The 60,948-nt window shown below is 42.2% G+C and overlaps 1 protein-coding gene and 1 long non-coding RNA gene across 10 annotated transcripts; one reads left to right on the top strand and one right to left on the bottom strand.

The window, feature by feature from the left end:
• Nucleotides 1-2,960: 2,960 nt before the first annotated feature.
• Nucleotides 2,961-28,212, bottom strand: LOC307087397 (NACHT, LRR and PYD domains-containing protein 3-like). 9 transcript variants are annotated; one of them, XM_079752963.1, is made up of 18 exons: nucleotides 25,267-28,193; nucleotides 24,528-24,808; nucleotides 23,420-23,599; nucleotides 18,008-20,181; nucleotides 17,771-17,887; nucleotides 17,037-17,153; nucleotides 16,763-16,879; nucleotides 16,569-16,688; nucleotides 15,375-15,488; nucleotides 15,149-15,218; nucleotides 14,733-14,964; nucleotides 11,334-13,119; nucleotides 10,991-11,164; nucleotides 8,900-9,073; nucleotides 8,260-8,433; nucleotides 7,847-8,020; nucleotides 7,624-7,670; nucleotides 2,961-6,150 (listed from the first exon to the last, which is right to left on the bottom strand). In XM_079752963.1, exons 4-18 carry the CDS (start codon nucleotides 18,088-18,090, stop codon nucleotides 5,483-5,485), a joined length of 4,167 nt encoding a protein of 1,388 aa, XP_079609089.1. In that variant the 5' UTR covers nucleotides 18,091-20,181; nucleotides 23,420-23,599; nucleotides 24,528-24,808; nucleotides 25,267-28,193; the 3' UTR covers nucleotides 2,961-5,482. The 9 variants fall into 9 exon arrangements, with proteins under 9 accessions (XP_079609089.1, XP_079609090.1, XP_079609091.1 ...); XM_079752964.1 differs by having other exon boundaries at nucleotides 18,008-18,104; nucleotides 24,528-28,193; XM_079752971.1 differs by having other exon boundaries at nucleotides 6,110-6,525; nucleotides 24,528-28,193.
• Nucleotides 28,213-49,551: 21,339 nt separating this feature from the next.
• Nucleotides 49,552-50,428, top strand: LOC307087456. The gene is made up of 3 exons (XR_013812496.1): nucleotides 49,552-49,919; nucleotides 50,042-50,186; nucleotides 50,297-50,428. It is a non-coding gene; the product is annotated as an uncharacterized lncRNA (long non-coding RNA).
• Nucleotides 50,429-60,948: the final 10,520 nt, after the last annotated feature.

Here is a 60,948-nt window from a genome sequence, read left to right as displayed (position 1 = left end):
TCTGTCTAGTCCTCTCCATCCAGAGAAGGTGACCGGTTTTATTTTTCCATTTCTTCTCCATGTACATAAATAGAAATATTGTTTAACTAATCACTCAAATGAATACTTTGATGGTCAAGATGGGTCAACAATTAAGTGTTGGGGTACATACTATAAATGTGAGAATAACGAGCATCATTTTTAACCTACAACTTATTTAAACATTGCAGTGAGAACTTTAGAAGCATTATAAACTGAATGTGTTCATTATATCTACAGTCAGGCACAATCGACACAATTCTAATCTTTTTGGCTCTATACACCACTATTAAAAAGTGGGAGGCACATATACAAACTTGTTATTCCTACACCGTTCACCTGATTTGGATGTTAATATCCTCAAATTAAATCTGAAAGTCTGCAGTTAAAGCATATCTTGTTTGTTTCATTTCAAATCCATCGGGTGGTGTATAGAGCCAAAAAGATCAGAATTGTATTGATGTCCCAATATTTATGGACCTGACTGTACTTTTTCAATATTATGATGTATTGCTTTATACTCACTTTGTTAAAAGAGGCTCACGAGGCCTTGGGAACAGCAGTATCAGGGGCTGGAGCTGGACAGGCTCTTTCATCAGCACTTCTCCTTCCCTTTGCCAGCCACAACCTTACATAATTTTCTGGATTGAACTGTCCTAGCGGTGGTCCATTACATTTGATAAAAACCAGACTCGACAGTCGGCTGACAGAGAGAGCATTCCTTTTTGCAGTAAGAATATCATTCATGCTGCTGAATGCCCGCTCACACTCACTAGTGGAGACAGCGATGGTTCGGACTGCTTTTAGTAGAGGCTCCATGGCAGCAGGTGTACGGGATGCCCTGATTTCCTTTCATTCACGAAAGCCCTGAACAGTCTCTCTTCTGTCCACTTTCAGCACTTCGCACAAACGTAGCATCTCTGCGTCCCCATACTGTATGTCTAACTCCTCTTCAGGCCAACTACCAGGATGGAGAGCTTTCATGTCATGTATTAGCTGATTGTCCTGGTCATGTAATGAGCTTTCTCTTGTGCTGACATGAGAGGAGGTTGTGGAAGTCATTCTGTGTCTCATATTCTCTACCATACTGCGGAAAAACGGACCTGCATGAATCTGTACAAGCCTGCTATTCTCACGCAGGGCAACACCCTTGAAAGATTTCTCAGCTAGAGCTCTATGAACTGTAGTCATATGTAGGCCAGGCATGGAGACCATGGATTCAAAAACTGTTAGCAGCCTATCTGCTTCAGGCAGTGTCATCTCTCTTTTTTGGAGTTGCCGAGAGAGGTCGCTGAGCTCTGTGAGCACATCATACATCAGTCCCAGATTGCTGACAAATGGTGCCGATGTGAGCACATCATCAAGGCCCTTTAGGGACTGAAATTCAATTGCACCGGATGCAAGATAGGGCCCATAGTGCGTGTTGTGCTTTTTGACTCAACTCTGACTGCTGCAGTGGCTCAAATGCTTCACTCTGTTTCTCCTGGTTGATGGCCGCACCTTGAAAGAGAAGTTACTTATTAACAACACCTCCAGCCAAGCTCAACTGCAACATAATGGTGTTGAAATGCAAGATGCAGTGCAGTGACAAAAAGTGTGTCTCTAATTCAGTCACTGTGGTGAAAGGATGAATCCGGTTTTACAAACCTACCTTGAATGAACCTTTCATTATGTCTTGTGCTCATTTATTGGGGTTGGGTTCGTGTTGGGTCTCTATCTCGTTCGCTTGTTGTGGTGAGTGTTGAGCACCAAAGGCTCTTCAACCATTCCAATCACCTCAACCACACACACACCTATGTCTTTTTCACCCTGATCCTGTTGGCCAGAAGGTGAACTGCACCGAGGTGGATTCACCGTCCCCCAGTGGCTCCACATGCAATGATGGAGTACTAAAACATGGCTTTAGTACTCCTCATATCTTGATATTTATTCATTTTATCAGACGCGCAGGCACCGAATTAAAGTGCTGAGGGTGCCTCAGCACCCCGTTTGCTGAGAGGGAAATAATATTGTATATTATATTGTTGTTTTTAAATGAAATACATTTAAGGTGCTTGTGTTAGCATTATTTAGTGTTGCAATTTAGATTAAAAAAAATAGCAACGTTGTGATGGAAGCAAATTAATAAAGCAGAGAAAATAATTGTGGATGTTTCCACGTTACCTGAAAAGTCTTTGTATGTTCCAGCGCATTGGCCTACGAAGGGTCTTTACACCTTTCCTTACTGGGGAGACAAGGGGCCTACGAAGGGTCTTTACACCTTTCCTTACTGGGGAGACCAGGGGCCTACGAAGGGTCTTTACACCTTTCCTTACTGGGGAGACCAGGGGCCTACGAAGGGTCTTTATACCTTTCTACCAGATGAAAGGTTCCCTTCAGCTCAGCAACAATAGTTTGTGGAGGCAGCGAGGATAGAAGTAATCATCAACTTTTTATTTGTGGCTTCTTATCAGGAGAACCTCTGAAACCAGGCAGTAATAAAGTGTATTTATGGCTCCTATCGCATCTATAGTTCATATGGAGCCTGTGCGTAAGAGACTTCATCTAGATAAGTAGGCTACTGTCTATTGTGTTGTTTCTACTTACTATGTGTAAGCAGGTGCATGTATTGAGCTCTGGAGAAACATCTGCTGATGATTTCAACTGAAGAAACAGGAATTAGAATCCTCTGAAGAACACCAGAGGCACAGCTTGCATTGGTTCGGGGTTCTCACTGCACCCTCTGGTGGCCACAGCCGAAGATGCAGGCAGGGATGTAAATATCCTAATAATAGAATCATTCTTTATTGTCATGCCATGCAATAAAAAATCAAACACAAAGTGTAATTCTGTGGTACGGTGGCCGGCATGGGCCCTCTCGCATGCTCACCCAGGTAATAATTAGTGAACCCCCAACCATAAAGATTAAACTGATCCTATGCTGAACACACGATAACGTTCAGTTGAATCCACTTTTTTGAGTTTTTTATTATCATGATGCTTTAATAACAAATAAAACAAAAAAGTAGTCCCTTACATGTACACAATAAACAGAGGGACTTAAATAATAGAAGCAACAGAAATTACAAATCATAAACCCATATCTTTAATAATTGATCATGTCAAGGTAATTCAAAACATGAACATCATTAGCTTTATCCAAAGACCATTTGCATTTTGAATATACATCTGTTTTAAATCGGGTTCCATCTTAGTCCTATCAAAATATAAACTGCCCTTTATTAAACTGTTCAACAAAATATCGATACAAATTACATGTACTATAAATCCAGATTGAAGATGCATTTTACATTAGAAATTAAATCTTTGTAAAACCTGCTAAGTAAACCCTACGGAAGATCTCAAAACTCTTAAGTATAAGTATATAATACATCCACACAATACACATATAAACTGTATTTATATATTGTATTCAAACATGTTTGTGTGTGTGAGTAATTATGTGTATTTACCGTAAGACAATTAAAAGAAGAATCCCAATTAAACTCTGAGTTCCTTTTACTGGCCGGGTGTGGCAATAAGTGTAGACAAATGAATACCGGTGTCAATTAGACGCCGGGTCTGTTTTTTCTAGAATTTGGCATTACATTGGCATTCATGGGATTTTGCTGACGCTTTTATCCAAAGCGATTTACAACCATTCATTCACACATTTACACACTGACGGTTGAGTAAACCAGGCAACCAATGCAACTGCCATGAAACAATAACAAGAAGAAGAAGCGCGAGATTGTAGCTCGAGTAAACGTTTAAATGCCATTGCGCCACTGAGAAAGAAGTACGACCTGAAATTTAAGCTGTCAGCGGTCAAATTTGCGGTCAACAAAAAACTCAGGAGAAGCCGCAGGATTATGGCTAACGAAATCTACGCCACCGTGAGTGACAGCAGAGATGAGGACTTTGATGCTAGTGCTGGCTGGCTTGACAGAATCCCCCACCGCAATAACTTTCCTGTTAGAAGACGTACAACGGTTGCTCAGAAAGACGCAAGGCACTCCACCGAGAAGCTGGAGAATTTTGTCCCATTTGTGACACGGATGATCGAGAAAAAGAAGATAGAGGAGAAGAACATCATAGCTATGGATGAAACAGCAGTGGTCGGCTCAACTACAGTGGATACAAGAGGTGCGCGCAAAAACTACAGGCCATGAGAAGAGTGACTTAACAGTGGTGTTGGCTGCGAAAGCGGATTGGACAAAACTGAAGCCTTATGTTGTGTACAAAGGGGGTATCAGGGAAGTCAAGGCAATGCATAACATCAGTGGAGCGATGGTAGTGTCCTCCAAAAACAGGCTGGATGAACAAGCATCTGACTGCAGACTAGCTGCAAAAAGTGATGGGAAAACTCAACTTCTGTCCTCGTCCCCTAGCCTGGGATTCGTATCAAATAAGCACTGCCACCAAAGCGGAACTCAAGCGCGGCTACAACACAACCATGGCTGTCATACCGGAAGGTTGTACAAGATAAATCCAGGCCCCTGACGTCGTTTGGAATCAGCCGTTCAAAGGTAGTCTGCATGAATCCTATGACAACTGGATGGCAAGGGATTTGGACATGGAATACACCGCAGGAAGGAACATGAGAGCCCCAGCTCGCCGCTTATTAGTAGCCTGGGTGCTTTAAGCGTGGAACAAGCTGGATACAGAGCGGGTGAAAAACTCCCTCAAGGTAGGTATGTGTGTGTGTGTGCGTGCCTGCATGCGTAATTGAATTCCGACTGTACTGACAGTGGAATACCGTAGATTCCTTCAAGGTGTGTGGCCTGACAGTGGCAGCTGATGGCAGTGAGGACCACCTAATCCACTGTTTTAAAGAGGGAGAGCCATGCGCATCAGGGCGAGAGCCGTTGGTTCAGGCAAGACAGGGAGAGTTGGCTGAAGTCGGAGAGGGAGAGGATGAGAAGAACGATGAGGAGGAAGAGTTCAACAACGAACTGGTATTTGAGGACGATTGTGATGAGGAGGAAGATGGTGATGAGAAGTAAGAGGAGGACTTTTGGTCATGGTAATTTATTTTACAGTATATTGGTGTGCCACATGCTTGCCCAGTTGTTTTACCGGTAGCCTTCATTCATGTTTTTTTTTTTTGTTTTTTTATGTGTTTCAGCCAACAAGTTCTGGACTACCGTATAGCCAGGATTTGGCTACCGGTATTATTGTTCAGCCTTTGGCCTACAGTATTAACATATTACGGTATCTGCCTTGCTTACAATGCTTTTGTGTTCTTTTAGTTCTTATTTCTTATCATATAAGGGAAACAGTTTGTTAACCAATGCAAATGCGGTACGTAAGGCATTAAGAATTCATTGTTAAGACGGTTTAACATATCCCAGTGATTTAAGCAATGTAGTCTATCTGATTTTTTTTTACATACATAACTGATTTGTTAAAAATCTTTTTCAAGTGCAAATAAAGGTTGAATTAACTACAGTAACTTTCGGCTTTCATCCTTTCTAAGGTAGGGTTAGCTCTCTGTCACTCTCTCTCTCTCTCTCTCTCTCTCTCTCTCTCTCTCTCTCTCTCTCTCTCTCTCTCTCCTCATACGAGAGGTGCGCCTAGATGCGCGGTCTCTCGGAGCGAGATCAAACTGACACAGAGACACTGATGCACCATCCCATAAGTGAAACCCAGGGAGGAGGTCCTCCTGGGTGAATGTGGACTGGAAGGTGTGGATATGTGTCAGTGTGTCTGAGGACCCTCCTACATCTGGGGACACTCTGTAGAAGGACAGAGTGCCAGCAGGCCGGTCCAGATACACTCCTACTCTGTTGGAGCCAGCAGGGGGGAGACGTATGGCTGTTTCACTACTGTTGTACAAGGCAGTGTAATGATCATCATAACAAGAAAGACTCCAGGAGTTGTTGTTCCATCCAAGCCAACTGTCATCACCCAATCCTTTCCTTGTGATTCCTCTGTATGTCACTCCTATATAAACTTCTCCTTCCCTGTTTACCTCCCAGTAACAGCGGCCAGTCAGACCCTCTCTACACAAGAGATGGTGATGTGAGTCAAATCTCTCTGGGTGATCAGGATATGACTGGTCCTCTCCAATCCACGTCACCTTTCTGTCGTCCATAGACAGAGAGAGTCGTCTGTGGGCTGTGTTTGGGTCCAGTTTGAGTTCAGAGGTGTCTGACGGGAGAACAAGACATGATCAGGCTGCTGAAGAATTTATCATCATCATCATCATCATCATCATCATCATCATCATCATCATCATCATCATCACGAGTACTATTCTCTTGCAGTACTAGTTGGCAGTTGCTTACGTCTTATTTTGCTTATCCTTTCTGACTTGCCCACTCACACAAATATTAACATAAAATGTAAAAAATATAAATATATCTTAATAGATTCTACAGAGGGCTGCTGCGCTATGACTTTTAAAAGCAATTGTGCATTTCGTGTTGAAGATAATTAAAGTTAAACTCAATAGCAAATCCAATGTAAGTGTGATTGGCTGACAAAAGACTGTTACCTACACAACTGTATAAACTGCATCTTCTCCTGCAAAATGTACACAAATACATATTATACAGCAACATGTTCAGCAAAATGAGTAGATTGCTCCTATGAAATATCTAAGCAATATTTTTCTTACTTTAACAGAAACAGGAATGGCGAGCCCAAATAATCCAAAAGTAGCCTTCTTTAAATGGAACTATAGCCATTACTTTTCTATCCAAGTAATTAAAGGAGCGAGTGAAATCGTGAAATGCACATTATGCCCTGGACAATGTGCCTCTCCACATCGGCGTCAAGCTATTCAAACATCTTTTAACGTTGCATGCTTCCATGAAATGAGTGGCCAAGACCACCGAAGGAGAAGGAGAAAGTGCCACAAAAGCTAAGCAACTAACTAAAATAGTATAGATTTGTGTTCATTGTTTCTGTTAATAATGTATTGTCTTAAGTGTCCATATTCAGATTTACCATAAATAATTGAACATGTGCGTGTATTTTAAGTTCCGTTAAAGAGGGGTGGAGGCGGGTTCCAAATTCTTTGACACATTTGAGCATTAACAAATGTACTTGAAAGTTACGCAATAATTACTTTCCACAGTAACTAGTTACTTTCATAATTTGTAGCTGAGTAAATAATTTAGTTACTCAGTTACTAATTTACTTTACTTTTTTGGGAGAAGTAACTAGTAACTGTAACTAATTTCTTTTTTAAAGTAACTTTCCCAACACTGTACACAAGTGCACATACGTAAACATAAGTACACATACAAGCTATATACTGTATACAAAGACATGTACACATACGCACACCACCAAACCTCCACAAACATGCTGGAAATAGATAAACACAGAGAACGTATACATACATATACAAGTACATAAAAATACACACAGGTGTATACATTCCTACACAATACTACTAATAATCATAATAACTCAATAATTAACAATAATAATACCTACTTCACACAAGTAGGATTAATTGTGACTGTAAACAATATTAATGTTAGATAAATGATGTCAGCCATAATCTTCATTCCCAGTAGGATCTGAATGAACGGACATCACCTCCTGCTGTTTGGATGGACTTTGCATGTTAATAGTTTGCGTTCTGATAAATCAAACTAAACAGACACTTACACTTCTTTAGAGCTGGTTTCAGCCTCCACACTCCACCGTGCTCCACACTGGGGAGGAAACAAAGTGAGAGCAACATGGTAAAACATTTACCTTCATCACCTGCTGTCTCATCACTTTCTACACAACATGAGTAACAGCTGCCTTTTCAAACCCCTTCATCTAGCAGCAGCTTGAACCCTTGTAGGAGACATTGTCCCTGTGTGGTGAGCTGTCCTCTTCATACCTGAGAGTGTCCAGTTTAAAGCGTGGATCCTCCAGTCCAGCAGAGAGCAGCTTTACTCCTGAGTCTCCTGGGTGATTGTAGCTCAGGTCCAGCACTCTCAGATGGGAGGGGTTGGAGCTCAGAGCTGAGGCCAGAGAAGCACAGCCTTCCTGTGTGATCAGGCAGCCAGACAACCTGCACACACACACACCAACACACACACGCACACACCGACACACAAACACACACACACACACACACACACACTCACACACACACACACACACACACACACACACACAAAGCCACTAACTGGATGAGTTATTCTTTGGAATATTCTATATTTAGGAGTGTGAATTGTAACTATTCTTTATGAATATATGTTAAATGTCTTCTGATATTGAACCTTGTGATGCACTTTGAGTAAAACTGACCTGAAAGTTTCCAGTGTACAGTGTGGACTCCCCAGTCCAGCAGAGAGCAGCTTCACTCCTGAATCCTTCAGATCATTGGTACTCAGGTCCAGCTCTCTCAGACTAGAGGAGTTGGAGCTGAGAACTGAGGCCAGAGCTTCACAACATCTCTCTGACAGATGACAGCCATTCAGCCTTTACACACAAAAACACAACATGTAAGGAACTGTAATTAAAGTTGTACAGGAAATGTAATTATTAGACACGTTTCATAAGTTTAACTAATGAGCTACAAACAATTGTTTATTACAGAGGGGTCAGATGGTTAACTAAAGATCAAAAAAACTCCAAAACATTGTCTTAAAAAGGTACTTTTAAGAAGAGGATGTTTTTAAACTTTACTTAACAACTCTCAAGTCCACTTTACTGTCTGACTACATAATATTGAGTAAATGTAGAAAGTTACACAACATACACCATATAGCATCATTAAAAAACGGAATATAATTTATACCTTATGTCATGGCAACAAAAAAATATGTTGAGTCATTCAAATGAAAATAATATATTTATATCTATTAACATTTATGGATGTTAACCTGTTAAATGTCCTTTAAAAAGAAAAACTTGTGTAATTGTTTGCACATTGAGTAAAACTGACCTGAGAGTTTCCAGTGTACAGTGTGGACTCCCCAGTCCAGCAGAGAGCAGCTTCACTCCTGAATCCTGCAGATCATTGTTACTCAGGTACAGCTCTCTCAGACTAGAGGAGTTGGAGCTGAGAACTGAGGCCAGAGCTTCACAGCATCTCTCTGACAGATGACAGCCATCCAGCCTTAACACACAATAAACAGGAACATGTTAGGAACTGTGTCTAAATGTTTATGAGGATTGTAAACAAACTGTTTTAACATACATGAAAAAATATAATTAATGTTAATAAACTGGACCTTTAAATATTAATTGTAGATGTTACATAGATGTTAAATTATTAAACAAAATGAATCATTATTCTTCCCTAAAAAGGACAGATAAAGAGGCTGTAATTAAACCTTAATTACAAACTCCACCTTACTGTCTGACTACATGGCAATTGGTAGAATAAGAATGTCATACAGCATACACCCTATACCCTAATTAAAGATCCCATGGCATGAAAATTTCACTTTCTGAGGTTTTCTCACATTAATGAGTTCCCCTACCTATGCTCACCCAGTAGCTAGAAATTTTGTTGGGTGTAAAATGAGCACTAGGCATTCTGCTCCGCCTTTGAAAAAAAGAAGCTCAGACGCGCCATTTTGGAATTTCCCCCATGTATCATCATAAGGGGAGATGCCACCTCCCCTTTCTCTGCCTTGCCAGCCCAGAGAATTTGGCCCGCCAATGAGACATTGAGCAACGACCGTGCGAGCGCCACATGTGTGTGTGTGTGTGTGTGATTACACACACTGTAACGCAATTGTTGTACACTTCTTTGTTATTTGGAAACCGTTCTGCTGTGGTGCTATGGCGCGCAACATGTCGGTTCTTTGACGTCTCTGGTATTTCCACAATGAGTCTGTAGCTGGGGTTATCTCAGCCATGGTTGAGAAGGAATTGGGCGAAAGGAACTTTGGCTTTGACTCCCTGAAGTACATAAACTGCGACATGGAGGAGAAAGGGATTGTTGCCCGCGATTGTCTCCCGCCGGAGTCCCACTGCCCGCCGCCTGCTGCTGCGAGGCATCACCAGCGCGAAGCACCACCACCAGGCAGCCGGCAGCAGGCAGCCGGCAGCAGGCAGCCGGCAGCGGTTCAGTCTACTTCAGATTGATGTGAATGTGGAAGAACCAGAGACGTCGGTGAACCCAACGCAGTCGTTTGTGATTTATAATATCATCTGGAGGCGCACACAGCTTTTTGCCGTGATAATATGTATTATATGATATAGATATCTATGTATAATATGATATTATTTAGATATAGAGCTCCAGGACTCCCACCGGAGCACCCGGAGTGTTCTAGAATATTTACAAAACACGGCCAAAGGTTGCGTGTGCCTCGCCATTACGATACATTCACTGTAAACAGAGCGCATGGTACCGTGGTCGCAAGCTGCTCAGGGCCACCCTCCTCCTTGACCCGCCTGTCTCCTCCTCATTTGCATTAAAACTACAGACACCGAAACGGCGCGTTTGGGGAAAGCTCAATGTGCGACTGGCTCATAATGGCTGTAATTCTGCACCACGGCTGAATTTCAGGAACGTCTAAAAATAATGTGTTAGGGGCCCACTAATATCTATATTAAAGCATCCATAAAGTAGCATGCCATGGGACCTTTACCAATCTTTAAAAATGTATTACACGGCTTTGTTGAATAGTAGATAGATTTTGATAGGTCATTCACAGCATTCTACGGTCTGATATTTCTGTATAACTTATTGTTGCTATGAATAACACACCGTTGATGGGGTGGATATTCCCAATGAAGAATCTTGATTACTATTTTTTAAAGCGGAAGCAATTAAATCTTTTTTAAATCAATAAAATCCTTTTTGAGTTGTTATATTGTTATAATGATGGCCTATCTGTACATTATCCCTAAATAACATGCCCCTTATACTGTCAAGCAACAAAAATATAAATATGTTAAATAATTATCCCTATGAAAATAATATATTTCTGCCTCTTAACCTTTCAGGGTGTAAATATGTTACATTTCTTCAGATATGGAACCTTGTGGTGTAACTGTTTTCACATTGAGTATAACTGACCAGAGAGTTTCCAGTGTACAATGTGGACTCCCCAGTCCAGAAGAGAGCAGCTTCACTCCTGAATCCTGCAGATCATTGGTGCTCAGGTCCAGCTCTCTCAGACTAGAGGAATTGGAGCTGAGAACTGATGCGAGAGCTTCACAGCATCTCTCCGACAGCTTACAGCCATTCAGTCTTATAACAAAATATACAGGGACATGTAAGTAACTATTGAATGTAAAATAAATGAATAGTTGCTGTTTTTTGTTAAAACTCTTAATGTTTTTTATATTATTACTTTTATATTCTCATATTATGTTTATTGTGTTATTAATATTGTAATACATGTTATTAGTACACCTACAGAGATACTTTGGAGGCTTTGACCACTGGCAGCAGCCTCAGAAGGCTCTCCTCTGAAGCAGAGTATTTCTTCAGGTCAAAAACTTTCAGCTCCTCTTCTGATGACAGTAAGATGAAGACCAGAGCTGACCACTGAGAAGGGGAGAGTGATTCTCTGGAGAGACTTTCTGATGTCAGGTACTGGATCTCCTCCACTAGAGAACGGTCATTCAGCTCATTCAGACAGTGGAACAAATTTATGCTTCTCTCTGGAGACAGATCTCTACCTATCTTCTCCTTGATGTAAGACACTGTTTCCTCATTCGCCCATTGGCTACTGACTGTCTGTCTGAGCAGACCTCGTAAAATAATCTGATTGTTCTCCAGAGAGAGGCCCAGGAGGAAGCGGAGGAATAAGTCCAGGTGTCCGTTCTCACTCTGCAAGGCCTTGTCTACAGCACTTTGGTAGAGGAAGATGAGTTTATCTTCCCAGGAGATTGGTTGTTCATTTGAGAGCAGATTGACACCAGTGTCGATCAAGTACAAAAAGACATGAAGGGCAGCCAGGAACTCCTGGATGCTCAGATGGACAAAGCAGAACACCCTGTCCTGGTACAGCCCACACTCCTGTTTGAAGATCTGGGTGAACACTCCTGAGTACACTGAGGCTGCCCTGATATCAATGCCACACTCTGCCAGGTCTGCCTCGTAGAAGATCAGGTTGCCTTTCACCAGCTGGTTAAAAGCCAGTTTTCCCAGAGAAAAAATGATCTCCCTGCTCTCTGAACTCCAGTGTGGATCTGTTTCAGCTCTCCCATGGTACTTCCTATCCTCCTGGATGGACTGAACCCTAAGAAAGTGGATGTACATCTGAGTCACGTTCTTGGGCATCTCTTTTCCTCTCTGGGATGTTTTGAAGATGTCCTCCAGAACTGTAGCACTGATCCAACAGAAGACTGGGATGTGACACATGATGTAGAGGCTTCGTGATTTCTTGATGTGGGAGATGATTGTGCTGGCCAAGGTCTCCTCTCTGAATCTCTTCCTGAAGTACTCCTCTTTCTTTGGGTTGGTGAACCCTCTCACCTCTGTCACCATGTCAACACACTCTGCAGGGATCTGATTTGCTGCCGCAGGGCGTGTGGTTATCCAGATGCGAGCTGATGGAAGCAGGTTGCCCATGATGAGGTTTGTCAGCAGCACGTCCACTGAGGTCGGCTTTGTGACATCAGTCAAGGTCTGGTTGTTCTGGAAGTCCAGAGGAAGTCGGCACTCATCCAGACCATCCAAGATGAAGACAACTTGGAACCGGTCGTATCTGCAGATTTCTGCTTCTTTGGTTTCAATAAAGAAGTGATGAAGGAGTTCGACCAAGCTAAACTCTTTCCCGTTCAGTAAATTCAGTGCTCTGAAAGTGAAGGCAAATGTGAAGTCTATGTCCTGGTTGGCTTTGCCTTCAGCCCAATCCAGAGTGAACTTGTTTGTTAAGACAGTTTTACCAATGCCAGCCACACCAGTTGTCATTATTGTTCTGAGTGGCTGATCTTGCCTAGTAGGTAAGGGTTTAAAGATGTCTTCACATTTGATTGGTGTTTCCTGGTTAGTTGATTTCCTGGAAGTTGTTTCAATCAGTCTGACCTCATGTTCCTTGTTGGCCTCTTCACTGCCTCTATCTGTGATGAAGAGCTCAATGTAGAAGTCATTCAGACCTGTTGGCTGTCCTGCTTTAGCGATTCCCTCAAACACAAACCTGAACTTCTCCTTCAGATGGGACTTGATTTTACCTTTGCACACGACGGCGACAGTACCTAAAATAGAAAAAACAGAAGACGATATTATGCTGATATTTCCACAGTTATATGATTGGTGTAATGAGAGTAGTATAAAATATTGTACTTTAGATGTGTTTTATAACCTACTAAGTAGTGCAATCATTCTTGTGTATCAGTGGAAAGTGACCTCTATACTGATAGACAAACAATAACCCTTCATATCTTCCTCTGTCGCATTCCTTCCCGGCCACGCTTTCTCACTTGAACCGCTGTCTGCCGTACCTAATGAACAGTCGGAATGGTGTCGGGTAAGGTCCCAGCAACTAAATTGCCACATTAGATGAGAAAGTCACGACTGTATTGGAGTCTGTGAGGCTGGTTGCTTTGTTGAAAGTTCATAACAGTCCCAAGAGCAACCATGTTCATAAACAAAGCACTCATTACATCCATGATGACTCCATGTAGTTAAAAGACTGTTAGAACACCATTCACATGGCGGACAGGTTAAAACCAGACAGACGGGTTAAAAAATCCATGTTAAAAGACAGAACAGCAAACAAAACTACTGCTGCTTGTTGCCGCAAAAGGTGCAGCCAGGCATTTCAACTGGTGGATGACGCGGATGGAGCAAAAGCTTTATTGACGGTCTTTGATTTGTCTGCTGTCAATCATTCTGCACACCCGTCCGCTTTCTATACATATATATTTATATTGTGGCAGAGGGCAGGGAGGAGTGATAATTGAAAGGAGATTTCTGGCAGCCTGCTGGCTCCACCCCCAAGCCTTACATGGACTTCCTCCATTAAACGATGCAAGCCTGAGGATCATTAAGCTGGGGTGCTTGGGGTTAAAGGGGAGAGCAGGCTACCACACGGGGGGGGGGGGGGGGGGTAGCAATCTACAGATAGCATCTGTGTGATCTTCTGGAAGGAGAGAGAGAGAGAGAGAGAGAGAGAGAGAGAGAGAGAGAGAGAGAGAGAGAGAGAGAGAGAGAACGGACTGATTACGGATTGTACCCTAACGGAGGTGGATTACTCTTTTCCCACCCTGGTTGGAAATACCCGTTAAATAAATCACCCTGACTTTGAACTGCTCTCTGTGTTGTGTGGTTTACTATTCAACTTGGAAGCGTGGAAATGAACCTGTAGGTGCCCTCAGTATCATCAACACAAAAAAAATGAAATAGAAATTAGGATTTATAGAATAATAGCGCTAGGGGTTAAAATGACCCCAACAACACAGATGTGTACAAAATGTGTTTTTTTTGGGGGGGGGTTGAACTCATGTTTTCGATGTTTACCCCATAGAGTTACGAAGTCATAATAAATCTAGCTGAAAAAAGTATGTTAACCATGTTTATAGACACTGTTAACATTGAACCTAACATAATAGGAGGGTTGAGATAGCTGTTGTTTTGCTGATAACTCTAACTCTCTCCGTGCTGTTTGCCAGTGCATTGCTGGACTAGCGTATAATCTTTTTTTTTTTTCACATTGAAAATTTAATTCTCACATTATGTAATTTAGCCTAAACAGAACAAATAAGTGTCTCATACTGCCCTTCAAAATAAGCATTTCTTCTCTGTTTTCAAGATAATAGTCTCTACTGCCCTTATTAGTAATTTTCTTTTCAGTTTCAGGGTCTCTTACCGCGCCACAGTTTATCTGCCAGTTCCTTCTGGTTCATCTCCATCAGACAGAGCAATGTGATGTCTACCACTCCCTCTGTGGCGCGCCTCCTCTGCTCCTCGTTCTTACTATCAACCTTCTCCTCCTCCGCCGCCTTCTGACTCTCTGAGTATTGTTGGTAATCTAGGAAAAGAATCCTCCAGAGCTTCTTCAGCTCCATGTCTAGAAAAGCGTGTGCGTTCTTCTCAGCCCTCTGGAACAGAACAAAAATCAAGGAGAACTTTACTCTGAATTAACTGAGGACATCAGAAGTATCTGTCCTGGATTCATGTCCCGCTGTTCTAAAGAGGCAAGCCTGGAGACTATTAGCACCACAAGAGATGCTTTTTAATGTTCATGTAGAGCTCAAGTCAAATGTCTTGGTGGACATTACACACCTCGATCAGCTCTGTTTGAAGCTGCTGTACAGACTGAGCACTGGTAACCTTTGACCTCTCATGGGGTTGTCTGCGGAGAGAACATACACACGCACACAAAAACACAACACACACACACACAAACGCACTCGCACACACACAAAAACATACTTTAGATCTATTTTATTTTTTTTAACTTTACTAATAACAACCAACTGTTTTGTTTTCATTGTATGATTGAATCTACCTCTTCTTTCTGGAGGGGCGGCCATCCTTAATGTCAGGAGGATGACCCATAGACCAGTCACTCTTCATGGAGACACAGCTGGGTCCAGTGGAGTCTGCTCTGTCCTGCCACCTTCTAGAAAAACAAAAAGCATCTGGAAGTTAAGATTTGTGGATGTCATTTAATTTGATCATTCATTGCAGGAACATTCAACCACATTCCTATGAGGGTCAGACTATTGTTATTATCACAATAAGCACTTACATTGGAACATACAAAAACAACACTAATAACCCTTCATACTATACATAAAAAGTGTTTTTCCACAATGTGTTTATCTAACAGAGAAATTAGGGCAGTCAGTTTATACATGACTACACAGACCTGTGATATTCTTTATGTATTCTGTTCTTCAATACATCACGTTTAAAAGACAAACAGTTTAACATGAAACATGTACAAATCTGCGACAAGTAGTCTTATGATTCATTATTCAAATTAAGAAATCTAAATAAGTCCCCCGAGCCAAGACCAAAGTAGCACCAAGTGATCATGTGATCAGGCATTGGTACTGTTCGGATAGACTGTTTTATACTTTATCATCGGTCTCTACATCTCCAATGACAGCTAGCATACGGCCCAGTGAAGGGTTTTTTATTGGGACCAAGAAGCCATGCGACACGGAGGGAGGCTGAGGTACAGCCCTCTGGTTCCCAACAGGACCGTCATAGCCCCCTCTGGTGGTCATTCAGAGAGGTTCTGCACTTTGATTCAACAAGCATCAGAACCACCGGGTGTGTTCCACTGAAGCTGGACTGATGCGTGATGCGAGTGTGTTTTTCTGTTACTGCCATAGCCGTGTTGCAGATTCACATACAGGCTTTGGTCCCACCTTACTGAACTGATATTTCATTTTCCACTCCCGGTTAAAATGGCGATTTTAATTGTCTACCGATCGCCTTATCAATGTGGACAACCACTTTTCAAATCTTGAAACGCTCGAAATGGCGGGTCCAAGGGGCGAGTCTTATTGGACAAAACGGTTTCTGCCGATTGGAGGAAATTGAACTGGCTCTAATTTTTGCTCAAGAACAGCTTTCTCCTTGGGGTAATTGATCCTGATTGTTTATGTTCTGATTAATGATCTGCAGGCCGGATGAAAATGATCTGCGGGCCACCAGCTCAATAGCCCCAATTTATTATCTGAATCCTCACCTATTCTTAGAAGGCGGGTGATTTCCATCTTTAAACCTATCGGGTATATCCATAGACCAGTCACTCTTCATGGAGACACAGCTGGGTCCAGGGGAGTCTGCTCTCTCCTGCTGGACTCCTCTTGAAAAACAAGAACCACGATTTATGGACTTTTGATAGAAGCTGTATCTTTATAATATCTGGCAGATCCTTACCTTTTCGCAATAGACTGATTTCCATCTTTAAAGTTATAAGGTATATCCATAGACAAGTCACTCTTCATGGAGACATAACTTGGTCCAGGGAAGTCTGCTCCCTCCTGCTGGACTCTTCTAGAAAAACAAGAACCGGGATTGAACCATGTCAACCACATCACTAAAACAGCCTTATCCCTCCTCTCATTCACACCATGTCAACCACATCACTAAAATAGCCTTATCCCTCCTCTCACTCACACTACCTCCGACAGGTCACTGTTTAATTCCTCACCTCTTCTCAATACACTGATTTCCATCTTTAAAGTTATGAGATTGTTCCATAAAGCGGTCACTCTTCATGGAGACACAGCTGGGTCCAGGGGAGTCTGCTCTCTCCTGCTGCTCTGGGCTTCAACACAACACACACACAGCTGTTACTCATACTGCAATTTTTATGCGGACAAGATAACTATTCTTACCAGGTAGTTTTTAGGTGAGAGTATTCCACTTGTTGACTGATTTTCAATCTTTTTATTCATTAATTATCTTAATAAGTAACTTGTTACTGAGATGTTATTAATGGCTCTAAGCAACCTAATGCTAGAAACTAGAAACACAAAATTATAAATCAGTTTGTTCAAGCACAAAAATGCTTTCTCAAAGTCAGAGTCTTATTTCAAGCATGTTATCCTTTTCATATCTTATATTAAGAATGGACAATTACCAAATGGAATTCACTGTTTTATTGTTGATCTTGACCATAGCACGGTCAATCGTTTAGACAAAATACAGTACAGAAAAAAAGACAGAACCCTTTTCCTCGCTAGAGAACTACCAGCCTTAATGCTCAATTCGGATTCATTGCTCTTCCTGATTTTTTGGTTTGTTCACCTTGTGTTTTAAATGTTGCCAATTCGACGAATGTAACATTGATTTTGATATGAGTGATAAGACTCCAAAACAAGAACCAGGATTTATGGACGTTTGAGAGAAGCTGTATCATTATAATATCTGGTAAACCCCTACCTTTTATCAATAGACGGATTTCCATCTTGAAACATGAAAGGTGGACTCATAGAGCGGTCACTCTTCATTGAGACACAGCTGCGTCCAGGGGAGTCTGCTCTCTCCTGCTGCTCTTGGCTTCAACACAACACACACACACACACAGCTGTTACTCAGACTAATGATGGAGTCATGATATATCACTGCTGAGCTCTGAGATGGACAACAGTCACTGACAGTGAGAGATCCTCTTCTTACCGCTTAGCTTTGCTCTGGCGGCCATGTTCCCCAGACAGAGTGGTTTTAGAGGTAGGACCCCCCTCCTCTCTCTCCTCATCCATAGCAGACTGGAGACCTGGACAAACACAACTACATATAGTTTCTGTGGATTGTATTTGAGTAGTGGACAGGAAATTAGTGTAGAGAAACGTGAAAGGTGGACTCACACACACACACACACACACTCTCTCTCTAGCACTATCTATGTCTAGATCTACGCACTCTATCACTCTCTATGTCTAGATCTCATACATACACTATCACTATCAATGTCTAGATCTCAACACTTTATCACTATCTATGTCTAGATCTCATACACACTATCACTATCAATGTCTAGATCTCATACACACTGTCAGTATCTAGGTCTAGATCTACATACTCTATCACTCCAGCCCCCCAATTTATCCTCCCGGACCCTGGACACATTGGTGGTTTATTTGAATAAATAAAGCGATATCATCATTAGCAGTTCTAAGAGAGAAAGTAAAATCCGCAAGCTGCTGATCATGTCAGAGAAGGTGATACAGTCGTATTAAACAAAGACGTTGAAAGATGGTGTGATCTATGAGAGAGACGCAGAGGAACTGTCCTTAAGAGGCTTTTGTCGGGATAAAAAACAAGTGGTCAGCAAAATAAAGAATATGTTGGCGTTTTTGCACTTGTAAATGGTTATTCACGTTTGTAGCCTACACTCAGGCGTGAACTTATTCTTGCATGCCGGTGTCTTCATTGCTAAAAAAATAAAAACATTCGGGAGTATGTAAATGAAGGTATGACCACACACGTTACGTGCGTAAGAGGCGTTGAAAATCGAAATTTTTGCATATGGAACCATTGGTTTAGGCGCGTAGATGCGTTACACGCGCTAACGCCTCGTGCCCACTGCACTGTCCGTCAACGGACGTCGGAAGGCGTGGCTGACGGATCGGGGAGCTTTCCAGGGTCGTCAGAGCCCGAGTAGTGTCACAGTGCCTAAATTTGCATATGCGATCTGATTAGATGATGGATCTGTCGCTGCCGAAAAAGTTGAACATTTTTCAATTTTTTGAGGAGCCGATGGATCCAACGGAACGGACGGATCCACAATGCATTGCACGTCCGTCCCCATTTAAAGTCAATGGGGATCCGTCAACGGACGGATGCAGTGGGCACGAGGCGTAAAGCAGCGTGTTAAGGCCGTCATACACCGCCGCCGAAGCAGCGTGTCAAAAAGACAGCCCCCATTATTCCATATGTACTAGCCCACACCGGCGCCGATTTGCCGCGCCGCCCAACTAGGCTTTACGCCAATGTTCTATTCCCTAGTGTCGCCGCCCCTGAAAAAGCATTTTTTAAAAGCTGGTTTGTACATCCCGGGTCCCGTAGGCACCTCTATATCTACTCCTCACCACTGGATGTCGCCCTGTTTCATTTGTGAGAAACAATCACTAGAATGGATGACGAGAGACTGGTCGTCGAGGTGAAGAAATATGCCGAATTGTATGACCAAAGTTCCCGTCATTACAAAGACAACTCCAAAAAAGACATTGCCTGGCGAGCCATAGCTCTGGAGATTGGCTCTTCAGGTGAGAAATCAACAATAGTGGACTGGAAAAGTACCCAAACCTTTAACCATAATGGGAAATATTCGAAAGCAAGTCACATAATATATGGCTAATCACACCATGTAGGTAGAAACCAGATTACTTGTAATATATATATTTTTATTTAAGGCAAGGCAACTTCATTTATGTAGCACTTTTCATACATGAAGCAGACTCAAGGGGCCCTATTTTAACGGTCTGAAACGCAAGTGAGAAGCGCCAGAAAAGCTGAGTCCTCAAATAAATTTCGGCAAAGAAAACTTAACACACATGATATGCGGTAACTGTGGTTCTATTTAATGATATAAGCAATACATTATAAACATCGTTTTTTATCAGTATTGTATGCATTATCGTGTAACGGGTCCACAAATGCACAAAGGCGAGCAGGCAGGGGTGCTGTCCCTCAGCGGGAGGTCTCTTTTATTGTTTTTAAAACGAGAACACAAAAACTCGTAACGGTAACGAAAAAAGGGGTTCGTTCCCACAATGTCTCTCTCTCGGGACTCGTGTGGGTTTCCCTCGTGCGGGATCTCGGGGTCCGTGCTCCGGGTTTTCCTTCTCCTACTACAACAGAAAGCAGGCAGATAAGTACACCCTCCCTGATTGACCTGAGTGCAGACACCTGCTCACCACCAGGTCCAATCCCCCCGGCCAATCCCGTGCACTCCCAACCTGTCCATACTCCCCCTGCAGGCCAGACGTCGCACGTCCCCCCACATATCGTTATCGACTTGTGTTCCTAATATGCATGTGTCACCCCGTTAATATACATTGCCATGGACTGTATTATGCGTTACGTGTTTAGTTTGCGTGTTTAAACAGATGGATACACACGCGCGCACCCGCATTCATTAATTCTTTTACAGATTCACACACGTGCGCCCGCATTCATTCATTCTTTTTAACACTCACTCGTGGTAAAACAATGTTTTCTCACGATCAAATACTCATCAATCCCAAAAGTTATGGGCATGTACACGATGTCTATGTCAAGAAAATATGTGTGTGCTGTACAGTGTTTGCAGATGTATTTATTTAAGAGTACAACTTATTTCCGCTGTATCAGCTGTTCTTTCCCAAATAATTTACCAAGAATGTGTGGCTAGGTAGATGAGAGAAGCAAAGTGTATGCGCGAGGTGCACAAGCAACATTATGCATGCGCCCTTAAAATAGCATTTGAACGCGCCACTGACTTTAAACCAGGGATTTCCTGGTTTGTGGCGCAAGTGGTTCCTGAAACTGCAAAATAGCACCAGGGAACGTTTGCGCCAAAACACGCCTCCTAGTTTCGCCGAACCGCCCCTTGGGGCGCAAGATCATTCCCTAAATTTACCGACGCGTGGCGCAGGAGGGAAAAGAACGCTCTGCGCCAGTTGCAAACTAGCAACGACACATGCGCCAGTGATTAAGTCAATTGCACTGGATGCAAGATAGGGCCCAAAGTGCTTCACAAAAATGCATTGTCATGTATTAACTGTCTCTCTGGTATCAGATCATGTATTAACTGTCTCTCTGGATTTAAGGAAAAGTAACATTAAGTGTCTCGAGCACTCAAATAAAACAGACTGGCTACTGAGTCCAGCACAGCAATAACATCACTGTATTTATCCCGAGGGATATATATATATATATATACAGTGGGGCAAAAAAGTATTTAGTCAGCCACCAATTGTGCAAGTTCTCCCACTTAAAAAGACGAGAGAGGCCTGTAATTTTCATCATAGGTAAACCTCAGCTATGAGAGACAAAATGAAAAAAAAAATCCAGAAAATCACATTGTCTGATTTTTTAAGAATTTATTTGCAAATTATGGTGGAAAATAAGTATTTGGTCACCTACAAACCAGCAAGATTTCTGGCTGTCACAGACCTGTAACTTCTTCTTTAAGAGGCTCCTCTGTCCTCCACTCGTTACCTGTATTAATGGCACCCGTTTGAACTCCTTATCAGTATAAAAGACACCTGTCCACAACCTCAAACAGTCACACTCCAAACTCCACTATGGCCAAGACCAAAGAGCTGTCAAAGGACACCAGAAACACAATTGTAGACCTGCACCAGGCTAGGAAGTCTGAATCTGCAATAGGTAAGCAGCTTGGTGTGAAGAAATCAACTGTGGGAGCAATTATTAGGAAATGGAATACATACAAGACCACTGATAATCTCCCTCGATCTGGGGCTCCACGCAAGATCTCAACCTGTGGGGTCAAAATGATCACAAGAACGTTGAACAAAAATCCCAGAACCACACGGGGGGACCTAGTGAATGACCTCCAGAGAGCTGGGACCAAAGTAACAAAGGCTACCATCACTAACACACTACGCCGCCAGGGACTCAAATCCTGCAGTGCCAGACATGTCCCCCTGCTAAAGCCAGTGCATGTCCGGGCCCGTTTGAAGTTTGCTAGAGAGCATTTGGATGATCCAGAACAGGATTGGGAGAATGTCATATGGTCAGATGAAACCAAAATAGAACTTTTTGGTAAAAACTCAACTTGTCGTGTTTGGAGGAGGAAGAATGCTGAGTTGCATCCAAAGAACACCATACCTACAGTGAAGCATGGGGGTGGTAACATCATGCTTTGGGGCTGTTTTTCTGCCAAGGGACCAGGACGTCTGATCCGTGTGACGGAAAGAATGAATGGGGCCATGTATCGTGAGATTTTGAGTGAAAACCTCCTTCCATCAGCAAGGGCACTGAAGATGAAACGTGGCTGGGTCTTTCAGCATGACAATGACCCCAAACACACCGCCCGGGCAACGAAGGAGTGGCTTCGTAAGAAGCATTTCAAGGTCCTGGAGTGGCCTAGCCAGTCTCCAGATCTCAACCCCATAGAAAATCTTTGGAGGGAGTTGAAAGTCTGTGTTGCCCAGCGAAGGCCCAAAAACATCACTGCTCTAGAGGAGATCTGCATGGAGGAATGGGCCAAAATACCAGCAGCAGTGTGTGAAAACCTTGTAAAGACTTACAGAAAACGTTTGACCTCTGTCATTGCCAACAAAGGGCATGTAACAAAGTATTGAGATGACCTTTTGTTATTGACCAAATACTTATTTTCCACCATCATTTGCAAATAAATTCTTTAAAAATCAGACAATGTGATTTTCTAGAATTTCTTTTTTTCATTTTGTCTCTCATAGCTGAGGTATACCTGACAGCATGTGCTGCCTGCCCACCTCTGTCCCCCCCCCCCCCCCAATCCTCTCCATATCCTCAAGGTTGTTGCCTTCCTGCTCGTCCATCCATCTCTTATTATCTGCTTGTTGAAGAAGAAAGGTATGCAGTATGCACGTTGTTAGCACAATGGCATCCACTTTGTTAGGGTGGAGGAAGATCTCTTAAAGATGTGCCACCTGGATGTTAGAATGCCAAAGGCAATTTTAACCACATTTCTGGCCCGTGATAGTCTGTAATTGAAAATGCGGCTCTCCCGGAAGATGTCGCGTCCAGGATAGGGCCTCATCAGATATGTTTTTAGAAGGAACACAGCATCTCCGATCACTGTGAACGGCATGTCACCCAGATGTTGAGCAGCGGGTATGACTGCATCCTGAGGGACCTTGAGGGTTGCAGCCTCCAGAACTCTGCCCAGCGCAGATGCAGCCAACCCTCTGATATCACTGGACCTACCATATGCCCCGATGTGGACCACCCTGAAACAATAGTCTGGGTCCACCAGGGCCATGAGGACAACAGAAACTTTTTTTTTATAATTAAAATACAGGGTGCCAGATCCGGGGGGGTGCCTGTGTGGAGATGTGTTTTCCATCAAGGGCACTAATGCAATTTGGGAAGTTCCACCTTTCCAAGAACGTCGCCGCTATTCCTCGCCACTCATCCTCGGTTGGCGGTGGCATGCATGTCCCCACCATCCTCAAATTAATGGCGTCACAGGTGTCCTTGATGGCGTTGGAGGCCGTGCTTTCGCCCAAGCGGTAGCTGAAAGCAAGGCTTGCAAAGGAATCTCCTGTGGCTATGTACCTGTAAAAGAGGAGAAAATAGTCGGCAAACGTGTTTGATAATTTACTTATTTCCCATTTACAGTGGGAGATTGCAAGGCCAGGTGGAAGGGACTGAGGGATTCAAATGCACCTTCCAAGTGGGTCTGGGGCAACAAGCCAGCGGGACTGGAAGTACGCAAACCTCATGTCCTTTCTGGTGCCCTTTATGCCGAGCAAAAGGTCAGTCCCCTTGCATGAATCATCATTGTAAACCCAGTAACAAATCATTATTTGCATTATTTGAGTAATTTACAGTTGCAATTGTTACTTCTAGCATCATAGGCAATTTGGAGGCCTCTGAGCCAGGGCAGAACCCCCAGGAAGTGGAGGCACAGGAGCAGCAGGAGGACCAACACTGTGGTCAACGACAAGCTCCTGGACTTCATCACAGCGCCACCACCAACAGCTCCAAAAACAACAACTGCCTGTGAGCATTTTTTGCTGAGTTTGGTTCCTCAGCAGGACAAACTCAATGCCAGGAACCAAACAAAAGCATAAATTGCATTTCTGCAAGTCCTGGACGACCTGGAAACCTCCAAAGAGAGCAGACCAATGCAATATGCTGTCCCACCCCAGCCATATGAGATACATAGGTCTGTCTCGTCAGATTATTGGGAAGGGAGTAGACACCCACCATTTGCTTCTCACCATAGTCAACCCTATGGGTGAGCCATCCTCCGAGAAGGATCCACATTATGAAAGATTGTGAGAGAGCCATGGGCCCCACATTAGTATTATTTGTATTTTCTGTTTGGACCAAATAAATTGGGTCCTTTTAAGGAGACCTGGGCACATTATTTCTTTAATTTATTGTTTTTCAAATCAATATTATTTGTATAGCCCTTAATCACCATTACAGTCTCAAAGGGCCTAACAGGCCAAATATTTATGATGTCTTTAAGTTTTACCTTAATGTGACCGCAAGCTTTTGTTTTGGTTCGATGGAACGTCTGTAATTTGTGTCCATCTTTGTAATATCAGGAACAATTATTGAGGATTTGGTCCATCTCCGTGGCATTCATCCTGACATATTTGCGGTGCCTCTCAGGATCTGTTTTCTTGTGGTATACCCCCTGTTCTTCTCTTTGTTCATTGATGGGGTGCACCCAAACCCTTCGTTTTCTCCTTGCAGGCCTACGGCGCAGCAGAAGAAGGGTAGCCACCCTCTGTCTGGCAACAATTCTTTGTTCTGTTGAAATAAAAAAAACAATAAAATCAATAAAATGTAAAAGAGCTTGTGTTCAATTAAAATGGATAACTACTGGCTGCATACATGTAAATGTGGGGCTATGTTAAGGCTATATAGATGGATAGATAGCTACTTTATTGGTCCCAATGGGGACCAATAAAGCCATCCAGTAGCTCAATACAATAAATACACACAATAACAATTGGCCTTAAAAGGTGACTGCACTATATACTAAAAAGGCTTAGTAGAAGGTCATGCACTAATGGAGATTGTTGATGCAGTAGATGAATAATTGCACAATATAAAATAAATAAGAAATAAAACGAAGTGCCCTACAAACTAAGTTGGTAGATCTGCTGCTTGAAAACATATTTTCACTGCGCAGATTATACATTTTTCAAATTATTCAGCCAAAAAAGATGGAAAATAAATAAACTAGGCTAAAATAGGCTACTCACCAATGGCGTTTCGTCTCTTTGTTGCGGTTGATCGACAGGAGACTTCCTGTTTTTATACTGCAGCGCGACCGTTGCACCGCTTTCTGTTGTGCTAGGGGCGGCTTTTGACGCGCGTGAAATGTGCGCCGCTGCGCGTCGGCGGCGGTGTGTGAAGGCCTTTAGGCGCGTGTGTGTGCTGAAACGATGAGGAGGTGGTGAAACTCACACAGCTGTGAGCGCCTACGGAGGATGTCATGCACTAGAGTTTAGATTCTCTGCCATGAACAGAAATATTATAGGCCTTTAATTACACGGGTCTTCTTAATGCCGTGAAACGCTCCGTTCACTTGCATGGGTAGTAGTCCGGTAACTTGTCAACCCCAGCATCTTCGGTTGCTAAGCGATGTCAACCTCTTTGGCAGACTATTTCTCTGCCAATCAATACTACGAATGCTGGTAAATTGTAAAAAGACACACCATGTGAAGTTATTTTTTCGTTTTGACAAGTAGCCGCGTTTTGACAATAAGCGGGATAATATATAGAACGTCGCCGGTCATTATCGAAAATAAGCCCCTTCAGGGCGAAGCAAGACACCTCCGCTGGGCGGGCTCATCTAGCTGCGTAGGCGCATAGAACCATTTTTGTGACACACAATTATCAAGTGTCAGGTTAGGCGGGTTACGCGTATAACTTGTTCAATGTGGCCGTACCAAGTTTTACGCACCTAAACAACGCATCTACGCGCGGAGTTCAAAAAATTGAACCTTTCATGCTTCTACGCGTGACGCTTAGCCGCAATAGCCAATCAGCCTGACCCGACGTCACTTGCAGAGAGACGGAGGACAGGCGCTCCGCAGCGCTCCGCAGCTGATATGGAGCGCCTGTAGTTGGTGTCCTGACGGGAGAACCTGGCACCAACCCGGGCTAGCAGGTCATCGAACATGGCCCCAGCCAACCGACAATACCGCTGGAACCGGCCATCATCCAGGCGGAGTTCCTGGAGGAGGTGGTGAAACTCACCCAGCTGTGAGTGTAGTAGGCTGAATATATTTTGATTTGTATAATAATATTGATTGACGCAAAAAAACGGTTTACAAGCTATTATTTTGAGTCAAAGGTATTTATTTAATGTGTTTATTTTGGTCATAAGCCATTCTCAGTATTTCCCTATTTTGTGTATCATTGTGACTTTGTTTTGTGAACAGTTTACAGGATTCTATGGTCTAAAACAGTACATGATTAATCTATCATCCTGTGATCAGTGTATTTTGGTGAGCCGTCGACCAATTGCTCTGGTCTGCATCAGTTATGTAGGGGGCGCAGTGTGTTTGCTCTTCAGATCAACTCATGTTATGAAGAAGAGACACAGCGTCGTCTGATTATTAATTCATTTAATGATCATTTCACCCCTTTAACAGGTAAATACTGATAACAGATGGTTCACTGTCGATTATTATGTGTTGGGCATAATGGGGAATGTATTGAAGTGCATCAGCATGTTGAAATGGTCATGTTAGAGGGTTTATTCAGCTCAAAAGATGCTTGTTGAAGAACCACATGGCGGCCGGCGACATCTTTCGCAATACAGTGTGGTGCGTCGCTGCATGGCGTGTAGGCCTGGTTTACATGCATTTAATCCATTTTGGTTGTGTATAAATACAATGTGAAGGTTATGAGTAAGCTACAAGCTAAATACATTTGTCACAAGTGGAAGCTAAAAGCACTGTTGCATTTAAAAGGGATAAAAACAGTTTGAGTAATGCATTTATAATATTACAGTTAAAATGGAACAATACATGTTGACAGATGCCATTGCATTTAAGAACATTTGCTGCACTTAATGATTTTGTTCTGGTATTGTAACACTTGCAGTGTTGAACCTATACATAAGTGCCTTCTTTAATGGGCTAGTGCCTTTATTAATGTTCATGAGTATGATGCCAGAGTTATAGTGTCAATGGTACGTTGTAAAGTTGGTTTAATTGAGGCTACGGATATTTTCTGATGAATGTTATTTTGGAATAGTTGATGATAAAATGGAAACCGGGTTATTACAGTAGTGTTGTTGACATGATGCTGCTAAATAATTGTGAATGTATATGGAAGAATGTGAAATTGATTGTGAATGTGTTATTGCCATGGTGAATTTGTTATATAAATAGATCAACTCATGTTATGAAGAAGAGACACAGCGTCGTCTGATTATTAATTCATTTAATGATCATTTCACCCCTTTTACAGGGGCGCAACATGAGCGCCTACGGAGGATGTCATGCACCCAAACACGACAGCGTTTGGGTTTCCTACTCTCCTCGAACTCCCACAACAAATAAAGCGCAGCGATGGTGGTGATCTCAGCCATGTTTGTGGAGCAAAAGAAAAGTAGCGGGGGAAAATAAGTTTTGGGCGGGCTCATCTAGCTGCGTAGAAGTGTAAGGCGCGTTGAACCGTTTTTGTGACACAATGATCAATCGGCAGGTTAGGTGCGTGGCCGTTACCTTTATTCCAAAGACGTCTAGACTCCGTACGCAGCCCCGCCTTCTCCAGTGAGCTAAGAAGGCCCGCGCCCTGACGAACGGGGGGTTTTTGATCGAACACTCAACTTCGCTATCGCACCAATGTGAACCGCTTGCCGCCACTTTTTAGGCGGAAAACATACTTCAGTACGGTACAGATGGCCTAGTGTGAGTGCGCCCTAATGACCCGTCTCTGTACTGTCTTACCCCTACCTGCTACCTAACGACCTGTAATCAGAGTTCTCTGTCAGTCTCTTTGGATAAATATTATTTTTGACAAATAGCAATGTAACCATATTTACTATAGTTTTGAACCATGTGTTTTTCCAGGAAACTATCCATCAACCTATTAATATGATTAAGTTTTACATATTTATGATGAATCACGGATTAGAGTGGAGTACAGTACCTGAGTCTTCTCCCTGCTTTAATGAAGTGAGCCAAACGAAACCGTCCAACTTGGTAACAAGGAAATGATGTTGTGTACCAACCAGTTTGACCAGCTCCCCTCCCAGTTGACGGGACTCTCTAAATCGACGCCACTTCGACCTGGGCGGGACTTTACGTCCTACGTCACTCGCTATGGGTGTGCATGTGTGCGCGTAGTCGTTTGTCTCAGGGATCTGTGCACGAACTCCCTTGTGTCGAACGCGATGGGGGGTGTGTGACATTTCTACAGTCTGTGATGATAGGCTATATTTCTACAAATGACTTACTATTACTAGTGATTAACATGACGAAACAACACGAACTAAGCTAACATTAGACTATAGCCACACCAGATAACGCAATACCAGCTAACCCTAACTATTTCTATTAACTTACTAACATTAGACTATAAAGCAAACACTTTTGGCGGGTAAAGGGGAAACTGACTTCAAAAAGTCAACACTGTCAATGGTGAAATTGTCCAGATCATTAGATTAACATTAATCTCTACTCTTTTTCTCGAACATCTTATAGATCCACCCTGGGTACCGTCGTATTTTAAAATAATAAATACAAGCAATGGATACATTTCTGGATTTGTCCAGACTCAAAATGAATTAGAGAGTCTGCTGGAGGTCCACTCAAGGGCCACACTGACATCGTTTGTCAAATGGTAGGTGTAAGACCAGAGTGTGATGTATGAAGGAAAAGGCATTTGATGGATGGTTTGTGTTGTGTTTATGTTTTTTTTAATTCCATTAACATTGAGAAGAACAAATAAGCAAATATTCATTCTAATAAATAATAATGTAGCCTAATGAAGTTTGAGTAATTATAAAAGCCCCTTTCATATTATCCTACTATAGGTCTGAACACATAAAAGATGGCACCAAAGAGAGGCGTCTATGGCAGGTGGAGGATTTCAATGAAGACACCTGTAACTGCCGCACATTGGCAGTTTGTTTAGTTGGTTAACCTCCCGTTTTTGGTTCCTACTGGTTATAATGGCACTGGGGCCGAACTAATTGCCGCCGTCATATGTTTCCTACACCACACCTTTAAGCGACGTACCTAGCCAAACAGCGCGAAAGAAGCAGCACAATCAATAAGCTATAAATTAAAGTTAAAAGTAAAAGCACATAAGAAGAAGAAGAAAAAACTATAAAGGACAAGCAATAAGATAAGATTCCCTCAAGTAGTAAGCAGTGGACGAGGTATGTTTATCATTTATTTATATCTAAGAAGAATGTGAACGATTTTATTGTGTTGCTTTCAATTGCATGGTTGTGCGTGATAGTGATTTGCATACTATGTAAAGTTGTGAATATGTTTATGTAAGTTAAGTTTGTAAATGTGCAAGTTAATATTGAGCTGCGGGCTGTATGTGAGGTGTGTGTGAAGTGTTTTTTGGTGTAATGTAACACCTGTTGTGCTGCTGTAAAAACGTACATTTGCATATTGTGAATTTGTATTTATTTTCATTTATTTTTCTCTCTAAACCCAGTTCTCACGGGTTGGTTCGACCTGGAAATAAAACCCCGTTTTCTAACAAAGACCTCTGGCCTCGTGTGAACTACTTGGGAGCTACAGTGAGAACTCGACTGCTCTGCATGAGTAGCCGAGGAAGACGCAACCAGACAGCAGCGGCCATCTCCATGCCGCGTGTGTATCCTTTACCACCAGGACGGCGTGAACTTGGCTGCAAATAAAAGACTTAAGTGTTTTGCACTGAGAGACTGAGATCATTTGTGCATTTTTCAGTACAGTTTATTTAAACCATTGACTTTAAGTGCACAAGAGACTGAAACTTTATTTTCATTTTCATATAACAAGTTGATGTTTACCTACCTTTTATTTGATTATTTGAAGCGCATTGATATTCACATTGTGTTGATATTGAGATTGTGTATATTGGTGGTTACACTGTAAAATTTCTGTTAAACCAATGACACTAAATTAAGAGACAACTGTATTACTGTGAATTTAAAAGTGTATTGCTGTTACTTAGCAAGTGTTTAATATGTCTGTAGCTTACCTTTTGAAAGAGGCAATATCTTTGTGTTTATTGTGATTTAAGTTAAATACAGCTGTAAACAAATACCTAAAAAATATTGTAAGCTACCCTGAACCCAACTTTACTACTGAGTTAATTACTAAGCTAAAGATAATTTTGGATTTAAACCAAACTAAAGTAACCCAAGTAAAATGTCAGAGTTTGAGCTAGCCCCTGAGAGTGACGAAGAACGTGTCAGTGATGATGACATGAAGCAGCACTGCACAGAAGCACAACCACAAACGACCGAAGGCACTGAAGCTGATAACCCCACTACCTCACAAGAGCCACAAAGAGGCCAAAGAGTTCGTAAATTGACGGAGAAGGGCCAAGAACTGCACGATGAGCAAGTAAGAAAGGTTGCACACCGTTTCAGCGTGAGCTACGAGAAGTGGAAGACTATCATTAAGGACGCCAAAGGTACGCTGAGTGGTCAATGCTCAAACAACCTGCTGCATGAACACATTACCAAGGTCAGCAATGCCTCAAATAATCTAAATGATGTTTATGAAGAGCTAAGACACATCAAAATTCCAGACCAAGACACACGTCGCAGAGTAGACACCTGTGAAACAGTAACAAAGAAGATAATCAAAACGGCAAGAAGTTATCTAAAAACTGAAAGGGGTGAATGTCAAGTGGATGATGAACAAGGTGTTGAAGAAACAGGATCTGTGAGCAAGTCTGTAGTCGCAGATAATATAAGCATTAAGTCTCAACACACCAAGTCCTCCAAGTTCTCTGCCCAAAGCTCTCGAAGCAGCTCAAAATTCACATCCAGACGTTCAAGTCAGTCTTCTTCACACAGGCAATACGCCGCTGCCGAAGCTGCTGCCAATGAAGCCGAATTTCAAGTTCTGCTCGAAAAGGAACGACATATCGAAGAACTTGAAAACCTTGAAGCTGAAGAATCAGAGAGGAAGAGGGTTCTTGAAGCCGAAGAATCAGAAAGGAAGAGGGTTCTAGAGGCCAAACGCAGGCAAATACAGCGAATGGATACATTAAAGAATCTAAAGGCTGCCAAGGCCCGACTGCAAGTATATGAGCAGAATGAAGGCTCAGATGAAGAAGTGGAAGCGCTGCTCCATCAACATGTCCCCTTGAAGGAGGAAAGGAAGGAGGTCAAACAGGAACGTAACCTGTCAAAGCATCACCCTCAACCACAAGCTATGCCACTTCTGAACAAAGAAGATACCACTGCAGCCCTCGTGAAAGTGTTTGCAGACTCCATCAGCGCGAGTCGTCTTCCCATACCTGAACCATCAATGTTCAACGGCGATCCACTCAGATTCAACGACTGGAAGGTTTCATTTAAGACACTTATTGACCGGAAAAACATACCAGGTGACGAGAAGATCTATTACTTGCGAAGGTATGTGGGTGGAGTTGCAAAAAGGGCCATAGAGAGTAATTTCCTTCTAGGCACAGAGTCCGCCTATTGCGCAGCGTGGACCATCTTAGAAGAGAGATATGGCAATCCATTCCTCATAGCCAAAGCCTACAGAGACAAGCTTGATTCATGGCCCAAGATAAGCTCCAAAGGAAGCTCAGAACTCCGAGAACTTGCTGACTTCCTCCGTGACTGTGAAGCCGCCATGTCTCAGATTGAGGGTCTTGAGATACTCAATGACTGCAATGAAAATCAGAAAATGCTTGCTAAACTTCCAGACTGGCTGAGCTCAAGATGGAATAGGAAGGTTATGGAAGAGGAAGAACATAGTCGCAGGTACCCAAGCTTCAGTCAGTTTGTCATGTTCGTTACACGTGAAGCAAAAATCGCTTGCAACCCGATATCATCCCTCCACGCTCTAAAACCAGTTGAATGTGAGAAGAGCAAGGATCCAAGGAACAGAGGTCCTGGAGCAAAGGTATTGGCGACAAATTCAGACGAAAAGGCTGCCGCCACAAGCTGTGTGTTCTGTGAAAGGACAGGGCACAGTCTTCACCAGTGTTATAAATTCAAAGATGTCAAATGGAAGCAAAATTGAACGGTCACAGGATAGGGCAACAAGAACCTCACTTGAAGCAACATCCAATAGAGTCCTCCAGCATGTCAAAGGCACTCATACATCCACCATCATCCCAGTGTGGGTGTCGGCCTCAAGTGAGCCTGATCGTGAAGTTCTTGTGTATGCACTTCTTGATACACAGAGTGACACAACCTTTCTCCTGGACGACACTGCAAAGGCTCTACATGCGAAGAACGAACCAGTTCAGCTAAAACTCTCAACAATGGCTTCAAGAAACACTGTTGTGTCCTGTAGGAAACTGACTGGTCTGCAAGTAAGAGGAATGCATTCGGACAAGATAATTCCCCTGCCAGTGACCTATACAAGAGATTTCATACCTGCAAACAGAGATCATATTCCCACACCAGAGACGGCGAAAGCATGGCCACATCTCGAACACATCGCAAATGAGATAGCTCCGCACCAAAGCTGCGACGTAGGCTTGCTAATTGGCTACAACTGTACTCAAGCACTCGTCCCAAGACAAGTGGTTTCTGGGGAAGAAAATCAGCCCTTTGCACTGAGAACTGACTTGGGCTGGAGTGTAGTTGGCTACGGCAACCTATCACTCGACTATGGAGACGCGATTGGAGTGAGTCACCAGGTCATCGTTAAGCAAGTGATACCAGGTAATCCATCCTTTTCAAACCTCACAAGCGAAGTGCACTACGTCTGTAGAACACAAATCCAGGAAGTTGTCTCGCCTTCAGCTGTCATCAAGGTGCTGGAATCTGACTTTGTGGAAAAAGCTTCAGAGGACGGCAACATATCTCAAGAAGACCTCAGATTCCTGTCAAGGATGGAAAAAGGCATCAGGCTCAAGGAGGATGGTCATTACGAAATGCCACTGCCATTCAAGAAAGACAGACCTAACTTACCAGATAACAAGATATGTGCTATCCACCGTCTCAGATGCCTAGAAAGGAAGCTGAAGAGAAACAAGCAGTATTACCAAGACTACAAGACCTTCATGGACGAGACCATAACCCGTGGAGATGCAGAAAAGGTCCCACAAGAAGATATCAGCAAAGCCCCAGCATGGTACATTCCCCACCATGGGGTGTATCATCCGCAAAAGCCTGGGAAAATTCGAGTCGTCTTTGACTGCTCTGCAAGATTTAAAGAGACATGCCTGAATGATCATCTCCTGACAGGCCCAGAGTTGACAAACACCTTGATCGGAGTCCTCTGTCGGTTTCGTCGAGGTCCTGTGGCAATCATGTGCGATATTGAGCGCATGTTTCACCAGTTCCACGTGAATGCAGAAGATCAAGATTACCTACGTTTCCTATGGTGGGAGAATGGAAATCTCGAAGCAGAACCCTCCATCTACCGGATGAAAGTCCACCTGTTTGGTGCAGCCTCCTCACCTGGCTGCGCCAACTTTGGACTCAAACACCTCGCTGCTGAAGGACGTGGACGCTTCAGTGAAGACACCATCCGCTTCATCCAGAATAATTTCTATGTTGATGATGGGTTGGCAAGTGTAACATCTGAAAGGCAAGCGATCCAACTAGTGAAAGAGGCAAGAGAACTATGTAGCACAGGCAAACTCCGGCTGCATAAGTTCATCTCTACCAGCAAGGAAGTCCTAGCCACAATCCCTAAAGAGGAATGTGCTAAAGTTGCCAAGGACTTGGACATGGCACTCGGAGAGCAACACATGGATAGAGCACTCGGTGTTCAGTGGTGCGTGTCTTCTGACCAGTTCCAGTTCAGAGTGCTTGTCAAAGAAAATCCATTTACCCGAAGAGGAGTCTTGTCCACGGTTGCCTCAGTATATGACCCGCTTGGGTTCGTGGCACCCTTCATCCTGGTTGGAAAGCAGATACTGCAGCAGATGTGTCGTGACAAGCTCAGTTGGGATGACCCCTTGCCTGATGACCTTCGACCCTTGTGGGAATATTGGCTCAAAGACCTGAAAAACCTGGCTGGTGTGAAGATCCAGAGATGCTACACTCCACCAAGCTTCAACGTTCAGCACTATGAGCTCCACCATTTTTCGGACGCCAGTGTGTCAGGCTACGGAGAGTGCTCATACCTCAGAGCGGTCAGTACATCAGGTGAAGTCCACTGTACCTTAGTCATGGGAAAGTCAAGAGTCACCCCTTCTAAGGTCACGACCATACCAAGACTAGAGCTGTCAGCAGCAGTGGTAGCTGTCCGCATCAGTGACCTGCTCAAGAAAGAGCTTGAAGTAGAATGCCTACAAGAAGTATTTTGGACTGATTCTATGGTTGTACTTGGATACATCAGTAATGAAGCCAGAAGATTTCATGTGTTCGTAGCAAACCGTGTAGAACGCATCAAGCGAAGCACAGAGTCAGCGCAGTGGAGGTATGTGACTACTGAGGAGAACCCAGCAGATCACGCCTCAAGAGGTCTCACGGCAGAACAGCTTGTAGCCTCTAACTGGTTCACAGGCCCAGCCTTTCTGTGGCAGAAAGAGCTACCAAGTGGAGACGTAAAGGTGGGAGATATCTCAATTAGTGACCCAGAGCTCAAGAAGGCCCAGGTTCATGATACTCAGGCAAAGGAGGTGAGGTCGCTTTTAGATCGCCTACACAAGTTCTCAGACTGGTTAAGAGTGGTAAAAGCTATTGCCAGGCTCCAGCGCCGTGCAAAGGAGGTCAAAGGTCTCAAGCCGAAGTCCTGTGAAGCCAGCAGTCTAGAGGAAAGAAGAGAAGCAGAGATGACCATAATCAAGATGGTTCAACATGCAACCCTATCTCAAGAAGTCCAGTGCCTCCAGCATCACAAGGAGATAGGTCGCAAGTCCAAGTTGAACAAGCTAAGTCCATTCCTGGATAACAAAGGAATCATCAGAGTGGGAGGCCGCTTAACTCATGCTGCCCTACATCCACATGTGAAGCATCCAGCAGTTCTTACAAAGGACAGTCATGTGTCAGCATTGTTGGTCAAGCACTATCACGAGAGAGTGCACCATCAGGGCCGAGGAATGACTATGAATGAGCTCCGCTCGAATGGCATATGGATCCTTGGATGCAGCAAGACAGTGTCATCCCATATTTACAAGTGCACTAAGTGCAGGAAGTTCAGAAGAGGCACTGAACAACAAAAGATGGCAGACCTCCCGGAAGATAGGATGGACACTACTCCTCCGTTCACTTACTGCGGGATGGACTGCTTTGGACCATTCCACATCAAAGAAGGAAGGAAAGAGCTAAAGCGTTACGGGCTATTACTTACCTGCATGTGTTCTAGAGCAGTACACATAGAGATGCTTGATAGCATGACCACCGATGCCTTCATTAACGCTCTGCGCTCCTTCATCGCTATTCGGGGAATGGTACGGCAGATAAGATGTGATAGAGGGACAAACTTCGCTGGTGCAAGGCGTGAGTTTGATGAGGCATTGAGAGAGATGGATCAAGAGGAGCTCAAGGAACTGGGATGTGAGTTCATCATGAACACCCCAGCTTCAAGTCACATGGGTGGTGTCTGGGAAAGACAAATCCGCACCATCAGGAGTGTTTTGACGTCTATTCTAGAACAGTCAGCCAAACAACTTGACTGTTCCTCTCTACGAACATTCTTATACAAAGTCATGGCGATCGTGAATAGTCGACCTCTGACTACTGATAACCTGAATGATTCATCTAGTCCCGAGCCTTTGACACCGAACCACATACTGACCATGAAGTCTACGATTATATCCCCTCCTCCTGGAAAGTTTGTTAAGGAAGATATTTACATCCGCAAGAGATGGCGTCGGGTTCAACTCCTAGCCAACAACTTCTGGTCACGATGGAAGAAGGAGTACCTCTTAAATCTCCAGCACAGACAGAAGTGGGTCAAAGACTGCAGAAACGCGAAGGTTGATGACATCGTTCTACTAAAGGATGAGCTGACGCCGAGAAACCAGTGGAAGTTAGCTAAGATTATCGAAGTCTATCCCGGGAAGGATGAGAGAGTAAGGAAGCTCAAGCTGCTCATCGGCGACTCAACTCTGGATGTAATGGGAAGGCGCACCTCCAAGCCGGTTCACCTCGAGAGACCCATTCATAAAACAGTCACACTGTTGGAAGCAGACTGAAGACCACAGGGTATTAAGCCTATTCTGTTTATTAGTGACCAAATTTACTTTATTTGATGTTTTATATGCAGTATATGTCCTTAAGATGTTTAAGTAATCACAGGTGATTGGTGGGAGTGTAACTGCCGCACATTGGCAGTTTGTTTAGTTGGTTAACCTCCCGTTTTTGGTTCCTACTGGTTATAATGGCACTGGGGCCGAACTAATTGCCGCCGTCATATGTTTCTTACACCACACCTTTAAGCGACGTACCTAGCCAAACAGCGCGAAAGAAGCAGCACAATCAATAAGCTATAAATTAAAGTTAAAAGTAAAAGCACATAAGAAGAAGAAGAAAAAACTATAAAGGACAAGCAATAAGATAAGATTCCCTCAAGTAGTAAGCAGTGGACGAGGTATGTTTATCATTTATTTATATCTAAGAAGAATGTGAACGATTTTATTGTGTTGCTTTCAATTGCATGGTTGTGCGTGATAGTGATTTGCATACTATGTAAAGTTGTGAATATGTTTATGTAAGTTAAGTTTGTAAATGTGCAAGTTAATATTGAGCTGCGGGCTGTATGTGAGGTGTGTGTGAAGTGTTTTTTGGTGTAATGTAACACCTGTTGTGCTGCTGTAAAAACGGACATTTGCATATTGTGAATTTGTATTTATTTTCATTTATTTTTCTCTCTAAACCCAGTTCTCACGGGTTGGTTCGACCTGGAAATAAAACCCCGTTTTCTAACAAAGACCTCTGGCCTCGTGTGAACTACTTGGGAGCTACAACACCCCTCTATGTGTAAAGAAAAGAATGGTCCTTGCTTGTCAGCATGGCAAAGCTCGACAGAAAAAAGAAAAGGTACATTGGTAAACAGTATAGTAAACAAACCCTCCTGTCTGGACCCTCAAATCAGAGAAACTTTGGTCTGTGGGTCCTGTAGACTTATAATTGAACACCCCTGATCTAAAGTAACACACACTCACACACCCCTGTTACTTTAGATCAGCGGTGTTCAATTATAAGTCTACAGGGTCCACCGACCAAAGTTTCTCTGATTCGAGGGTCCAGACAGGCACAGGTCAACTGTTCAAATTACATGAAAAACAGAATTACATAACATTTTGTGGATTTAATATTTTTTTGCTGCAATGTCTTCAGTTTTAATGGATGTCTAATAGGTGCAGGCCTATGCAAAATCTACACCTGACTTGTCTTGCACTTGTACAACTTGAAAACCGACATTGTATTGAAAATCTCATTATTTATCTTGTCTAGGAGAAACGTTCAGCAGAGCATGTATACACAAAAAAACGTTTTCATGTCCAAAATGGGAAGAAGTTGGACTGCCCAGCTAAACTTTTCATTCGGCATGTGCTGAGGTAAGCTTTTTTCGACCGCTCTGTCTCCTTTGCAGGAGAAATCCAGTGTGAATCGATCAATAGTGAAAGTGATCTGATTGATCAATATTGTCAATCAGACCATGGGGTAGATTAATTTTTGCTTGCTTGTTTGTTTTGCTTTTTAGATATGACTCATTCAGTGTGAGAGGGGATGACACAAAATCCCATAAAGAAGACTATGAGAAATCTTAAGATAGCACTTCAAAACTCAGAAAACCCACCAACCTCTACATTCATTCATCTAAAAATTCCTCTATTGGAAGTTCACAATCATACAATTGGGGCAGGATCCTGTTTTTCAAGACCGATCCATCCAAAAATAAAAAATCAAATTCAGGTGATGGTCGGACAAGGGATAAGTAATATAGCTTTCGTGAAGAGAGCCTTGAAGCAGTATGTGCTAAATTACTTGTGTGGAGAGGATCTCCAGCGGCCGCACAACAACGATGAAGCATATTTTCCATCGAACACAACTATCCAGAATCACATTCACATGGCATTAGTGGCTGGTCGTTACTCTGCGCTGGATCAGGAGAATCTTGCAAAGAAAGTGGCAGAATGGAGGGTTGAAGATGAGGGCAATCGTTTCTTCTTTAGGAAATGCACAAATGGAGGAGATGAAGATCTAGAGCATCAGTTTCTTTTCATACATCAGCACCACAAACAAATACGGCTCCTGCAGCGATATCGGGAAATGGTTCTTTTGGATGCCACATACAAAACCTCAAAATATTACATGCCACTGTTTTTTTGGTTGTTCGAACCAATGTTGGCTACAAACCTGTAGCAGAGTTTGTATGTGAGAGTGAAAGTACAAAGTCCATTGCAGAAGCACTGGACATCTTGAAGACATGGAATCCTCAGTGGACTCCAAAGTACTTCATGACAGATTACAGTGAGAAAGAGATCCAGGCCCTCGCCCAAGTGTTCCCCACTGCAGTAACACACCTATGTGCATTCCTCAGAGAGCAGGCCTGGCTCCGCTGGACTAAAGATGGTGAGATCTAGTAACGTGCAGAGATTGTATTGGGATCTTGTGTGTTTTTTGCAACGGAAACAGTGAATACTGCCTGTATGACCAAATTGTTATGATTGTAGGAAAAAACAAGCTTGCCGACAGGGAGCAGAGAGACCTGTTGACACTTCTACGCAGTATTGCTTGGGCCAGGAGAGAGGAGAGCTGTTTGTTAGCATTAGGGACATTGAGGGACAGTTACGTATATAAAGACAATCAACAAGTGATGACGTATGTTGAGCAGAGATGGCTTGCCATCAAAGAGGTTAGACATTGTCATTGATTAAATGTGTGTGTGTGGGGGGGGGGGGTCTAGCTCAATTGCTGTAAGTGTGGTGTGTGTTTGTGTATGTGTTGTGTAATGTGTTAGGATGTGTGTATATGTTTTGAAGAGTGGATGTGTGTAGTGACAGTATAGTCTGTATGTGAATATTAGATATAATTGTTATGTATGTAATTATTTGATATAATTGTTGTCATCACTGTGTTTTTTTTAGAAATGGTGCAAAGCCTATGCGCCAGAGGCATTTAATGTGTCAGTCACCACCAACAATGGAGTTGAAACAATGAATAAAAATCTGAAGGCATTCTACCTGAAAGTCTCAGGTACTGGGACTCTCTCTTCTCTACTGGGAACAGTTGTTTGAGAATTTATTCCTGACAAAAATGAAAGGCTACGAGCGGCTGAATTACAATCAATCCACAAGCCACAAGAGCTACAATGAGGATGTACCAGAACACCTCAAAAACCGACCAAGAGATGTGGTCCTCCACTGCTTGAGAAGCATCAGTTCTGCTTCCCATTTCACTGCTCAAGATGTTGTGGATAAAGGTGATGGTACATGCCTAGTCAGAAGTGAGCAATCTCCCATCTTTTACTCTGTCAACCTTAGAGGGCCGTTGTGTGAGTGTGGTGCATTTCAAGATTCTTACCTACCATGCAAGCACATGATTGCCATTTTTAATTTCACCAACTACTCATGGGATTTTCTCCCTTCAACGTACACAATGTCGCCATAGCTTACCCTCGATACCTTCGAGGATGGAGGAGGAGAGAGGATGCTGGATGGAGGAGAGAGGATGCTGGATGGAGGAGAGAGGATGCTGGATGGAGGAGAGAGGATGCTGGATGGAGGAGAGAGGATGCTAGATGGAGGAGGAGGAGAGAGGATGCTGGATGGAGGAGGAGGAGAGAGGATGCTGGATGGAGGAGGAGGAGAGAGGATGCTAGATGGAGGAGGAGGAGAGAGGATGCTAGATGGAGGAGGAGGAGGAGGAGGAGAGAGGATGCTGGATGGAGGAGGAGGAGAGAGGATGCTAGATGGAGGAGGAGAGAGGATGCTAGATGGAGGAGGAGGAGAGAGGATGCTAGATGGAGGAGGAGGAGAGAGGATGCTAGATGGAGGAGGAGGAGAGAGGATGCTAGATGGAGGAGGAGGGGAGAGGATGCTAGATGGAGGAGGAGGAGAGAGGATGCTAGATGGAGGAGGGGAGAGGATGCTGGATGGAGGAGGAAGAGGAGAGAGGATCCTGGATGGAGGAGGGGAGAGGATGCTGGATGGAGGAGGAGGAGAGAGGATCCTGGATGGAGGAGGGGAGAGGATGCTGGATGGAGGAGGAGGGGAAAGGATGCTAGATGGAGGAGGAGGAGAGAGGATGCTAGATGGAGGAGGAGGGGAGAGGATGCTAGATGGAGGAGGAGGAGAGAGGATGCTAGATGGAGGAGGGGAGAGGATGCTGGATGGAGGAGGAGGAGGAGAGAGGATCCTGGATGGAGGAGGGGAGAGGATGCTGGATGGAGGAGGAGGAGATAGGATCCTGGATGGAGGAGGGGAGAGGATGCTGGATGGAGGAGGAGGGGAGAGGATGCTAGATGGGGGAGGGGAGAGGATGCTAGATGGAGGAGGAGGGGAGAGGATGCTAGATGGAGGAGGGGAGAGGATGCTAGATGGAGGAGGGGAGAGGATGCTAGATGGAGGAGGAGGAGAGAGGATGCTAGATGGAGGAGGGGAGAGGATGCTGGATGGAGGAGGAAGAGAGAGGATGCTGGATGGAGGAGGAGGAGAGAGGATGCTAGATGGAGGAGGAGGAGAGAGGATGCTAGATGGAGGAGGAGAGAGGATGCTGGATGGAGGAGAGAGGATGGTACAAGGTGGATGCAGAGGAGAAATCATGGTAGACAGATTAAGGATCAAATCGGCACAGGTTGCAATGAGAGAAAAACTGAAGAAGTTAACGGATGACTCGTATTTGTGTGATGATTTGGAGACTTTACAAAAAATGACTGTAGCTCTGGACAATATGACACAAACAATTGAACAACTGTGCAAGAGAGAGAATGGACTGATGCTTAATTAACCGGATGACATTGTTACGTTGAAAAAATATGATCTTAGGGCACTGCCAGTTTGAAAGCACAAGTCAAAACTGTCCAGAAAACGAAAATGGACCCAAGGTACAGTATGTTGTGTTTTTGCTTATAATAATTGCTTATAATATTTGTTAAAATGCAAACATGTCAAAACGGCAATGACTCTGTTCTCCACCATACCTGCCCCCTGCATGCTTAATACTTGCCTTCCACTCCAGGGTTCCTTCTGCTCATTATAATTTACTGTCCTCTTTTACATGTTTTATTTGTACAGCTCCCTTGTCGCCCCTAATCCAACATTGCGAGGAGGAGACACTGGGCCACAGCTCTTCTGCTGTCCTGCACCCAAAATCCTGAGGATGCCATGGAGCTTGGCAAAAAAATCCCTAGCTAACCCTAAATATTTATATTAAACTCTGAACCATTTTGCAACAGGCAACTGTGTGTTGGTGTGTCTTATTGCTTCCCACGTCTGCGTCTGCATCTTTCCCACTCCTGGCTAATAGTTTCAGCTTTTGTACTGTATATCAGAAATGATCACCCTGTACCACACTGCTGACTTGTTGATGTTTTGTGAGTGGTCACGCATTTCTCTAGGTATCTTAAGTTTCCTACTGGAGTCATCAAAACTTTGGACTTTGTGTTATTGTAAGAAATATTGTGTTGCAAAAACACTTTGTGCCTTACCCTTACCCTAACCTTCCCTTACGCAACAAAAATATATTTCTCAATATATTATTTAACAATATATTTAAAGCCCATTCATATATTGTGAATTTTAAATGGTAATATATCTTAGGATATATTATATAATGATATATTATATATGCAAGTGATACATTACACAGTATATTAAAATACTGCAATTATTGCCGTTTTCATATATTGATTAAATAATTATTATACTATTTAATATATTATTAAATATATTGAAATATGTCCCATATTGTATGAGATTATATATTAGAAGAGGCATTCTAAACATATGTAAATATATGATAAAATTATATGAGACATATATGAGATATACCTCAATATACAAGATAATATGAGATATATATGGGAACATGTATCTTAACTATGTTGAAAAATATATTGATTATATGTGTATATATATATATATAGTTGTATGTATTGTACAGTATATTGTATACATGGTACGTATGAAATTATCTAATGTAGTGTTTTAAATTGAATGCAACTGACATTTTCTTTGTATACAACTTAGTTTTGACTACCATTACCTGATGAATGAGAATCTTCAGATAATCTAATGTACAATTTCTGTCTTACATTTGGGAATATTGAATAATACATCAATATACAGTACTTCCTTAACTGAATAAGGTTTATTTTTTTTAAACAACTAAATGAACAAAAACTGTAAAGAAAAACATTTACAAAGAACACCCGTCCTTCAATAAAAAGAAAAAAGAATAAGTGCAACAACAGAATAGTCCTGAGGGACAATCAAAGGACAGCAAACAAAAGTGCACATGCTAAGGTCCACTGCCTGTGCTTCAACTGCCTGTGGACTTCTTTTTCTCTTGATGCCTCAATTCACAGATTCTCTTATTTATGGCCGTTCGGATATCGGCGATCTTCACACCTGGATGTTTCTGAGTAACTGCATCTGTAAAAGATAACATAAGAAAGACAAATGTTATCCTCTGATTGTTGCAAAAGGAAAGATGAGGTGGATCACAATACTGGTAATATTTTTCTAGCATAATATTAATCCACTAAAAATATATATTTTTAGTCTTACCAAGTAAAGCTTTTAGCTTCTTGGGGTCCAGAGGCTGACATCTCTCTGCAGAGGGGTCAACCTTGTTGACCCCTCCAGTCAGATTGGACTTAAGTAAGACTTCGATGCTGAACAGGCCCAGCAGGAGGGTGCGGGCCATGCCCTTTGCTGTTGGTTGTGCCTTTGCCGTCTCCCAACAATGGGCAGCCACCCTGATGTCGTCATTCCCTAGTTGCACCTAATCAATTGTGAGAAGGAAAGACAAACAGGAACAAAAAACAGAACAGTTTTTAATTGACATCTTTAAAAAAAATTTTTACCAATGACAGAGTGTTTTTAATCGATTATTACAAAAATGTACTTACTGATGGTGATTTGGGAGATGTGGGTTGAGGAGATGATGGTAGAGCAACTCTGGTCTCACATTCACTTTCACCGTCACCTTCATAGCTTGAGCTTTCGGTCATCTTGTCTGCAATGAGGGTCTTCACAGGTGATAAGACTGATGGAATTTCTGGAAAATATGGCCCACTGAATTTACTACAACAGGACACCAAACAAGTTGCAAATACATAACATGTTAAAAAAAAAACACAACTCGCAAATGGCAAAATGTGTTGAGGAGGGCTTCTGAAGGCATTTCTAAAAGCATTAAAGGGATTATCCAGAGTGAATCAACCCGTAGCCCTGTTGTTTCAGGCTTCAGAGTGCTGTCGATAGGTATCAGAATGACAACAATAGGTACAACGTAGACCGAGGTAGCAAAGCAGCAGCTACGCTAACAGATGCGGGCATATCAAAACCAAACTCGCATGTCCTGATCAGTTAGCGTTGGCTGCCATTTCGCTATTTGGTCTACCGTGCATGAAATTCTGTCGTTCTCGTACCTATCGACAGCACTTAACATGAAACAACAGGGCTACAGGTTGATTCAGTCCAGACAATCCCTTTAAGGGTGGAATTCTCCCATGTGAATTAGCTGCACGCTTTTCAGCCATTTGTTAATTATACCAATGACTTTAGTCTGTCACTCATGTGCCATAAGGCCAGTTGTGCGTTCTAGCAACGGACTTCACTCATTTGCAAAATGTGTGCAGGCTGAAAAGCACGGCGCGAAGCACTTTTTTGGACTTAAGCACATGGGAGAATTCAGCTCTAAGTGTTTAGTCCAAGGTCAATTTTTGTTCCTACTGGAAACCCTATATACTATATCTGTAGATTTCCCCTAAAATGTAGACACAGGTAGGCCTATATCTTTACAAATAATACCAAAAATTAGGAGACAATTATTTATACAATCTAAAAGAATGCCTATTTTAATCTAAAAGAGATAAGTAACCTTTTATTGCCATTTTGCGTAGCCTTGTGTTCTCCTTAGTTAAAGCCTTGACTTGGGTCTCAAGATCTGCAGAAGATCCTGCTTTCTGCTGGTCCCGTAGTCTTTAAATTTCTGCTCTGAGAGCCCTGATTTCGTCCTCAAGTTCCTCAGAAGTAGCGTCCACTGGGCTGAGGTTAGGTTCATCTTGGGAGAGAATCTCTAATTCAGATCGTCTTGCAGCCATTTGTTTGTAGTTGAGTTTCTGTTGGGTAAAAATGATCAAATCAATTATGTATGAAACATTAGGAAAATGAAACCATGAATGGATCACGTTGAATCATTAAGGTTAATATGTCCCATGGCTAAAATGTTTAAATTCATATAGTCCACCCCCCCCCCCCCCCCCCCCCACTACCACGAACACCTATGGGCAATTTACCAGTTAACCCAACATACATTGGCATGTGGGAGGAAGCCAGAGTACGCAGAGAAAATAGCAAACTCCACACAAAAAGGCCCATGCCAGCCAGTGGGTTTGAACTCAGAACCATCTTGCTGTGAGGTGACAGTACACTACACCACCATGCCGCTAGTCCCAAAATTATTACAGCAAATACTTTTTATTTTCTATTGTTTATGTTAGGCTGGCTCACAACCCAAGTACAAAAATCAGAGATGTAAAAATACATTAACAGCTGCCATGAAAAGAACCCCTTACCTTTTTTGCAACTACAGTTTCTTCTTGGGTGTTAGGGTAGAGTTTATTGGGCAACCTCTTTCTCTTTTTGCCCTTCGGTTGATTCTCTTCCAAGAGATTTCGCTCTGCAACCTTGAGTGTAGACTCCTTATCTGTTAGTAAAAAATAGTAGCAGGAAAGAATTTAATTCCTATGAAACTATGTGGCTTACATTAATTTAAATACTTTCAGGCTGTGGACCACATAGGGACAGAGTGTACCCCCAACACACCCCCACCACCTCTTCTAAACAAAGCCAACTTTTTTGCATGCTCTGGCCTTGCCAAATGTGAATTTGAATGTAAATTGTGAAAATGAGATGTACTACCCATTTCAGCCATGCCCATTGAAGAGTTTTCAGAGAAATTTTATTCCATTGAAATAGATTAGAAATCTATGGATAATCCATGGATGGAGGAAGTTGTCAATGCATGTTAAAATCACATCTACAGACTAGAAAAGCACTCAGAGATTGCAGACCTCTGCCAGGGCAATATTTGTCATTGACACTCAAATTCCAGACGGTGTTACGGATCACCACCAACATTTAATCAGCTTGTGATGAACAGGTGATCCATTAAGGGAAACAGGTTAAACAGCAAAAACTACAAAAAGCTTATAACCTGTAGATGTGATTTAACATGCCTGTCCCAACTTCCTCCATCCCATTGGCTATCCATAGTTTTGTAATGTACTGTATTTCAATCAAATGAAATGGTTCTGAAAACAATGGGTTTTGATGGGTATGGCTGAAATGGGTAGTATCCCAAAACTTTCACTGCTAACATTCAAATTTAAGTTTGGCATGACCAGAGCATGCAAAAGAAGTTGCCTACTACTGTGTTTTTTAAATAAGGTTAGTCTGTTCATTACAAATGTTAAAGGAGAATTCCAGTGTGTTTCAATCTGTAGCCCTGTTGGTTTAAGTCACTTGCCATTTCCAAATATGCATACTACGTCCTGCTGCTGTGCTACAAACTGTGCCAGTACACAGTACAGCAGACACTACACATACTACGATATCATGACCAGTACCTGATTAATTATTAAGAAATTATACACTTAAGTTTCAGCTAAGTTACTGTAAGTTAAATAAATATTACTTTATTATATTTTTCCTTTAGTTTGTTTGGTTTTATTTTTGAATGGTTTTGATTCATCACTTGCGCCCTCTCGTTGCAGTACAACCCAGAAGGATTCTGAGAATGCTCATCTCCCCCCATTAAAAATGATCTAGCCCTACTAACCACATGGCTAGAACCTCATTAATTAAGGCACTGCACAATGTGCAGTTTGTTGAGCCCCACACACTACTCCTGTAGTCCATGAACTGCATATCACATGCTGCTTTTTCAATTTAGGTTTAATTGATGTTTAACAGATGTTTAACAACGTGTATAATTCATGTTTCAATGCCAATTCAAAATTCATATGAAGCGAGACGCATGACTAGGCTAATGGCCGTTAGCTAGCCTTCTAAAAATTCAAATTTAGTAAAGGATATGACTTGCTTCATTAGCTAATGTTAGCTAGCTGGCTAAAAATTCAAATTAAGCAGGATGACTTTCGGCCTAGTCCCGCTTCATTCACTGTCCAAAAGCTAACTTTACTTGGCCAGTAAACATTACTTGGAAAATGATGCAAAAACCTCACCAGGTGCCATCATTATTATTGTATGACTAATTAAGTATAAAGACATTATAAGCACAAATACTTGCCTGCTAACTGCAAAATGTGTGCTGATTCAACTGACCACCCATTAGTAGGCTTTTTCACACCGATGCTGCGGCACTCGACAAGATACTCTTTTTCCGTGTTTTCAGGATCAAATTCTATGACCCAATTTATGGGCACTACGCTAAGGGCGCCTTTATCATTCCCCTTCGACCAGCTCACAAGAGCAAACTTCATTTTCTCTTCTAACCGCGACCACATGCAGAGAACAGTACTGGTAGACTCCGTTAATGCTGCTGGGTGGCTTGTCGTTCTTCGCGCCCGATTTTTTATATGGCTCTGTTCGCGCCTGTTCAGGTGTCTGGTAACAACTAGCTCGCCCAATCAGAGACGTTGCTTTTATACCGTAGGGTTCTGGGTAGTGTTGTAAAATTATGTTGGTTAACTTAGCGTTTTAGCATCTGTGTCATTGCCTTACAATCGCTATACAAAACATAGAGAAAATGGATGGGATATTACCTTCTGGAAACCATGTGAGTCGTCACTGCTGCGGTCTTTTTTGATGCTGTGGAGGGTTCCGTTCTTTTCATCGCTTGAAGAGAGGTATCGATATGGACGGAAGGAGAAGGAAATACATTGCCCCAGATTCAGAATATGAGATTCCATCAAGAACAAGGAGATACTGGAAAAGGAGGTTTGTGTTTTACTACAACCTAGTCTAGTTAACTTACATTATTAAATAGTTGTTCTGTATTTAGGCTACTGTTGTAGTTCTGTGGTTTGTTTGATTTTACAAGCTTGTGACTTAGCTAAACGTAGCTAGCATGATGCAGCACACTGGCTAGCAAACTTAGCCACTTTCATTTTCACGTCAAGTGTGCGTGCGTGCGTGTGTGTGCGCGCGCGGGGGGGTTGCCATACATGTTATACGCTCAGAACAGCCTCTGACAATAGATTTTTATTCCATTCTTATTCTAGGAAGCTGGTTGAGGCCATCAACATGCATCTGTCAAAACAGGGAATGGTGAGTCATGAACATGACCTTTTGTGTGTATTTTAGTGACAATATGCTGCACTAAATGGCCACAATTTAATCAGATAACTGAAATAATAATCTTTCTTGATTAGTATCTATTTAGAATGTTGAGCAAAGTCTTGTGTCAGACCCAATGTTTAGTGGGATAATCGGAAAGCCCTCCATTTGAGAGATTTGGTGGCAAAAACTTATCATTGCCATCCACTTTGCAGGCGGTTGGCATTTGGCCCTTTTTTAAGAGAGTATTATTTTTTTGCTATGATGTATTAAATATTGATATGAATTACAGCTTACTTCAGGTAATTATAATGCAATGCATCCAACATGGATGTATGTGAATATACAGTATAACCATGTATACCATTCATATGCTTTTTCTTAAACTGGATCAGGAGTCCTCTGACCTCGACTCTGACAATGGCTCAGAAGACAGACACGATGGTGGTGGGATTACTGTAAGTAATCTACTAATAACTACTACTAACTGTTCTGTGTTTGACTGTTTCACTGATAGTACTTCCTCTAAGACCTCTCCGTTCCTACACAGCAGAACTTGGATCAGGAGTCCTCTGACAACAGGTCTGAAGATGCACATGATAGTGATGACATTACAGTAAGTATTATTTACTTTTGCCTGGGATATTGGATGACTAGAATATTGTTTTGAACCGTTCTGTTCACTTTGCAGACATTTGACATTGAACATTTTGCTTCCTCCTCTTGTAAGAGAGTCCCTTGGAACCCCTGTTATTGCTAAATAGTGTTGAATTATAACATATATTTCACATAACACAGAATCAAAATAATCAGCCATGTATACCATTATGCTTTGTCTTAAACTGTTCTCTATTCTCACTAGGGGTGGGAATCGAGAACCGGTTCCTACTCAGAACCGGTTCCAACTAACCAATTCCATCGGAATCGTACGCCTCCAACGTTATCGATTCTTCTTAACGATTCCGCACCACGTTTTCCGGTTTTCTCAAAAATCTTGCGACGACCCTGCGCGCGCCGACAACCTTCAAACAATGCGGCAGCATCATGGAGCGGAGGAAGCGATCGCAAGTCTGGCTCCATTTCACTAAACGCACTGAAAATGCTGCCGTATGTAATCTGTGCAATGCTGCCATTTCATGTAAGGGTGCAAACACCAGCAACATGCTAAAGCATTTGTCAACAAAACATGGAATTAAGTCCCAAGAATTCCATGTGTTCAAAAGCCTGCATGCGATTCAAACAAGCTCCACTGTGTCCTCCGTTGACAACGGTAACGTTCACATTACATATCCTGCATTGGCAGCCCACTGTCGCCTTGCAACTGCAGTTTTTATAGTAGTAGTGTAGTAGTTTTTATTAATAATGCCGACCTATACAAATTTCATGCATTTTAGATGATCGCTCTCAGGCAGCTGGCCCCTCGACATCGGCTCAAGTTACCCCTTTCACGCTAGCTGCTCAGGGTCCAGGAGCTAGGTGGAATGAGGAGAAAATTAACGAATGTCATCAGGCAGTGACCAAGTTCATTGTGAAAGGCTTACATCCTTTCTCCACTGTAGAGCAACCCCATTTTCGGTAGGTGGTCAATGAAACCAACAGCTAGAATGTGTCTATTCATTTACAGCCCATTTGAGCCCATATGGCGTTTCTACAGTAAACTTTTAAAAGTAACGTCACAGTATGTGTTTTACTGGTGGCTAATACATCATCGGAATTATATGTTAAATTACATGTTGATTCTGTCCTAACCACTGTAGTATTTCATTAACAAATGATTTTAGGGAGATGACAAGGGTGTTAAATCCAAGATATAAGCCCCCATCAAGGGAAGCTCTTACAAACCACCTGATCCCAGCCTGGTACCAGGTGGAAAGACAAAACTTTGTCTCAGAATTGAGATATGTGAAAAAGGCAGCCATTACAGCAGATGAATGGACAAGCCTTGCCCAAGACCATTATATAACGGTCACTGTACATTACACCAAGCAGGGAAAGATCTTAGGTAAAGTCCTAAGAACCAAGGCAGTGTATGAAGCCCAGACAGATGCTGTTGTGGCTGAGGAGATTGAAGAAATATTTCAGGAATTCGGCATTAGTGGTAAGGTTGTGGCAGCGACAGTGGATAATGCAGGAAATATGAACGTGGCAATGAAGAAGCTGCAGCTTGTCAAGCTTGGCTGCTTCGCACACACATTAAACCTTGCAGCCCAGAAGATCCACCAGTGCAACGCTGTCACCAATTGGGCAGCAAGGGTACGTGCCGTGGTGAAGTGGATGAGGAAGTCTACCATGGCCAAAACTGTCCTAAAAAAAAAGCAGCAACTCCTGAGTAAGTATCTATGCATAACATAAAGTGATATGCAACAAACTAAGTAATGATGGTTAATGATTATATGTTCATTGTTATGTGTCATATGCTTATGCAGATGTGCATCTAAATTTGTTTTTCAGACCTACCCCAGCACTCACTGATTCTTGATGTGAAAACACGGTGGAATTCTCTCTATCTGATGATTGAGAGATTCTTTGAGCAGTTCCCTGCTATTCAGGCTGCAGTGATGGACCCAATGATAAAGAGGCAGTTTGACAAGGAAAAGTAAGGGATAGATTCTGTAACTATTAAAATAGGCCTTATTTTAAAACTGTTGATTATAAGACTGCAAGAGGAGGACTTGTGTGTTTATTCCTAATTATTTGCTGTTTCAGACTGATGGAGAAATTGATGTCCGACGACGTCAAGAAGGCAGAGGAGTTTGTCCAGCTGATGCGCGTGCTTTACACATCAACACTATGTGTCTCGAGTGAGAAAAGTCCAACCTGTGGTCAAATTCTACCCATCTTAAAGAGGTTGGAGCGCCACTATTCCATCGAGGCAAGGGACTCTGCATTCGCAAGGAATATAAAAGAGAAGATATGGACTGATCTCTCCACTCGTTACCAGGTGCCATGACTGATATTAATTTGCAGTTCATGAACGGTTGATTTCAGTATTTCAATAGCAAAAGTGTCCCCAGGTTTTTGAACATAAACGTTTCTTCCTTTCTGAAATTAAGGATGAAGAGATCCAGACCTTCCTGCAGGAGGCGACAGTGATGGACCCAAGGTTCAAGCTGAAAATGGACAACGATGATGCCATCTGGGACAGGCTGAATACCACAGCAGTTGTAGAGACACTCACAGAAGAGGTATGTGAATCACAGTCTGTGGTACAATTCCATTGTCTTGCCTATATGTTTGTTTATACTTAAGGTACCAGTGCCAGAAGACACGCAGAGGCAGTATGAGTATGTGGAGGAGGAAGAAGAAGACGATGAGGAAGGCTATGTAAGCACAGTTCATTATAATGTCCATATGGTTTATTCATAATAATCCATTCAGACCACGCACCCAAAACAAGTTTATGGTCCTTTTAATTTCAGACTGTACCTATAAAGCACCCCAGGACGGCCCTAGAGGAGCTGTTTGGAGAGGAGGAGCAAGACATGCAGCAAGTAGCAACCCAAGAGACCCAGAACATTGGTCAGCGTGTAGACTTGGAAATACCAATGTACAGAGCCCTTCCTGCTATTACCATCTCATCTGACCCTGTTCTATGGTGGTGGGAGAAGAGGGACACTTTGCCACTTCTGTATGATGTAGCACAAAAGTATTTGTGCGCTCAGGTTTCTTCTACTCCCTCAGAAAGGGTATTCTCCACAGCAGGAGATATCATTAGTGCAGAGCGCTCAAGAATCCTCCCAGAAAAGGCAGATATGCTTATATTCTTGCATAAGAATTGTTGACGCTCAGTAAAAAAAAAAAAAAATCTAAAAGATGTTATGGAGGCATACAGTTCATGCCTATTTAATTAAAGTGGATGTACGTATGTTCACTGTTTTGTTTACTTTTTATATCCCTTCCTAGAAAAGTGTTAAACTTTAATTTAATGATGTTTGGTTTAAGCTTAGTTAAGCTTAGTTATTACATGTAAAATATGTATATAAAAGTTTAGTGTTAAATCATAATTTAGCATGTTCAATTCTATGTGTCTTCCTGTTTTTTTTATTACTTATTTATTGTCAGTCTAACTTATTAAGATTATATTTTCTTGTTTCTTGTTCTTGTGTTGTTAGTATGTAGAAAATAAAATGGATACTTTTGGTGCAGAAGACTGTAGAACTCTGTTTTTGCCACTCAATGAACTACTCAGGAATCGGTAAGAGAATTGATAAGGAATTGGATCGATAGGCAGAATCGACAATGGCATTGATATTGATAAAAACTTATCAATTCCCACTCCTAATTCTCACACAGCAGAAACTGGATCAAGAATCCTCTGACCTCGACTCTGACAATGGCTCAGAAGACAGACACGATGGTGGTGGGATTACTGTAAGTAATCTACTGATAACTACTACTAATCTACTGTTCTGTGTTTGACTGTTTCACTGATAGTACTTCCTCTAAGACCTCTCTGTTCCTACACAGCAGAACTTGGATCAGGAGTCCTCTGACAACAGGTCTGAAGATGCACATGATAGTGATGACATTACAGTAAGGAATTTTAACTGGCCAATGATCTTGCATATGATTTTGTTGTCTTCAAACTTACACTTGTTTGCTTTCTTTTTTCACCTAACCTGATGAGCCTAAGCCTTATTTTTACCCTGTATACACCAATGCCACAAACTTCCTAGAGTTTGTTAACTTTTCCTTGGACTTGTATTTTCCCCTTACAGAGGCTGCACACAGACCCTGAATCAGAAGAGCTACCACCAAATTTGAGCCAAACAACAGAGTCATCAATCTTCAGTTTTGAGGACAGTGTTGACCTTGGTGTGTTTGAACCACTATGGCAGTCTTTTACTGACTCTGAATCCATTGGAAGTGGAGAAGAATTTCCCATGGAAGACAGCACGGACAAGTCAGTAAATGAAGAATCATATTTGGGAGTAGACGTTAATGAAAGGCTTCCTCCAGTAAATGATGAGCCACTTTACACAGGCTCACAACTGACAAAAGCTCAGAGTTTTTTACTTATACTTTCATATGCTTTGAGACACTCACTTACTGGTGTGGCCCTGTCTGATCTTTTAGATTTGATTAATATCCACTGTCCAGAAAATGTTTTAACTTCAAAGCATCTGTTCCTAAAAGAGCTTAAACCAATACAAGGTCACCTAGAATGTCACATATACTGTCCTAACTGTGAATATTACATTGGTGACCAAGTCACTGAAGGGCAGTGTTCTGTCTGTAACTCTACATGGGATAGAAACAGCTCACAGAAGAATGGCAATTTCTTCCTGTACTTGCCCATCCAAACACAACTGGAACATCTTCTTCAAAGAGAAGATATTGCATGTTGTTGTCTTAATTCAGGAAATGGCACATGTAATTCAGAAAGCTATGATGACATATGTTGTGGTGAAATGTATCATAATCTGAACAAAGATGGTGGCCCACTAGATAGTCCAAATGCATTCTCCTTAACATTAAATTGTGATGGACTTCCAGTATTCAAATCATCTCAGTATGCAATTTGGCCATTGCAAGGGATGGTAAATGAGCTTCCTTATCATGTCCGTAAAGAGAATGTTTTACTTTTTGGCCTATGGTTTGGTGCTAAAAAGCCAAATGTTAATACATTTTTGAAACCATTCACAAAAGAGTGTCAGTCATTGTCAACTGTTGGCTTCAAGTTACACAGAAACAACACTGTGAATAACTGTAGAGTGATAGCAGCTGTTATGATGTGTGATTCAGTTGCCAGGCCCATTATGCAAAATAAGACCCAATTTAATGGTGATTATGGGTGCAGCCTCTGCCTACATCCAGGTGAACAAGTTCCAAAGGGAAATGGAACCGTTAGGGTATATCCATACAAAGATGTTCCAAAAAGAGATCATGCTACAACCCTAACTGATGCAAGGGAGGCTGTGCACACCACCCAATCTGTGAGAGGCATTAAAGGGGTGACATGTCTTGTCAACATCCCACACTTTGACATCATATCAGGAATGCCTCCTGACCATATGCATAATATACATCTTGGAGTTGTTAGGCAAATGACAAGCATGTGGCTGGATAGTGAACACCATGGGGAGCCATACTATATCGGTAATCGTATTCCTGAGCTCGACCAACAACTCATGAGAATTAAACCACCTTGCAATATCACAAGAGTGCCCCGCTTTTTTCAGCAAAGGAAGTTTTGGAAAGCCAGTGAATGGCAGAACTGGTTACTGTTTTATAGCATCTTTGTGCTAAAGGGAATACTCCCCCATGCATTTTACCAGCACTGGTTAATCCTTGTCACCTTCATGTATTTGCTATGTAAGGACACGGTCACATCAGAGGGGTTAAAAAGATGTGAAAAGCTAGTTGTTGAGTTTGTCAAACAGTTTGAAACACTGTATGGAAAGGCAAATGTGTCATTTAATGTACATTTATGTCTTCATTTGCCAGACTCTGTGAGAAATTGGGGACCTTTGTGGGCACATTCAGGATATATTTTTGAGTCTTTTAATGGCGAGATACTGAAGATGTTTCATGGCACGCAGTGTGTTCCCCTACAAATAATGAAACAATTCACATATAGACAAGTGTTGCCTCTTTTGAAAAACAATGCACTTAGAAATGCTGTGCCTAAATGTATACAGCTGTATAACAACTTGACTGACGAAGAGATGCTGGCTATGAGAGAGACATTTTCAGTCACCACGGATACAGTTGTGAAAATATTCAGCAGGATTTTGGTCAAAGGAGAACTGTATTACTCAGAGCAATTCACTAGAGTAAAGAAAAGGAACAGCTTCACTGTTTTGTTGGACAATGGACACATAATCACTGTGTATTATTACATTGTGGTAGAGAGACTTGATAACAGGAAATGTTTTGCTGTTGGAAGACGGTATGACAAATCACACAGTTCAGTTGCAAATTTAGAAAATGTGGTTGGCTTGAAAAGAGTGTTACAGGGCAGGAAACAGGTTTTTGATGTGATGAAATTCAATAGGAAATGTATGTTAGTTGATTTGCCACATTATGCCAACCTTTATGCATGTATTCCTCCACGTTCCAGTGTGGAGGACTGAAATGCCATGTTGATTATGAAATGTCATGTGGAGAAATAAAAAAGTGGACTCTTGTACTTTTTGCTGTAATGATTTCTTTTAAAATACTCTGCCACTTACATTTTACCATATATGAATCAATACATAGCCATATATAGTCTATCCATATGGCTTTATAATGTAGAATATTATGAATGTCATTCTAAATGTGATTTGGAGCCTGAAGCTAGCTTAACTCATAAAAAAAATACTTTGTTACAATAAACATCACATGCAATAATGTAATACAGGTTTGTTTGCACAGCAATACATTCTAAAATATATTAATCAATACATAGCAATATGTTGTCCATCCATGTATTGCTATATATTTTCAAATATATGTAAGTTTCTCATATATTGAAATATATTTCCCAATGTATTGCAATATAAATTCTAGTGTATTGCAATATACTTTTGTTTCATAAGGGTTAACCCCAGTAACATTTCTTCATCATAAACTAAAAGTTACGCAAAATGGCATGCAAACATCCAGTCCAATATGAAAGAAAAAAGCTAGCTTCATTAAGGAATCAAACCCCTTATTCCTGTGTTAATGAGTTGTTCTCTGACCACTAACCCATCAGGTCTTAGTACATGTGATTCAAGAGTTAACCACTTGACAATCTTTAAACTTTGGTTGCCTAGAAATTGTAAAGACAGTGATGTGTGTACATTGTGCGAGTATCCGTCACTCGCGATGTGTGTGCAGTCCAAAATGAAAGAAAAAACCTTGCATCTCTTGGGAATCGAACCCCCAATCAGCAGTCTTTAAACGTTGGTCGTTGGTAACTGTAAACAAAGAGATCGCATTTTGTTTAACTGCTAACTAACAAACGGATTTATGCGTTCACTGAACAAAGATTATGGAAATAAAAGACCACTTTTCCATCAGAAAAATCATCAGAACCGTTATTACCAACCCATAGACGCTAAAAGCCAAAACCTTTCTCACATGCACACCCATCGCGAGTGACGGCTACGCGCACACATGCACACCCATAGCGAGCGACGTAACACGTAAAGTCCCGCCCAGGTCGAAGTGGCGTCGATTTAGAGAGTCCCCCAGTTGACGCACTACTCTCAGACTAGCCTCCTATAGGCTGTATGTACTAAGCTGTGTGACGTACTTCCTGTTTCAAATAATACAGCCCCGCCGGGTCCGGTCTGTGTGTTCATCGCGCTAGCCAGCTGACGTTGATACACTTTAAACACATTACATCCACATTTACATTTCTCAGTGCAAATGGGTTTTTGAATGAGTTTCTGAAAGTAGTGCTTTAAGATGTTCTATATGTAATAATTTGTACACCATGTTGCAAATATAAAAAAACATTTAAAATGTTGACACATGATTGAGGACTATAAGGAAATAATACAATTCCAGGTCTTCTGGAAATATTTTTGGTCGCTGTGTCATAATTCAGCTTAATATTTAATATATTGGTTCTTATGGCACATTAACGACAAAATGGCAAACTGGCACTGCATGTTGAAAATGTTGCTGACCCCTGGTTACTTTATTCCCTCTCCCTCTCCAACCTTGTGTAGCGGGGTTGGCGCTTCCCACTTGCCATTGCCAGTAGGACCCTTGCGCGGCTGTGGTCGTGGGAGTGCTAGAGCTCTCTCTAGTGGAATGCGGGGGTTATTAACTGGGCACGCCTGACTCTCCTCACTGAGGAGTCCTCAGTCGACGTGTACCCCGGCTGGGAGAGGCTGCCATTTTAAAGTTTCTCATCCGTGATTTTCCCCTGTTGAAAATATAACCAGGTATGCCACTATGTTCATTCAGATACATATTTAGTGGGTCGTTATGTTAGTGTAACGTTTAGTGTTTTGTGCGATGCATTTATTTTCATGCAAATGGTCAGTCGACGTGTACCCCGGCTGGGAGAGGCTGCCATTTTAAAGTTTCTCATCCGTGATTTTCCCCTGTTGAAAATATAACCAGATATAACCAAGAACCAGAATAAACGGCTGGCTGCCAAAGGTTTCATCGTGTCATTCACACAACGCAACGAGAGAGAGTATCCAACCGCTACACTTGCAACACATTTCCATTAATGTAGTTTGTTTATTCCTTAACACAGTTTTCATAAAACACATTCAAATGGGAATTAAAACCTTAATCTTTGTCAAGTCAAACTCGTTGAGTAATTATTTCAAAGAAGAGGGGCGTGGAAAGCAATGAGGTATGTGGAGTGGGCTTTGGGGCTTATTTTATGACTAACTTTGGATCTGAACTATGTGAATTGTGAGCACATCTCATGGTATTTACATCGCTTTACTAGGATTTCTAAATTGCAGCTTCTGTTTTTTAACCCCTCTCAAATGCCACTGTTGTAATGGGGTTTTCTTAACCAGTGATCTTTATTGCATTTGTGAAAGCTGTTTATGTGTGAGCTTGCTAAAAGTATATAGACCAGTTTTCCTGCCAGAAATAGTTGTAGCTGCGACATTCAATGGCCATACCTGCAGATTATATACAAGGATAAGCATTAATTGATCTCATTACAAAATGACAATCGGACTATCAGGAAAATTGCTAATATGCGTTACAACCTCAACTCAACGCCATTTCGACCTGTGGTAAATGACGTTGAAAATTAGCACGCAAATCATTGTTGAAACAACATAGTATTTTCGACATTCTCCGACCGTCGAGATAACGACGATCCACCACGTTGATTCAACGGTGAATTTTAGTCGTCTGACGCCCCATTGCTGTCTGGGTAATGCAAGCAATCGCAACAAAAAATTCCTGCAGAAATTATCCGACACCCGCTGGTCTCAGCACGATTCATGTCTGCAGTAGCCTATGTCTTTTGTCATTGATCAATAAGAGGACATTTTAACCACGATGGTTGAATTAAAATCAGAGGGAGACAGCAAGTGCAGCTCGGAAGCGACCTCCCACACAAGAGCAATGGAATCATTTGATTTTATTATAGGCCTTGTGACGTGGCGTTTGATCGGTACATTTCGGCTGCGCATGTATGTTTGGAATTTTAAATTGCTGCAATAAACAAAGTTGTTGTTGACTTCTAACATGTCTCTATCTTTGCTGTTTAAATCTAACCGTAGTCTATGAGTAATATATCGGCGGTAATCGGCGGTGCCTGTCCAATAGTAATTAGGGGCGAGGAAGGGCAATCAGATCTGTCCCTCAAACCTCTGCGCCAGTCGTAAGTAGATTTGATTCATGATGTTTAGTCGAGCTGGTGTTGACTGTAAGGTTGATGTTCTTTAAGTTCTTGTGTGGAAATTGCATTGAATAAAAGACACAATTTCGCACGTTGAGCACACAGTTGTGTGACTCGTTTATTTCGTTAGAGAAAACAGGAATCCAAAACGTGCTGCAAGTGAACATTACGGAGCCCCGGATATGTCATGGGGAAAAAAATAATAATAATTGTGGCCACGAATTATTAATTCCTTCCCACGAAATAGTAATTCGTTCCCACGAAATAGGTAATTTGTGGCCACGAAATAGGTAATTTGTGGTCACGAAATATTAATTCGTTCCCACGAAATAGTAATTTGTGGTCACGAAATATGTAGCCTATAGTCTAACGTGCACTGGACAGCTGGGTGAGCAAATCAAGCGCCAATAGAAGCCTGTCGTGTCGTGATGCCCAAGGTGAGTGTCTTTTCTTGTCCTGCTCTTGTCTTCTTGATATGCCCTACAGTTATTTAGGCTAATTAGGTTTGTGTTTAATACACTATTACAACGGTAACGTTAGCTACCGTCTCACCCGACTTACAAACGTCGTTGCCATACTACCGCTTAGCCTACTACACGGCGTTCTGTTGTGCAATGTGCGGTGGTAACACATCGGAGCTGCAGCCCTGCACAGACATCAGGAGCACACTTTTCAAGTAGAGCTCTCAGCTCAGTAGCCTAACTGAGCGAGGTATGCTGAGCATAAAGGCGGTCATCCCTATGTTCCCCGCTTTTCCCAAAAAGGGTCCTATGTTCCCCGATATGTATATGACCGGGGAACATACATATCGGGGAACATATGTTCCCCGCAATCAATCTTTACGGTAGACTCAGCCAGTGTTTCCGCCAGAAAATCAAGCCCGACCCGACCCGAGCACGTTCTGTCCGAGCCCGGCCCGACATTAACTGTAATTATGAGCCCGAGCCCGATTTCAACCCAACATTTTTTTAATACATGTGTAACTTTGTACACAACTTAGGCCTAGTCTGCTAAATATAAATGTAAGGAATAATGTACAGTACGCCGGTCATTATCGGGAAAATAATCCCAGACAGGGCGAACAGGACACCAACGTGCAGCGGAGGTGTCTTGCTTCGCCCTGAAGGGGCTTATTTTCGATAATGACCGGCGAGGTTCTACACATCATCCCGCTTATTACACAGCTACTTGCCAATCTTGCTAACGGTTGGCCCAGCTAATCTAAAATGTTTGTTCAACAATTCGTTTTATAGACTTCAAACATCCGAGTAGTTGCAACGGTGATTGACGTGAAAATGTGACATATAGCTAAAACCTTATCCGTATTGTCTTATTAAAATTACGTGATGATCATAAATAAAGTCATCTATGATCACAGCCAATATGCTATCAACAATACAGTAGCCTAACGGTGGAATGGAGTGTTATGGTGACACTCAGTGTCATGACGACACCCAGTGTCATCCTCCGGAAAGTGGTGGTGAATTACAGCAGATAAATAGTTCACTATATTATTAATCAGTCTCTGCAGTGAGATGTGATACAATTCCTTAAAACTATTTTGTTTCCTGTTATGCGGTTGGTCCTGGATAGAACACTGATTAGAAAATTGATCAGTCTATCACAGCCTACTGATAATAAAACCATTTCACTTTGATTTATCAAAGATTAAAGTAATTTCATGGACAGTAGGCTATCAGATGCTGTTCTTCAGTAGCCTAGGATGATGTTTAAATCTGCTGAATCAACCTCAGAGCTCAACAATGTGCATCTGTCTTTAAAAAATAATTGAGAGTGAGTTGATTGGTAAATTACATTTACACTGTATCCTACTTTATTCATCCCTAGGAGGGGAATTCAAATTAGCCCAGTAGCTCACACGACAATGAATCAAAAAAGAAAGAAAGATGGAGCAGGGCCGCCAGTATTTGCAGCAACAGTATTCATAGATTGAGAATCTGGAAAATCTATTCGTTTTTAAGGCTGTTTGTCTCTGTCTTTCTGTGTGTGTGTATTTTTATTATAAGATTAATATTGACTATGACTATTATATTTTAATGTAGTCAATACATCATTAATACATTAAAAAGTCAAGTGTGTTTACACAGCAATTTAAAATAATTTTCAGTCATCTTAAATTGGAAAAATATCATTTCATATCATTATCATATGTAAATGTTATCAAAAGTACGTCAAATGAAAAACAAACGACGTGAATACCTAAACCCTTTATAGGTCTTAATTTCCTTTAAATATCAATTGACATTCTATTTTATGCATGTGGATGTATTAATGCATTTATTTATTGATTGGAGTATCTTCCATTTTTTCCAGATTGATGAAACTGTCATTCCATTAATGACAGACAGTGACCTGGCAAAGTACATCCCCAAAGTTGGAGACAGAGTGTCCACTGTGGCTTTCTGCAGACAAGCAGCACTGTCACAAAAATCACCATCCAGGAAAGAATCCATACTTTCAAGGCTACGACAAAGACTGTCTGGAGGTGAGGGGATGCCTCCAAAAAAGAGATCATCTAAGTTGGAAGGAAATACAAATGCCAAACGTAAAGTGAGACGACTGGCGGTTGGTTGGATGGATTATGATGAGGACGAAGAAAGGTACAAACAGGTGAAGTCTGCAAATGGTGGAGGAACCAGGCATATCTCTATTGAAAAAGACGAAACAGTGGCAGATATCAATGTTATGGCTGAAAATATTTTTTTCCCCAATGGCGTTTCCAAAAAAAAAAAAGTCTTTCAAACTATTCAACTCACATTGAGAGCTCACAGATACATATTAATGTGTCTAATACAGTAGATGAGCTGTATAACAAAAGCAAGTTGAAAATGCTAAGACTTTATCTGTGCACCAAAATGAAAATGGGACAGCAGCCCCCTGTAGGAGTGGAGGATGATCACACAACAAGCCAGCCCTCAGAAGTAGATCGCACTGACCAGAATCAAGCTGTTGAGTATCTGTTGGTGGAGAACAGAAATTCTGAATCAACACACCACCATGTTGTTAATGGTGGAGCTTCCACGAGTGGATATTTGGAATT

This window comes from Pollachius pollachius, assembly GCF_949987615.1.
Source record: "Pollachius pollachius genome assembly, chromosome: 15".
Taxonomy (NCBI): Eukaryota; Metazoa; Chordata; class Actinopteri; order Gadiformes; family Gadidae; genus Pollachius; species Pollachius pollachius.
The sequence above is the reverse complement of the archived record's forward strand: the minus strand, read 5'-3'. Positions and strand labels throughout refer to the sequence as shown.

What these genes read in the sequence shown, in the direction of transcription:
- LOC307087397 (XM_079752965.1), bottom strand. Translation starts at nt 18,090, where the DNA reads ATGGATGAGGAGAGAGAGGAGGGGGGTCCTACCTCTAAAACCACTCTG. An exon ending in CGCCAGAGCAAAGCTAAGCG is followed by an intron (nt 17,888 to 18,007) that starts GTAAGAAGAGGA and finishes GTTGTGTTGAAG; the next exon opens with CCAAGAGCAGCAGGAGAGAG. An exon ending in TGTACACTGGAAACTCTCTG is followed by an intron (nt 9,074 to 10,990) that starts GTCAGTTATACT and finishes TTGTGTGTTAAG; the next exon opens with GCTGGATGGCTGTCATCTGT.